The sequence below is a fragment of the Capra hircus genome, chromosome 25 (genome assembly GCF_001704415.2).
Source record: "Capra hircus breed San Clemente chromosome 25, ASM170441v1, whole genome shotgun sequence".
NCBI lineage: Eukaryota > Metazoa > Chordata > Mammalia > Artiodactyla > Bovidae > Capra > Capra hircus.
This window is the reverse complement of record NC_030832.1, coordinates 32,095,282-32,167,370: the sequence shown is the minus strand read 5'-3', so window position 1 is coordinate 32,167,370 and position 72,089 is coordinate 32,095,282.

The following is a 72,089-nucleotide window of genomic DNA, read 5'->3' as shown; positions in this document are numbered from 1 at the left end:
TTAGTAGCAAACTCGCTGGAGGAAGGAAAGACGGACTGCTTGAGTAATTCCTGGCTCCTTGGAAGCCAGGGCAGCATGGATCCTGAGCTTGGAGGCTGGTGGCCCTGCTGAGAGATGCTCAGCCATGAGATGAGGTTGGTGCGTCTGATTTCTGTGACCTTCTTAAAGCCAAGTATCTCCTCTTATTCACCTCCATTTCCCCAGAGGCTAGCGTGACTCTCAGCACATGTTAACACCCATTAACATGGATGTCCCCCCGTCAGGGCTTCCCCGGTGACGCTAGTGGTAAAGAACCCACCTGCCAATGCAGGGGATGTAAGAGATGCAGGTTTGATCCCTGAGCGGGGAAGACCCCCTGGAGGAGGAGATGGCAACCCACGCCAGTATTCTTGCCTGGAAAGTCCCATGAAAATAGGAGCCTGGCGGGCTACAGCCCATGGGGGTCAAAAAGAGTCAGACACGACGAGTGACTAACGCCTTCACTTTCATTAGCATGACTCAGCACACCCATTAACGTAGACGTCCCTCCATTAACATTCATTCATTCGTATTTTTAAGATGGGAGGGATCTTTTTGACTCTCCACAAACACAAGCCTCAACTCGGTATCTGCAGTTCAGTCTTCTGTCCTTTTCACGTTCCTTGGGAAGACCAGCTCTGGTGACCAGTGGGAAACAGAACTATGTTTCTGTAAGAGCTTTCCCCCCAACCTTAGCAAGATGATAATTCCTTCCCTGCAGCCCCAGATGGGTTGCATGGAAAAACACAGGCTCTGTGGTCAGAGAGAAGTAGAAAGCCCATTATAAACCTACGATGATTCATGCAGGTGGCCCTGGCTTGGAGCCAAGTGAATCAAAGGAGCAGAGTGTGACCCACGCAGCAGGCTCAATGTATGTAACAGCTTAGTATACAGTAAGGTGAGGGGAATGGTTTCAGTCAATGAGTTATTAACAGTTTGGAAATTAAACTTTGGGGTGTATTAAAAGTGTTATTTAAAAATTTGTAAGGATACTAGAATAATGTATATGTTGATTAATAAGTTACAGTCAAAGACGGAATTTTCAAGATTGACTGGTGCATTTGAAATCTAATTAAAAAAAACTTTTTATTTTATATTGTAGTATAGCCGATTAACAACATTGCGATAGTCTCAGGTGGACAGCAAAGGGACTCGGCCATACGTATGCCTGTACCCATTCTCCCCCAAACGCCCCTCCCATCCAGGCTGCCACATCATACTGAGCAGAGTTTCCTGTGTTATACACTAGGGCCTTGTTGGTTATCCAGTTTAAATAGAGCAGTGTGTACCTGTCCATCCCAAACGCCCTACTTTCCCAACCCCCCATCCTTCCCCTTAGTAAACATAAATTTGTTTCCTAAGTCTGTGAGTCTGTCAATATTTAAAATTTTAAAGTTTTACTCTAGCAAATAACCGCTGTGAACCAGAAAAAGAGCTTGACATGAGTTGGGGCATATATTTGCAACAAGAAATATGTGCGATCATGTTAGTACGTCAAGGATGTTTATAAATCACTAAAGCAAAGGATGATTTGGCCCTGGTTATCAAATGGACAAAGAAACTTAAACGACAATTCACAGAAGAAGAAACGCAAGTGGTCAGGAAATAGGAAAACAACTCATTATCACTACTAAGGAAGTAAGAGTTTGGACAAGAGGTCATTTTTTTCATTTTTACAGTTTTCAAAAATTGGCCATTTTTAAAAAAGACGATGCCAGTGTTAGAGTTTTGAGGAAAGGGGTGCTTGCACACACAGATTTAGCCTAGTTGCAACCTTTCTGGAGTGTGATTTTGCTATATATATGTAAGTGTGTGTGTGTGTGTGTATCTGTATATGCATATATATGCCTTAAAATGTTCATATTTTTTGAGTCAGAAATTCTATTTGTGGGAATTTACTCTAAAGGACAATTCTGGATGCAGGCAAAGATTTATTTGCAAGAATATTCATTACATCGTTGTTTATAATAGAAAGAAATTAGAAGCAGCCTAATTGTCCATTAGAGGAATGGTTAAATAGAATTTGGTACCGCAATGCAATGGAGAAATTATGAGACAATGGAAGATAGTGTGAAATACAAAGAATCATGATTAGAATACATTAGAACACATTAGAAAGTGAAAAAGCAGATGTATAATAGCATCTATGATTCCATTTATGTGTGTACATAAGGGCATGTGTGTGTATGTGCACACACGTGTACATAGAAATGAAGGTAGTTATCTTCAGATATTGTGAGTGACCTCTCAGTGAGTTTCAGGGATTTTCATATATAGCTTTCACTTGTGTAAGCAGATTTAGAAACACAAATTTAATTAAAAAAAGTAAACCCTGAACTTGACTCTTTATTAGCTGTGTTATCTTAGGCAAATGACTTTACCTCTCTGAGCCTCAGTTTCACATCAACAAAACTTGCAAAGTAACATCAATTTCTTCAAACTGCGGTGCAGAGAAAATGGGATAACATGTATAAAAGCTCCTGATCCATATTAATCACTCAATAAATGCAGTTCCTCTTATTTTCTCTGGGACATTCTCTCTCTCTTATCAAAACGTGTGCATTGGAGAGGTTCTAATATTAAGCCATTCTATTTTACACTGAATTTAAATTAATGCCTTTTTTTTTTTCCTCCAGATGGATTTTATTCTAAGTCTGTGGGGTTTTCATTGTAAAATGAAAAGGTTTGTTTCTATAACTTTCCATTTAAAGAATAATTGCAGTCGTTTTCCAATTTGCAGAAAAATTGAAGTCAGTGTCTAGGAATTTTTTTAATGTTCATTTTTCCATTCCAATACCACATCAGAACCTTGTCCTTAAACATTTGTCTCCTGCTCCCAAAATGATCAGAGCAGAAGCTCCTGTGAATGAGAATCTTTCAGCAAAGTCACATTTGGTTATTTGAATAGACCAAGGTTTCTGCAAAGTGGATGCTGGTTCTGTAGATAAGACGAGTATGGGAAACAGTCCGTGTAAGGAGTGAGCGTTCATAGGTGGAGGTGTGAAAGCTCCTGTTTCCCCAGACTTATAAGAAAATGAAGCAGGTAGCAATCTGAGGGGTAGTCATTAGCTAGAATGACACCTGTCTACCCACCCAACTTCACAAGGAGGTGTAGGTCAGATTACTGGGGATGCCATGCGTGATTGGATTTCCCAAGTGGCTCAGTGATAAAGAATCCACCTGCAATGCAGGGCATTCGGGTTCCATCCCTGGGCTGGGAAGATCCCCTGGAGGAAATGGTAACCTCCAGTACTCTTGCCTGGGAAATCCCATGGACAGAGGAGCCTGACGGGCTGCAGTCCATGGGGTCGCGAAAGAGTCAGACACAACTTAGCAACGAAACAGCAACAGGAGTGTGATTATGCTGTGTGTCATGTACCCTGCGCCAAAACTGATACCCTGAAATTTCCGCAGCCCTTTCTTTAAGTTGAGCGATAATCCTTGTCAGAAGTTAGACCAAGCTGACAATTCCCATTGATCATGCTGTAACAAATATCAAACTCCATCTTAGGAGACAAGACATTTCTCCTCCAGACTATTCTGAAATGGCCCTTTGCCAGCTTTCTGCAGGGTTCGTTAATAACCTCATCCTGACCTTGCTCAGGCCCCCTTCTTGCAGGCTCAGCTCAGCCACGAACCTCGTTAGAATCCCAGTCTGTGTTCCTGGCAAACAGCTGCCTCTTGCTCTTGAAACCTGATGGGGAGAAAAATGGTCCCTCCAGTTCCTCCCAGCCTTAAACAGAAACATCTGCTCCTAAGGAGCCTTTTGCTGGCTTGGTTTGCAGGGAAAGTGCTCTGGGGGTGGGCAAAGCGCTGTCAGGCGACATGGGCCAGAGGGGACCGCTCGCTGCAGGGGATGGTGGACCCTGGGAATAGTTCACCTGCCAGGAAAACTGAAGCTCATGCTGCATGGTTTATGAAGCTTGGAAAGCACAATTCTGGGCTTAAAAGGTGAAACATTGCCAGGTGGTGAAAAGTGCTTGTGAAAGAAAAAAAGAGGGGGAGAGAGAGAAGGAGGGAAGGAGAAAGAGAAAACTGATCGAATCCATGAGTCCTGAGTCTTTTGTTTCTCTTTTTCCTATCAGCTGGGCCACAAATGAAGTTTTCTGGTGTGGAGGCATCCACTGAGACAGATGGTTTTCTTTTACCCAGCTCTGTCTGACATCCAACCACATTTCTCTGTTTTTTGGTACAGATTAAATAAGGGGACAGAGGAAGAGCCTTCTCCCAGAGCATGGATGCACAGTCCTGGATTCCCCTTCCTCCTTGTTACTTCCGAAAGCTGTTAGGATCCTGACTTCTTCCTCTCATTTTGCATTTGGACGAACACACCGAGGCACCTGGAAATTAAGGGTTTGTTTCAAGTTCTGCTTTTGGACTCATAACAGCGCCCAGTTCCTGCATCCTTTGAAGGATGTGTTTAAATCACGCAAACCATGGGCTGTGATCCTAATGCAACTTGATCTTTGCCTCCCTGTTCTGTGGGGCCAGCCCCTTCCCTTGCCAGTCAATGACCCCTGGGCCAGGTAGGGAAGAAGCATTCCCATGGTCAGTCTAAGCTATAAAACAGGAGAATCCCAGTCCCCCGGGATAACCAAAAGTCACAACCTGATTTAAAGTCATCAAACCCATGCTTCCACAGTGAGCTTGATGCAGACAGGAAATTCGGGGACAGGGGTGGGTATCGTTCCCCTCTCTCTCCCTTGGCTAAGACCCTGTGCTCCCAATGTGGGGGGCCCGGGTTCAATCCCCGGTCAGGGAACTAGATCCCACATGCCACAACTAAGAGTTTGCACGCTGCAACTGTTAAAAGATCCCACATGCCGCAACTAAGTCCCAGCACAGCCAAATGAATAAACAGATAATTTTACAAAGGTAGAAGGAATGATGGAGCTGGGCAAACACCACAGTAATAATCACCAAAGGATGGTAAAATGAACAGGCACAAGTTATGATGAGAAACAGGGCTATTCACATAATCTCAATGTACTGCCTTCCGGGATACTTACCAGTGACAAAGGAAAGAACAGTAACTTTACGGTGGGCAAGCAGGAAGGTTGTACTTTGTCAAGCGACCAAAGTTAAGCTCCCTTGGTTGAGGCATACAATGACATCGGGTATGTCCCAATCTGATGTACCAACCAGGGCGTCTTCATTCATTCAAGGAACTCTGTGGCCCTCTTGCCAAAAGATTCTGAATGCAGACAAGAGGGGACTGATAGAATGATCTGAGACTGGGGGAGACTCAGCAACTAAACACAGTATGGGATCCTGGATCATAAAAATAACATTATTTAAACACTTTGTGAAATTCGAGTAAGGTCTGTAGGCTAATTCATAGTATATGTCAGTTTTGATTCCCTAATTTAGATCGTTGTCCTGCAGTTGCATAATAATAATGGGGGTGAGTTGATGGGGATATATGGTAATTATCTGTACTGTTTGGTGCAGCTTTAAGAAATATCTCTGAATTTATTTCAAATTCAAAGTTAAAAAACACATTAAAATTTATGTTAAACTTCCTATAGTGACATTCACTGTTGTTTTCAACTGGCCCTGGCTCCACACCCCTACCCTTCTCTAACCAGCATGGTTTCCTAAACTCCAAGGGCAAGTAAAGACTTAGGTCCTGTCTCCCCATGTGACTGATTAAAAGCCAACATGCCTTATTTCCAGGAAGTGAGTGTCTCTCTCAGAAGCTTGTTCCAATCTTGATTTTTTTCCCCAAGCATCGCAAAATGGAGTTGATTTAACACCACATCCACATTCAGAAGGGGCTTTCCTGGTAGCTCAGCTGGTAAAGAATCCGCCTGCAATGCAGGAGACCTGGGTTCGATCCCTGGGTCGGGAAGATCCCCTGGAGAAGGGAAAGGCTACTCACTCCGGTATTCTGGTTTGGAGAATTCCATGGACTGTAAAGACCATGGTTTCTCAGAGCTGGACACAACTGAGGGACTTTGATTTCACTTCCACATTCAGGATGGTCAGAGCCTGCTATTGCTTCTCAAAGCCACATGGTGTCGCTGTTGGAACTCTATCCTGCATAATCTCCCAGGCTGGGAGAGACCCCTGGGAATATCTGAAAGAAAATGAGCCGCTCCCTCAATTCCAGCTTGGCTGAAGGTGCTCCAGGCTTGGTTCGCCAGGGCTGTTGTTCTTAGGGCTTCGCCCTTTCAGCTCACATCCAGAGAATGCATCTCACCCTGGAGACTCTGACTTGGGTTTGGTGCCAGCATCCTACATTTCATGGACCCTCTGCCCTTCCTCCATGGACCCCCACCTTCAGAGCATTCCAGACAGTGGCGCTCCCTGCTCCTCTGCCCCATGCTGAGGGGAGACTGTTGGGGATTACTTCCTGAATAATTCCTAGGTGTCTGCACCCACTTTTCTGGGAAGAGGTAGCAGTTGCATTTTCTGGCCCGTCTCTCATTTTGTTGTTCATTGCTCAGTCGTGTTTAACTCTTTGTGACCCCATGAAATGCAGCATGCCAGGCTTTCCTGCAGCATGCCAGGCTTTCCTGTCCTTCACTGTCTCCTGGAGTTTGTGCAAACTCATGTTCATTGAGTCAGTGATGCCATCCAACCTTCTCATCCTCTGTCGCCCCCTTCTCCTCCTGCCCTCAATCTTTCCCAGCATCCGGGTCTTTTCCAATGAATTGGCTCTTCACATCAGAGGAGCTTCAGCATCAGTCCTTCCACGGAATATTCAGAGTTGATTTCCTTTAGGATTGACTGGTTTGATCTGCTTGCAGTCTAAGAGACTCGAAAGAGTGTCAAGACTCTTGAGTGTCTTCTTCTCCGGCACCATAATTTGAAAACATCAATTTTCCATTGCTCAACCTTCTTTATGGTCCAACTCTCACATCTGTACATGGCCATTGGAAAAACCATAACTTTGACTCTGTGGAAGTTTGTCAGCAAAGTGATGTTTCTGCTTTTTGAAATGCTGTCTAGGTTTGTCATAGCTTTTCTTCCAAGGAGCAAGTGTGTTAATTTCGTGGCTGCCATCACCATCTGCAGTGATTTTGGAGCTGAAGAAAATGAAGTCTGTCATTAGACAAGAGAAAAAACTGAACCATATGACACTTCATTTATTTACTGTTCCCCAAAAATATTTATCAGTTACATGCTTGGTATTGGGTTCTGTGCTAGATTCTAGGGACTCAGAAATGAGAAATACACAGTTCTTATTTGCAAATCCAGACACAGAGGCCATGGAGCAAATCAGGAGATAAGATGGTTCTGTGATAGGGACATTAGAAAATGTGATAGGGGCATTAAGAAAGCAGAGACGTTACTTTCCCAATAAAGGTCTGTCTAGTCAAAGCTATGGTTTTTCCAGTAGTCATGTATGGATGTGAGAGTTGGACAATAAAAAAACGGAGTGCTGAAGAATTTCTGCTTTTGAACTGTGGTGTTGGAGAAGACTCTTGAGAGTCCCTTGGACTGCAAGGAGATCCAGTCAGTCCTAAAGGAAATCTGTCCTGAATATTCATTGGAAGGACTGATGCTGAAACATGCTGAAACTGAAGCTGAAACTCCAATACTTTAGCCACCTGATGGGAAGAACTGACTCACTCGGAAAGACCCTGACGCTGGGAAAGACTGAAGGTGGGAGGAGAAGGGGATGACAGAGAATGAGATGGTTGGATGGCCTTACTGACTCGATGGCCATGAGGCTGAGTAAGCTCCGGGAGTTGGCGATGGACAGGGAGGCCTGGCGTGCTGCAGTCTGTGGGGTTGCAAAGAGTCGGACACGACTGAGCGACTGAACTAAACTGAACTGAACTGTGATAGGAAGCCGTGGGTGCACAAGAGGAAGAAGCTGCCGACAGGTCAGCATGGGAGACAGCACTTGAGCTGAGTCCTGGAAGACAAAAGCAGCTGGCTGGTATATGGGGGGAGGAGAGACTTTTGTCTCAGGGGGAATAATAAGTTTGAAAACTCCAAGACTGAATTTGAGTTCCCAGTGATTTTCCACAACTGGCTTCCTAGCACCTCTGTTACGGTGTACCTCATTGTATAATTCCCCCCTTTCATTCATTTGCATCTCCATGCTGGTCTGTGAGCTCCAAGAGGCCAGGACCTTGTCTGCAAAGTTGACTGTGTTCCCAGAGCCTGGAACATGGTAGATTCTCAGTTTCAAAAGATGATGAGTTAATGAAGCGTCCTAGCACATTAGTGGCAAGACGAGTGATTCTGTCTGGTTGGAATGATGATGTTTGGGGAGAAGCAGTTGCAAAAGATGGGTCACCTAGAGCTCGTGTGTAAGCTGAGGAGTTTTTGCTTTATCTTGAAGGCAACGGGAAGCCTCAGACTATAACGGAAAGAAAGAATAATGCCTTTGCATTTGTGTTTTAGTACTAACTCTGCGACAGCATGGGGACCACCCAAGAGGGTACAAATGGGAGAGGCAGTGAGACCAGTTGGAGGCACTCGCTGAGGTTTGGGCAAATAGCAATGAGCTCCTGAACCAAGGGGCTGAGGGGCTGAGGAGAAGGGTGTATGGAGGACATCACCGAGAGAGCTGGGTGTGCTGGAGTGACAGAGGGCTCTTGCGGGCTCTTGCCGGGACGGCCACTAGAAGGCGCTATCGTTCCCTGAAGGAAGATGTGCTCGTGCTCAGTCGGGTCTGACTCTCTTGCAACCCCATGGACTGTAGCCCATTCCTTCTCCAGCGGATCTTTCCGACCCAGGAATCGAACCGGGGTCTCCTGCATTGCAGGCAGATTCTTTACCAACTGAGCTATCAGGGGAGCCCTGTAGCCCGCCAGGTTCCTCTGTTTGTGGAATCCTCCAGGCAAGAATACTGGAATGGGTTGCCATTCCCTTCTCCAGAGGATCTTCCTGACCCAGGGATCGAACCACGTCTCTTGTGCCTCCTGCCTTGGCAGGCCGATTCTTTACCTCTGGGAAGCCCCCGCAGGAAGACTCCGCAGAAGCCTTATGTGGGGGAGATAGGAGTTTGGTTCTGGACCCGTGGAATGGCTGGTGTCTGTCTGTGGGACATCGCAGATGAAATGTCAGGCAAAGCGCTGGAAGTGTGGGTCTGGAAATGAGAAGGGGGAGGCCTGGGATATGAAGGAGATTTGGATAAATCTCAGGATAAAGATGGAGGCAATGCTATGGGTCTGAACATCATCCAAAAACAGAAGGTTGAGAAAGGCAGGCACTCGGGATGGAGCCCCGCAGGGATTATCAACAGAATGAGAAAGAAAGACCTAGGCAAGGAGACAAAGAAATAGGGGAATCCAAGAGCCGCGGAGCTTCAGAAGTCAAGGAAGAAGATGCTTCCAGAAGGAGGGAGTGGTCCACGGGGTCAAACGCGGTAGCAAGATGCAAGCGCATAAAGCCTGGAAGCCGCCCACTGATTGTCGTTTGGGGGTCCTGGTGGAGGGGTGGGTCAGGGGTGAGGGGAGGGTGGCCTATTACCCCTCAACCACATGGATCCCTCACTCTCCGAACCCCCTCACTTGTATGCTTCTGCCCCTGCACGTGGGCTTCTCATGAGCCTCACCACCGCTTCTCCTGCGGCATCCTTCGAGGTCATCTCCAAGCTCACTTCTTTTCCATATCCTGCCTCCTAGGCAGAATTAATCCCTCTTTCATCCGTGTTTCTAAGGCACTTCATCAACCTCTTAGTTCAGTGTGTTACGTTATTAGCATGACTTGAATGGTGAGCCGTAGCTGTCATCTATAATCCATCTATTTGTGTCTGGACTTCCTGCTGTGTCTCTACCTCCCTCTGGCTCCTCCCCCCCCCCCCCCACCCCGCCACCCACTCGGAGACATACGGTGAAGCCGAAACAGACTCTGAGAAAATGCCTGCTTGGGCGTGTGAGGGAGATTCTCCCTGGAGAGTCTGCAGAGCTGTTTGTTGTTGTCTGGCCTGGGTCACCCTGGGCCTTGGGGAAGAGAGGGAGGGAGCCGTGAAATGAAGAGGGAGAGGGTCTTAGAGGATGACCTGGGCAGTGGGTGGAGGTTCGACTGTCTTGCGGGGAGTAGAAAGGGGACCCTTACCTCCTGCCTGGATGGAACTGAACAAATCTGGGAATTTCCTCCTGAGTCCCGAGTCAGAGACGGGGCACATGGGGCTGCACCATCCATAGGACCCTCCTTTGCTCAGCAGATCAGGGGCCCTGAAAACGGGCTGGGTGTTTCCTTTGCTCGTTTGTGCTCTGGGTGTGGGGTGTTGGGTAAAAACTGTTGAATTGCACAAGAAGCAGAACTGGGACTCAGGGTGCTCACTGAATTGCTAGCCGCGTGAGACAAAGAGCTGACTTGTGGGAAAAGACCCTGACACCGGAAAAGATTGAAGGCAAAAGGAGAAGGGGGCAGCAGAGGATGAGACGGTTTAATAGCATCACCGACTCAATGGATATGAATTTGAGCAAACTCCGGGAGATGGTGAAGGACGGAGGAGCCTGGCGTGCTGCAGTCCATGGGGTCACAAAGAGTTGAACACGACTTAGTGACTGAACAACACACCTGCCAATGAATCATGCTCTTTTTTACCCTTTCCTCCAACAAAGACATCAGCAGCTCCAAGAAAGGGAAGCTGGGCACTTGGAAAGCCCTCGGCGTCCTTTGGGATGGGTTTAAGCCCACTCCCCAGGCTTGGGGCTGAGCTAGCGGCCGCCAGGCTCTGTCCCATCTCTGAAGACACAACGCCAGCTCTCTGAGCGCTGCCAGTCAGTGTAACATTTCACACTGCCATTGATTTTTATGTCTTCCTACACTAATTAGACATGTTATTACTAATCTCTGGTAATCACCACTAGAGGCTGGTGGAAACTCTCCGAGATTTCAATCTAGATTAAAAATAAGAAACATTATCACCTCTGGGAAAATGCAAAGAAAGCACATGTTATTTTAATGTTTCAATCAATAAAGCTGTCCTGCTTCTGTTTGGTGCTAGTATTGATGAAACTTACAAAAATCCTGTTTAAGTTTCCCTCTGTCCATCTCACCCCCTCGTGGGGTACCCAGCTGATTTCTCTGAGGGTATCTGATGGGGGCTACAGAGGAAAGGCTGCCCAAGACCCGCATGCCCTGGGGCCCTGTTGCAGAGACCTGGCGAGTGGCGAGGGGGGAGGCGCAAGGAACCCAGTTTCCATTCCTTTATTTTTATTTCCATCAGTTCCTCTTATTAAAGAAGCATTTGAACCCACAAGAGAGAAAATCCTTTCTTCCTTAATTAATCTCTCTTCCACTGGTTAGATGGCAAACTTTAATTGCAAAACAACCTGCCGGCCACATGGCAGATTAAATTGTAGGGGGTGGGGTGTGGAATAGGGAGGGGAGGTGAACATCTTAACCCTGGTTTGGGGGGGGGTGGGCGGTGTCCTGTCACCAGGGAGCGGAGGAAAGAAATGATCTTCGAAGGACGAGAACGCCATCTAGCCTCTTCTCTCACACAACTGAAACAAATGTGTTGACACAGAGAAAGAAATGAGCCTACTCTAATGCTCTGTAGAGACAGACTGTAATTTGTAATACCTCTGATCGGAAATTGAGGTGCCATATGGACCTGAAGTGAAATAAAGCACAGTTAACTTTTTGCCAGGCATAGAGGAGAGGGAGGGGGGATGAAACCCATCTCCATATGACATCGCCACAGCTATGTTTCTGGCGTCAGAACAGAGACAGCTTGTGCACCCAGAAGGGTGCCATTGTGTACCGCAACTTGGGAGGTGGCCGGCTTCTCCGTGCCTGCTGTCTGCTGGGAGTGGTACCCAGCGAGTTGCGAAGCCAAGGGGCAGGATGCATTTGGCAGCTTCACCCAGCTGCCCAGGAGTCCCTACTCTTATTTCTGAAACCCCCAGGGCTGCTGAAGTGCTGGGGCCTGCTTCTGTCATTATGCCCCCAGGCATTGTTTTCCATATCTGTTTCCCCTACCAGACTGTGAGCTCCTTGAGGGCAGGGGTTACCTGATAAAAACAAGGATGGAAATGATTGTTACTGTATGTTGAGCACCTATAATATGCTTTCGAGGTGTGGTGCTGGAGAAGACTTGATGCTTTCGAACTGTAGTCCTGGAGAAGACTCTTGAGAGTCCCTTGGAAGGCAAGATCAAACCAGTCAACCCTAAAGGAAATCAACCCTGAATACTCATTCAAAGGAATGATGCTAAAGCTGAAGTTCCAATACTTTGGCCACCTGATGCAAAGAGCCAACTCATTGGAAAAGACCCTGATTCTGGGAAAGATTGAAGGCAGGAGGAGAAGGATATGACGGAGATAGGATGGTTAGATGGCATCACTGACTCAATGGTCATGAGTTTGAGTAAGCTCCGGGAGATAGTAGAGAACAGGGAAGCCTGGTGTGCTGCAGTCCATGGGGTCACAGAGAGTTGGACACGACTGAGCGCCTGAACAACAACAATGATATGCCAGCTCTGATTTAGGCACCTTGCTTACCTTTTCAACAATTCATTCACTATGCCAACAAAGGAAGTGTCTTAGCTTGGGCTGCAAAAATGAAATGCCACAGAATGGGAAGCTTAGACTTTTATTTCTCACAGTTCTGGAGGTACAAGTCCAAGGTCAAGGTGCTGGTAGATGCTGTTCATGGTGAGAGCCTGCTTCCTGGCGTGCAGGCAGCTGCCTTCTTTGTGTGTTTTCACAGAGGAGAGAGAGAGAGAGGGCAAACAACTCCTCTGCTCCCTAGTTGTTTTTTTTTTTTTCTTTTTTTTAATACTTATTTATTTTATTATTTATTTGGCTGTGCCGGGATCTTTAGTTGCAACGTATGGGATCTTTTGGCTTCCCAAGTGGCTCAGTGGTAAAGAATCTGCCTACAATGCAGGAGATGTGAGTTCAACCCCTAGGTCAGGAAGATTCCCCAGCGGGAGAAAACAGCAACCCACTCTAGGATTCTTGCCTGAAGAAATCCATGGACAGAAGAACCTGGTGAGCTATGTATAGTTCATGGTGTCACAAAGAGTTGGACATGACCTAGTGACTCAACAACAACAATGAGATCTTTTAGTTGCGCCATGCAGGATATTTAGTTGTGGCCTGTGAACTCTTAGTTACAACTTGTGGGATCTAGTTCCCTGACCAAGGATGGAAGCTCTGCCCCCTGTAGAGTCTTAGCCCCTGGACCATCAGGAAAGTCCCACTAGAGACTCCTTATAAGGGACTAATCCTGTCATGAGGGCCCCACCCTCTATAGCAGTAAGTATTATTATTATCATCTATTAATACATTATTAATAATTAAAGTTTGAAGAGATCCAAGGACTCTCCTGAGGCTACTTAACCATCCGGTGGCAGAATTAGACCCGAACCAAAAATTTCCAACTCAAAGCTGGTCCTTGTCCCTCCTGGCCACGTTGTGTCCTGAGCTGAACCCAGGTTTGCTGGCTGATGTTGGTTGAAAAGTCCATGTGATTGCCACCATTTGTAACAAGAAAATCTGACTCAGAGACATGCTGAATTTCCCAGAACAGAGGTATTTAGTAAGGACCAGACTTGGGTTTTGAACATAGATCTGTCTGATGCCCAGATCCTTGCCTTTTATATCACCTTACAAGTGCATTTTGATATCCCTACCAAGGAGAAAATGATTTCCTTTCAAAAGGAGGGATTTTCTAGATTAAAGGTGTCTAGACATCTCTCTCATCTTAATGCGGATTTATTCAGAGTAAAGCAGGATCCCCCTGACTAGTGGTAAAACTATGTCAGTGAAATAAAAAGCAGTGATGGTCACTCTCCAACAGCCTTATCTTCACGGATCCCTGGACACATGATCCTCACGTGAATTTGCCCTCCCTCCTCCCTCCCTCCCTCCTCCCTCCCTCCCTCCCTCGTTCCTTCCTTCCCTCCTCCCCTCCTTCCCTTTTTAAGGACTGAGCCAGAACAAGGCTTTCCCTGCAGCAGTTCTGGTCTGGGGAAGGTGAATTTATCTGAGTTCACTGGCCGCAGAGAGCATCTCTCGCTGTGGCTGCCATCTTGGGACTCAGAGGTGGTCACGGGGCATCCCAGGTGGCTCAGCAGTAGCGAATCCACGCGCCAGTGCAGGAGGCGAAGGAGACTAAACACGCGTGCCCACCTCTGAGCTGTGTCCAGTGCACCAGCAGCCGGGGCCTATGGCTGGTTTGGCTGCCACCAACCTTGTGTTTCGAGGGCCTGGAAGTCAGGAATGGCTTCTCCTTCCAGCTCTGACTTTTTTTTTTCCCAAAGTTCCCAAAGTCAACATCTGTTGCTTTTAACTGACTCAAGAGCCAGGCCATCCAACCCTCTGGTGTTCCAGTAAGCCCTCTTCTTCCTCAACCAGCCTGCTCCAAGTTTTCTCTAAAGCTCTGTGTTTGCTCTTTCTACCCTCCAGTTTTCTTCCCTGGTCCCTGGGGACTGGAATGTCAGGCGCAGGGCGTCACTGAGGAGGTATAAGGCAGGGCTGGGCTTTCCAGGTGGCGCTAGTGATAAAGAACCCACCTGACAATGCAGGAGGTGTGAAAGGTGTGGGCTCGATGCCTGGGTTGGGAAGATCCCCTAGAGGAGGGCATGGCTACTCACTCCAGAATTCTTGCCTGGAGAATCCCCATAGACAGAGGAGCCTGGCGGGCTACAGTCAATGGGATCACAAAGAGTCGGACATGACTGAATCGACTTAGCATGCACGCACAAGGCAGGGTCTTCGGAGTGATTAAAGCACCTCAGGGTTTCCCAGAGGGGACACCTCATTGAGTCCCGTACACACTTAGTTATCCATTCCATGCTAGATTACGAGCTCTCTGAGGGCAAGAATCTCACCCTGTTCATTGCTTTGTGTGGATCCCAGCAGAGTTCCTGGCACCTCGAAGGCTACAAGTGAATACTTGAAGATTACTGTCATCCCAACACAAATCCCAGGAGGCTCACACGACTACCCTCATTTATATGCTGGCCTTTGTGGTTTTTTTTTGGTGGGGGGGTGTGCTCCATGCTTTTGAGATTGAACCCACACCCCCTGCAGTGGGGGCATGAGGTCTTACCCACTGGACCACCAGGGAATTCCCTGTGCTGACATTTGGACCATGGCCTTTGGGGAGGAGAAGGAGCTGGGGCTGGTTCCAAAACTGTGCAGAGATTTTGCATTTTGTCCTAGTATCCGCCTCCATAGGTTATAATGCTAAAAACAAATGTTGAATGAATCATTGTGCTTCCTGGGTACCAAGTGCTGTGCTCATGTTTACTGATAGTTACTTCACTGAACTTAGTGAAGAATAACTCACTATAACCCTCTGAGAAGACAATTTGCTTGTGCAGTTTTGGGAAACAAATTTTGTTTCTTTCTTTATGTTTGGCTGTGCTGGGTCTTGGCTGATGTGTGCACACTGGCTTCCTCTAGCTGCGATGCTCAGGCTTCTCATTGCAGAGGCTTCTCTTGTTGCGGAACACAGGCTCGAGGGCTTGTGGGCTTCAGCAGTTGCAGCACATGTGCTCAGTAGTTGTGGTGCTCGGGCTTAGTTGTTCTGCCACATGTGGAATCTTCCCAGACTAGGGATCGAACCCGTGTCCCTTGCATGGGCAGGTGGATTATTTACCACTGAGCCACCAGGGAAGTCCGCTTGTGCAGTGTTTTAAAAGTCAAGGCACCAAGGTTTAGAGGGCTTCCCTGATAGCTCAGTTGGTAGAGAATCCACAGGAGACCCCGGTTCGATTCCTGGGTTGGGAAGAGTCGCTGGAGAAGGGATAGGCTGCCTGCTGCAGTATTCTTGGGCTTCTCTTGTGGCTCAACTGGTAAAGAATCAGCCTGCGATGTGAGAGGCTTGGGTTCGATCCCTGGGTTGGGAAGATCTCCTGGAGAAGGGAAAGGCTACCCACTCCAGTATTCTGGCCTGGGGAATTCCAAGGACTGTATGGGGTTGCAAAGAGTCGGACATGACTGAGCGACTTTCGCTTTCAAGGTTTAGAGAGGCTAAATGCTCCCAGCTATGGTGGCAATGCTGGGAGATTTGAGCCCATCTCTGCCCCACGCCAGAACAGTGTCCTTCCCTGCACTGACTTCCTCATCTGCTCCCCCAGCCCTTGTCTCCGGAGCTTCTGTTGCTGTGATTCCCTTGCGTGGGGCCCTAAACTGAGCGGTCCCATGAGATTACACATCCAAGCACGAGAAGGAAAGGCATTCAGAGAAGGCTGTTGCGAAATTTATTCTGAGGCCTAAAGGGGGTCTTGCGAAGGATTTAAAGAGCAATTGCATGAGCTCCTTATCCTCCACTGATAAGCCTGACTGTGAACTGTAATGTACGCAGCCTGTAATGAATAAGAGAGAGATTTATTAGAGTGTGTCATATTCAGTTAAGTAGTTTCTGTGTAAGACAAGTATTTCACTTGTACATATTACATTTTCAATGGGTTTTCAACCATTTTCAATCCATTATTTTTAACTCCTTGCATTATATTGATGGTAAATTAATTACAACAATTTCAAGTCAAAACCCCATATTGTCCAATTATGATTTAATTCATTTGAGTGAGCTCCTCTCTTTGAGTTGGGATAAAAAAGCGAAAGCAGTTTGGAAAATCGTGTGGTTTCCTCTAGAATCCTGTCATTGTATTCCATGTCTCTGTGATGGTTGCGAGAAGGCATGAGGATTTAGCAGTGGGTTGGGGGTGGGCGTTGGCTGGCTCCCAAGGTGACACCCCACGGGGTTGTCAGCCAGCCTGGGTTCAGATCTGGGTTCAACAATCAAGTGGCTGCTGTAATCATGGAGAGGTCACTCAATCTCTATGTGCTTCCATTGCTTCATTTGTAAAATGGGGTTAGTGACAGTCCCTGCTTCTCGGGGCTTTTTCTGAGGATTAAATGAGTTACTGTAGGTAACTCCCCTGGAACGCATAGTGAGCCTGGAATAAGTGTTGGCTGTAATTATCATCACTGAGCTCTAGGAGAGGAATGGCAAGTGGGTTTCTGTCATGAGCCAATTCCAGTCCCTGAGTGGTGCTTTTCTGGAACTCTGAAGGAGATCAGCCCTGGGATTTCTTTGGAAGGAATGATGCTAAAGCTGAAACTCCAGGACTTTGGCCACCTCATGCGAAGAGTTGACTCATTGGAAAAGACTTTGATGCTGGGAGGGATTGGGAGCAGGAGGAGAAGGGATGACTGAGGATGAGATGGCTGGATGGCATCACGGACTTGATGGATGTGAGCCTGAGTGAACACCGGGAGTTGGTGATGGACAGGGAAGCCTGGCGTGCTGTGATTAGTGGAGTCGCAAAGAGTAGGACATGACTGAGCAACTGAACTGAACTGAACTGATGTGAAGACCTACCCAAAGTCCCAGCTGATCTCAGGCTAGAGAGTGCAGGGATCACTTAGTGATGTCTGGAGAGGTAACAAGTAAGACTCTGGCCCTCTGACTATGCTTGCCTTAACTTCCCTGCTCTATTCCTAGTATCCTGCCCTGTCCTGGGCCCCTGCCAGGCCGGTCTGGGATAACAGTGAGCCCTTGTACCTATCTGTGCCTGAGGCCAGCCCTGCCCTGGAGTCCTCAGTCCTTAAGCCGACCAAGCCCTTTTCTCCACGTCAGTCAGTTTGGGCTGGGTTTTCTGCCATGACGAACACGACATTCTTTTTTCAATTTAATTTGTTTTTCATTTTCCATGCCTATTTTATTTAGTTCAACTTATTTTAATTGCACAAGTTCCACGCTCATGGTATAAACATTCTCACGATTGTTATTCACCCTTAAAATAGGAAGGACATTCTGTCAATGTGACAATGTGGATGGACCTTGAGGACATTATGTTAAGTGAAAGAAGCCACTCGCAGAAACACAAATGTGGCCCAATTCCACCTATGTGAAGTCCCTAGAGAAGTCAGTTTCATAGAGGCAGAAAGTAGGGTAGTGACCGTGGCCTGGAGGGGTGGGGCGGGGGGCAGGTAGGGTTTAGTGGATGTAGTTTTACCTGGGGAGGAGGAAAAGGGTTTCAGGGATAGTTGTTGGTGGTGATTGTACAACAATGTGAATGTGCTTACCACCATTGAAGTGCGCGTTTAGAAATGGTCAAGATGGGACTTCTGTGGTGGTCCAGTGGTTAAGGCTCTGCATCTCCAGTGCTTGCACTGCAGCAGACGTTCCACCCCCGGCTGGGAAACTAACGTCCCACGTACTATGTGGTCAAAAATAAAATAAGCTGATAGAGCCATCTAAAAATATGATTATTAGACAGTTAAACCTTACGTTAAAAAAATAAAAAGAAATGGTTAAAATGGTACATTTCGTGTTACGTATTGATACATGTTTCTTTCTTCTGCTGAAGCATACTGCTGATGTGGGCTTCCTGGGTGGTGCTAGCGATAAAGAAGCTGCCTGCCAATGCAGGAGACATAAGAGACATGGGTTTGGCCCTTGGGTCGGGAAGATCCCCTGGAGGAGGGCATGGCAACCCGCTCCAGTGTTCTTGTCTGGAGAATGCCATGGACAGAGGAGTCTGGCGGGCTACAGTCCATGGGGTTGCAAAGAGTCAGACACGACTGAAGCGACTTAGCACCCGTGCACGTATATCGCTGATCTACATAACTGTGCTGGCTGCAGGTGTTTAGCACAGTGATTCAGCCATACATATGCATATTTATCCGTTCTTTCTCACATTCTTTCAGGTTATTACAAAATACTGAGTATATGTCTCTGCGCTTTACAGTAGATCCCTGTTGCCCATCTATTTTATATACAGTTGAGTGCATACGCTAACCTCAAACTTCCAGTTATCCTTCCCCCCCTTTCCCCTTCGGCAACCACACATTTGCTTCCATGTTTATGATTCTATGTCCTGCAAATAAGTGAATCCGTATCACTTTCTTAGATTCCACATAGAAGTGATATCATATGATCTTTGTGTTTCTCTAACTTGCTCCACTTGGTGTCATAATCTCTAAGTCCGCTTAACTTGCGGCAAAGAGCACTATTCCGTCCTTTCTTACGGCTGAGTAATATTCCATTGTATATATCTACCACAGCTTCTTTATCCATTCATCTGTTGATGAACGCTTAGATTGCTTCCATGTCTTGGTTATTGTGAACAGGGCTGGTCGTGTTATGTGTATTAAACACGTAGGGGATGAGGTGTAAGGTCACAGGATGGGCTCTATTTTCTTCGTTGTTGTTCAGTTGCCTCGTCATGCCCAACTCTTTGAGATCCTGTGGACTGCAGCATGCCAGGCTCTCCTGTCCTTCACTATCTCCTGGCATTTGCTCAGTCCATTCTCTTTAGGGCAAATCGATTTCAAGTGCCCTGGGCCAGGTGATCGCCTCTGATCCTCTTGCTTTTTTCCAGGTCATGTTCCGACTGCATCCCTACTTTCTCCTGCTGTTTCTTCTGCTGGAATCTCTCTCTCCTTCCTCACTGGCCTTCCTCCCACACACCTTCTGGCCTTGCTCTGTTGTGGGCGGGTGTGTTCTGCCCACATTAGTTGTCTCCATGGATAACCCGATCTGCAAGGCGGTTTCCAGATCTGGAGCTTCCCCAAGGCTCAGTGAATGTCTTGTTCACCTCAAGGGCCCTTAGACTCAGCAGAGAGCAGGTGTCAGTCATTCACTGGAGACCACCTTGCCACAAGCAGAAAGCTTTGTGGTGGTGCCCACTGAGGTGCCCTGAGCGCAGAGAGAAGTCATTTTCCTAAAGACTTTTCTCTCTCTTCTCTCCAGGATGCAGTTTGTTGAAATTCCCCATGGTGCGCACGAGGGGACTGGGTTGTTTTCCTTCAGTCTGACACTAATGAGAGCTGCCAGGACTTCCTGAGACTCTCTGCTCTGGGCTGGGCTCTTACTCTCCCCATTGTACCTGGCTCAGCCTGGTGGGGACATAAGATGCCCTGACCTGGGGCCAAGAGGACTGTCTGTCTCAGTAAGCCCGACACTGCAATGGAATGAAATCGGATGCTTATATTTTTCATCTTTTCTTCCCCTGATGTCACCAGCAGATGGAGAATGCTTTCATTGTTTCCTTTTTCTTCCTTTTTGGCAGGAAGCTGCTTTCCCACTAGACCCCCAGCTAAGATGGAGTAAGAGAAAAACAGAAGGGAAAAACAGAGAAAGAAAAATAGAAACAGAGGAAATGAGAAAGCAAAAGAACTCGACAGCAAGACACAATGGGTGCTTGAGATTCTGGGCTGGGATGAGAAAAGAATGCTCTGTTTATAGAAGGGACACTTGGGTTAACAGTCAGTTGGATCACAGTATGTTGCTAAGTCTCTTCAGTCCTGTCTGACTCTTCGTGACCCCCTGGACTGTAGCCCGCCAGGCTCCTCTGTCCATGGGATTCTGCAGGCAGGAATACTGGAGTGCATTCCCATGTCCTCCTCCAGGGCATCTTCCCAAGCCAGGGATTGAACCATGTCTCCTAGGCCTCCTGCATTAGCAGGTGGGTTCTTTACCGCTGTGTGCTGCGGTCAGTCATTTGGTCATGTCTGACTCTTTGTGACCCCATGGACTATAGCCTGCCAGGCTCCTCTGTCCATGGTGATTCTCCAGGCAAGAATACTGGAGTGGGTTGTCATACCCTCCTTCAGGGGATCTTCCCAACCCAGGGATGGAACCGGGGTCTCTTGCATTGCAGACTGATCCTTTAGCAACCAACTGAGCTAAAGGAAGCCCTCTTTACCACTAGTGCCATCTGTATGTGGACACTGAAGAAACACCCCGTATTAGCCCATCCTGTGAGGAGACAGAAGGGTCAGTTGTCTGACCATGACACCTGTCTCCCAGTTCCATGCCTCCCCCGGGGGTGCCCGCTAACCACAGCATTCCATCCACTCAACCTGCTGTAATGAGATTCTCTTCTCTCCTCCGGCTTAATTGGTGGAGTGTCGAGGAGCAAAACAGATATCCGTGCGGCTCCAATGCTGCTCTTGTGATTAGAAGGTAACATCTTTCAGTGTCGGTATCTGCATTGCAATACACAGGCAGGGGAGTCAATTTGCTTGGGGATCAATAGTTGCGGTGTCTGTTGGCAGACCTGGAGGCTTCCTTTTGAAAACAGGAAGATGCAGGACAGCTCTCGATACCTGGCTCAATTTACCACGGCAGTTGGGTAGTGGTTTTGTTTCCAGGCTTATTGCTTTTCAGCTCAAGAATGATAAAAATCTTCCCGATATCAACCAGTTCAGTGTTAGTCCTGCAGAAACACAAGAATCTAAAACGTGGTTTCCTCCGCCTGGAATGCTTTTTCTGCTGGTCAAACTCTTAGGCAACCTGTAAAGTCTCATATAAAAGCCTCTTTCCACTGTCACATAGAGGGAACCTCTGTTCTCCGCACGTTCTTGTTGTTAACACCGTCTGCCATGTATGGGAGGTGACATCAGCAATGCTGAACCACAGTGGCCACTGCATTCTCTTTTGGATGCTACGTTTTTTAGGTTTCTTTGGTTTTACATCATAAGAACCCAGCTGAGCTAGATGAAGACCTAAAGGAAACTTTCTTACAAGGTTATATAGGTGACTTCAGAGTTCAGGGAAGGAATTTGGTCAGCCCTTAGGAATTTACCAAACAGAATCAAACAGCAATCAAAACTGGCTTTCTCTGTGTATTGCTTTGTTAGTGATTCTGTTTTTCATTTTTGCTGATTAGCTTCTTTTGCTTCCTCATCACCATATCAAGTGAGAGGTGGCCCCTCCCCCTCACTCGCATTGCCCCAGAGTCCAGGCAGCTCTGGCCGAGGGTCAAGGCCAATAGAATCTGCATTAGTTTCCTAGGGCTGCCCTAGTTCAGTTCAGTTCAGTCGCTCAGTCGTGTCTGACTCTGCGATCCCATGAACTGCAGCATGCCAGGCCTCCGTGTCCGTCACCAACTCACAGAGTCCACCTAAATCCATGTCCATCGAGTCGGTGATGCCATCCAACCATCGCATCCTCTGTCGTCCCCTTCTCCTCCGGCCCTCAATCTTTCCCAGCATCAGGGTCTTTTCAAATGAGTCCGCTCTTTGCATCAAGTGGCCAAAGTATTGGAGTTTCAGCCTCAGCATTGGTCCTTCCAATGAACACCCAGGACTGATCTCCTTTAGGATGGACTGGTTGGATCTCCTTGCAGTCTGAGTGACTCTCAAGAGTCTTCTCCAACACCACAGTTCAAAAGCATCAATTCTTCACCACTCAGCTTTCTTCACAGTCCAACTCTTTCATCCATACATGACTACTGGAAAAACCATAGCCTTGACTAGATGGACCTTTGTTGACAAAGTAATGTCTCTGCTTTTTAATATGCTGTCTAGGTTGGTCACAATTTTTCTTTCAAGGAGTAAGCCTCTTTTAATTTCATGGCTGCAATCACCATCTGCAGTGATTTTGGAGCCCAGAAATATAATCTCTCACTGTTTCCACTGTTTCCCCATCTATTTCCCATGAAGTGATGAGACCAGATACCATGATCTTCGTTTTCTGAATGTTGAGCTTCAAGCCAACTTTTTCACTCTCTTTCACTTACATCAAGAGGCTCTTTAGTTCTTCTTCACTTTCTGCCATAAGGGTGGTGTCATCTGCATATCTGAGGTTATTGATATTTCTCCCGGCGATCTTAATTCCAGCTGTGCTTCTTCCAGCCCAACGTTTCTCTAGATGTACTCTGCATATAAGTTAAATAAGCAGGGTGACAGTATACAGCCTTGACATACTCCTTTTCCTATTTGGAACCAGTCTGTTGTTCCATGTCTAGTTCTAACTGTTGCTTCCTGACCTGCATACAGGTTTCTCAAGAGGCAGGTCAGATGGTCTGGTATCCTCATCTCTTTCAGAATTCTCCACAGTTTATTGTGATCCACACAGTCAAAGGCTTTGGCATAGTCAATAAAGGCTGCCCTTTAGGGCTGCCCTAACAAAGTACCAAAAATTGGGTGGATTAAAACAACAGAAATATGTTGTTTCACAGTTCTAGAAGCTGTAAGTCCAAAATCAGTGTGTTGATTTCTGTCTGAAGTCCTTTAAAACTTTTTAAAATATATTTCTTTGGTTGGGCGAAGTCTTAATTGTGGCAAGCAGAATCTTCTAGTTGCAGTGTGTGGGATCTTAATTCCCAGACCAGGGATCGAACCTGGCCCCCTGGCATTGGGAGCTTGGGGGTCTTAGCCACTGGGTCACCAGGGAAGCTGCCCCTCTGCAGCCCGTATGGGAGACCCTTTCCTGTGTCTCTTAGATTCTGGTGTTGGCTGGCACTCGTTGGGTTGTAGTTGCCTCGTCAGACACATGCCCATCTTCTCCATGTGTCTTCGTATCGTCTCCCTTCTGTGCATGCCTGCCTATGTCCTGTTTATAAGGATACCGATCCTGTTAGATGAGGGCCCACCCTAATGACCTCGCTTGAAATTGATTGTGTTTGTAAAGACCCTATTTTCCCAAAAGGTCACATTCTGAGGTACTGATGGTTAGAATGTCAACCTATCTTTTTGTGGGTGGTTGCCGGTTAGGACCTGCCCAACGGGCAAGGGGGCAGGACACCTGTTACATGGCCTCTGCACTGGGGCTGCTTCCACACACAACAGAGTTCCCGGCAGACCCTGATGGGGTCGAGGATTCTGTCTGCTGCAGCTTTCCCTCAGAAACTGTAAGTGTTTAACGCTGCTGCTGCTGCCAAGTTGCATCAGTCGTGTCCGACTCTGTGCGACCCCACAGACGGCAGCCCACTAGGCTCCCCCGTCCCTGGGATTCTCCAGGCAAGAACACTGAAGTGGGTTGCCATTTCCTTCTCCAATGCATGAAAGTGAAAGGTGAAAGAATTCACTTAGTCATGTCTGACTCTTAGCGACCCCATGGACTGCAGCCTACCAGGCTTCTCCGTCCATGGGATTTCCCAGGCAAGAGTACTGGAATGGGGTGTCATTGCCTTCTCCGAAGTGCTTAATAAGAGCTGCTGCTGCTGCTGCTAAGTCACTTCAGTCGTGTCTGACTCTGTGTGACCCCATAGATGGCAGCCCACCAGGCTCCCCCGTCCCTGGGATTCTCCAGGCAAGAACACTGGAGTGGGTTGCCATTTCCTTCTCCAATGCATGAAAGTGAAAAGTGAAAGTGAAGTCGCTCAGTCGTATCTGACCCTCAGCGACCCCATGGACTGCAGCCTTCCAGGCTCCTCCGTCCATGGGATTTTCCAGGCAAGAGTACTGGAGTGGGATGCCATTGCCTTCTCTGTAATAAGAGTTAGCATTTGTTAAACCCTTAAACTGAGCGCTGCGTATTCTTGGCCAGTTATACTGACTGGGTATCAAACCTGTGCTGCCTGCTTTGGAAGCACAGGATCTTAACCACTGGGCCACCAGGGAAGTCCTCCAGATATTCCTTTTATCCCCATTTTATAGAGGAAGAAACAGTCTCAAGAGAAAGTGAACCTAGCTGGGACTTTCACTAGTGGACGTGGTGATGGAGTCTATGTGCTTATCCACAGACTAGATGATTTGATCTTGAATGTTGAGTAGATGCAGGACTGGTGAGAGGAGGTTGATTTCTAGGCTGGGATGGTCAGGGAGAAGGACAGACACCTTCAAAGGTTTCCCTTGGGAAATCAAGCAGCTTACTCCCACTTTCTAGTAGTGACGTGCTTCGCTTCTACTTTGTGATTCAACTTTGAGCATAGGACGTGTGTACAGCAGGTTGAGAGCCCTTCTCCACCCTTGCACAAGGGTTTTGTTACCATGAGGCACACGTGTCCTATTCTCCCCTGCTCTGTCTGTCTCTGGGCTCTGAGGTCTCAGTGATGAGGAAATGGGGGACTGGAGGAAAAGAAAGAAATGGGGAAAAGCAAGGGGTTAATGTGGGCAAGGTCCTCTCTGCTGGTCCAGATGTGGCTTTTGGAAGCACGTTGGGAGTCTAGGGGTGTGGTTCTCCATATGTGAAGAAGGGGGCCTGGGAATAAGTCAACTAGATCGGGGACTCCTACTCTGACTCCTCATTGCATATGGACTCCATATGAATTGGATTTCACTGAAACTGCCATGGAAAACAGCCGAACCTGATTAATCTTCCATCAAATTTCACACGTGTTTGTTTGCCCGCCTGAGAAAACCTCCCTCCCTGCCATGCCCCCAACCCTGCCCTCCAGCCCAGATGCTGAACTCCTGGATTCTTCTGGTGTGGAAGGCAAGGGGGCAGGCAGAGCCAGTGGCCAGTTAGCAGTAATGTCGGCTTTTGCTGTCCATCCATAGACTCACCAAGGGGTAAGTCTGGTCCTTGTGACATTTACAGCCTGACCACTGTCTTATATTGCCTTTAGGACATTTTCAAGGTCTCTTCAGAGATGAACCCCAAACCGTTGAAACACTCCAGGCTGAAAGTTATTGCCTGTGTTGAATGCAACTGTCTGCTTCTTCATGGGCTTTTCACTTTCCAAGAAAGAGTATCCTATGCTGCCTTTGGAGCCACTACTTTCCATTTGTATTTCAGTTTCTGATACATGATAGATGTTTGATAAAAGGTGGAAGCCAACAACCTTCCCATTGTACCTTTTGCTGAGATCACGAGAGGACAGTATCCAACAGATACAGGATGGGATCTTGCTGCCAGCCCCGGGCCTGGCAGAGGAAATATACTTGGGATAATACAGTAGGAGCTGCTGGTATATTTTCATTGTCATATGGTAATAGTGTCTACCAGTAGTTGGAGGTTTTCTTAGTTCTAAAGGCAACAACAGAAATCTCCTTCTTGAAAAGGCCAAAGGCCATGAAGAGGTAGACAGCTGCCCTTGATGCAGGTAATAGCTTTCATCCTGGAGTATTTCAAGGGTTTGGGTTCATCTCGGAGGAGACTTCGAAGATGTATCACATAGAGGCAATCTTTCATAAAATCTTGCATATCCGCAGGGCTTTCAACGTATTCAAAAGGCTGAGAGGTGTGTGTGTGTGTGAGAGAGAGAGATTGATTATGAGCACACCATCTTGGCTGCATCCTGAAATTTTGGATGTTGTTTCTGAAGCAAATTAAAACGAAAAAGAAATCTAGAATTTCTCCTTTATTATGCAAACTCAGGACAAAAGGAGGACTTCTGATAAATGTGTTGTGGTCTCTAGCAAAAACCTCTTAAATACCGTGGGTTTTGAATACATGGTAGATGTAGAGAAAGTGTTTGATAGTGGAGGTTAATGAAAATAGAATTCAAAGGAAAGAGCCTTCATGGATAATTTCTGCAGGAGCAGAGATTTCGACTCTAGATGATTCTCCCTCCAACTTGGCTAAATTCACTTATTCATTCATTTATTCATTCCACACTCAGGTATTGAGTGGTTTTGGTCTGTTAACTCCTACCAGTCTCTAATTGAGAACATGTGAAAATCAAGCATTTGCCCTCCAGGAGAATAGAGTCCAGTGGGGAAGACAGATAAGGAAATGCTTCAATCCCTTGAGGCTAATAACCAACCTCTCTTTTTATAGCCAAATGGACTTGGGGTCAGTAAACAACTATTTATCATGTACTTTCTGTGGGGGGCTCTACCGTGGGCACAAAGAGGGGATGTACGTATAAATGAGACGTAAGACAACTGAACTGAACTGAACTGAACTGAAGACACAGCTTGTTTTCTAGAAGCTGAGGAGTTGGATAGAGGAGTTGGAACCACATGAGAAATGGAACCAAGTGGACAAGCCCTGTGATAGAGGACATTTGTAAACTCTTGCAGTCAAACACCATCCCTGGCACATAGGTAAGAAGTCCTTCTAAACTGGTTTGTCTGGAGGGAAGATGGAAGGAAGGAAGGCTTGGGGAAAGCGGATATTAAAACCCATCTGGATGGAAAGCTGTGGTTTTGTTTTCCTTGTTGAAGGAACATTCATGTGGTTAAAAAGTGGTTCAGAAGGATGAAAAAGGAAATGTACAGAAATGAAAGTCTTTCCCACCTCCATCTTTGGCACAAACTGCGGACGCAGTGGACTTTCAGTCTTTAGTCCTTGTTCCATCATAACCTTGTGTGAAATACTCTACAACTGATTTTTAAAATGATTTATTTACTTATTTTATCTTTGGCTGTGGGGGGGGGTCTCTGTTGCTGTGTGCAGGCTTTCTCTAGTAGCAGTGAGTGGGGGCTACGCTTCTTTCTGGTACGTGGGTTTTTCGTTGCAGTGGCTTTTCTTGTGGTGGAGCACAGGCTTAGTTGCTCTGTGGAGTCTTCCTGTCCTTGCCCTCCTCCCTGTCACTTTGGCATTTATTGGTTTATAATATTTATATTCTCTTCTGAAACCGTAGAAAAGTCTTCAAGGCTTTGACAATAGGCTGATGAAAAAAGTAAGAACTGACAGACAGCACTTATAACAGCGTGATTGTGTCAATATTATTCACTGTAGAATTGAGCAGCGTGATTAGACCCAAGGCATGGATATGTAACCCTGTTATTAAGGCTGGCAGTTGCTGGGATAAAAAGCCGAGATCAACATGGGACAGGAAATGAGGATGGCAGGGTCTAACCTAATTCCAAGGTTTTAGGATTTGTGCAGTGCCCAACAGGGGCGCACGTACCACTGGTGAGTAATTGTGGTTATATAAGAACGATGGGTGAGTAAGGATGCCAGGATGGATGGGTCACAAGCTGGAGTCAAGACTGCTGGGAGGAACAGCAACAACCTCAGATATGCAAATGATACCACCCTAATGGCAGAAAGTGAAGAGGGACTGAACAGCCTCTTGATGACAGTGGAAGAGGAGAGTGAAAAAGCTGGCTTGAAGCTCAGCATTAAAGAAATGAAGATCATGGCAATCGTCACTTCATGGCAAACAGGCGGGGGAAAACGGAAACAGTGACAGATTTTATTTCCTTGGGCTCCAAAATCACTGCGGATAGTGCCTGCAGGCATGAAGTTAAAAGACACTTGTTCCTTGAAAGGAAAGCTATGACAAACCTAGACAGCATATTAAAAAGCAGAGGCATCGGTTTATCAACAAAGTCCATATAGTCAAAGCTATGGTTTTTCCAGGAGTCATGTACAGATGTGACCCAGGGATCGAACCTGCATCTTCTGCTTTGGCAGGCGGATTCTTTATCACTGAGCCACCTGGGAAGCTCCACATATTGGCTTCTCTTGGGCGCTTTAAAAAATGCTGCAGCTGGTGTCTCTCTCCCAGTGGTTCTGAATAGACTGGTCTGGGAAGTGATTTGGGCATTGGGATTTTTAAGAGCTCCCCAAAATCTGAGAATCACTGAACCAAGAGGGAACCATTCAGGGCCCCTTGCTTCTGTGGGCAAAAGGCTATAATGAGACAGGATTTCCTACCTCCCATGTGCACTGGGTCTCTGCTACCTCCCGAAGACTGGTGTCTGAGTTTCTGGATTGAGCACCCAGCTCATCTGATGGACTCCCTTTTAGTTCTTGAAATGTGCTCTGGAAAGTCAGCCAGTCAAGCATAAAACATAAATCAGAATCTGTTCTTCCTTGTACTCTAGTTCTATTTTTTTTCTCCTTAGTTTGAAAGAAATCGGTTCTACATCACTTTTAGACTCTCCCAGCTCAGTTAAATGTAATCTCAACTAGAGCAAAATTGCTTAATTAGACAATAATATCAGAGAAATTGACCATTATATCTGGTTATTGACTTTTCAGATGGCTTGTATTACCATTTATATTCTCTCCAGTTGGGTTTTTAAGCATGAAAAGAATTTATTGAGAGATTGTTCTTAGAAGCTATTTTTAATAGTCTAATGGCTTTTTAATTTTCAAAGCATTTATATTCATCAGTTGGAGCCAAGAAAGGACTCACATTGACTCTTACTGCATGGCTGTCCCTGCCTCTTCAGTTATTAACTGGTTATACTTCGAAATAAAGCCACCCGATTTAGGATTTCCCCCCTCCCCTATTTATGATGACAGAGGAAGAACATCATAAAGGAAATGAACTTTAGGCTGGAAGCCACAAAAACGATGGTTTAAAAGTTTCTGTTTATTGATTGATTGCTCTGTGCCAGGCAGTTTATGTAGATTGCCTCTAACCCTTTCAATAATCCTAGATAGCGTGATCGTTCTTTAGTAGACTGGGAAGTGAAGGCTTAGGTGTGAGGACTGTTATCACCATCACCCTAGCGAGTGCATATTGACAGTTAGATCCTATGTCCTAGTTAACGCTATGTCTCTTCATGTTTGTTTGTTTTGGAGTATAGCCAATTATACAATAAGTCTCCAGGGCTTCCCTGTTGATTCAGATGGTAAAGAATCTGCCTGCCAGTGTGGGAGACTTGGGTTTGATCCCTGGATCGAGAAGATCCCCTGGAGAACGGAATGGCTCCCCACCCCAGTATTCTTGCCTGGTAAATCCCATGGACGGAGGATCCCGTATATACTCCATGGGGGTCACAAAAGAGTCAGACACGACTTGGCAACTAAACAATAACATAGCCGACTAATAATGTTGTGATAGATTCAGGTGAAAATCGAAAGGACTCAGCTAAACATATACACGTATCCATTTCCCCCCAAACTCCCGTCTCATCCAGGCTGCCACGTAACACTGAGCAGAGTTCTCTGTGCTATATCGTAGGTCCTTGTTGGTTATCCATATGAAATATAGCTATGTGTACACATTGATCTCAAACTCCCTCTTTTACCCCCTCGCAACTATAAGTTTGTACTTTAAGTCTGTGAGTCTGTTTTCTACATAATTTTTAATAGTGCTTCTTCCCACTCTTAGAAGTACCCCCACTGGAGCAATAGATTAAATGACCACTCCGCTTATGGGACACTCCTGGCGCTGTGTCTTGTGTCAAGCTCTTCACGTGCTATTGCATGCAAACCTCATAACAGCCGATGACTTCTTTTTACTGTTCTTATTTTATAAATGAGGAAACTGAGGCATTGAGGGGTCAGGTTAGGTAAGGTCGGGTCACTTACAGGAGTTGGTAAAGGATGGAGTCAGGCTCTGAGCCCAGATAACCTCTTTCATGACCCACTCTCTTTCTGTGACACGAAGCTCAATGTCAACCAATAACACGTTTTCAAAAATTCAGACCAAGGAGAAAGTTCCTTGGGTGAAAACAATACCAACACTATTAGAGCCACAGGAACATTGACTTGTTTTGTCATGGTGGAATAAGCTGCAGGAAATCTCATTTTCTGTTGTTTGGGTTGGTAGAGGAAATACAGACCCTATATATTGCATTAGCAAGAAGTGCTTTGAAAGTTATTGGGCAGCTGGATAGATGTGCATAAATTTCTCACTTCCTATAAGCTTAATTAAACAAACTTGGTGATTGCCGGCAGCCACAATTATTCCTGGGACCTCAGATTACCTTAATTCAAATATGGCATCTAAAAGAAGGTGGCTGAAGTTTCTGGAGCCTGTGCACAGCCACCCATAACTAGAGGGCTGTAAAGGAACCATGGATGAATTAAAGTGCATTTGGGGACTTCACTAGTGGTCCCGTGGTGGAGAGTCTGCCTGCCAATGCAGGGGAAACAGGTTTGATTCTTGGCCTGGGAAGATTCCACACGCCATGGGGCAGCTGAGCCCGGGCACCACAACTGCCGAAGCCCACAGGCCCTGGAGTCCGTGCTCCACAATAAGAGAAGCCACTGCATCGGGAAGTCTGAGCACCACAGCTAGAGAGTAGCCCCCACTTGCCGCAACTCGAGAAAGCCTGCGCACTGCAATGGAGACCCAGTGAAGCCAAAAATAAATAAATAATGAAACATTTGAAAAAGCGTATTTGGATGAAGGCGACCACAGGTGAGGGGTTGTAAAAGCCATGTACTCCAAGGACAGTTTGGAGAATTTTTGGCTATTCGATCAGGAGCAATGATTTAGGATCCAGGGTGAAGAACGTGCCCTCAGGATTTGGGCGAGATACTACATTAGACTTGCTCTGTGCGGCTTCATGGCGATGGAGACATGATGTCTGCAGGGAATGAACCACCTCTGTCTCTGTAGCTGCATCTGGTGGCACTGGGTTGCTTTCTGGACAAGGAGATAGAGGGATACCTGGCTGGATGGGGTGAAATGTCATTTAGCTATCTCTCCTTGCAAGCTGATTGTGGCACTTCTCACAACCAGCCATTGTGACCATTCTCAGAAGACTTGGACGTTGATTGTGGTCTCCCAGCTCCTTGAGAACTAGAGAAGAAGGCCAGATCCTCATGGCCCCCTGTGACCATATGAAACCCTTGCTAGGATTTGTGAAAATTCCTAGAGGGCTTGTGGTTATGCTCTTTTGGCTCTGAGCTCTTCTCCCTCATGCTTTGGATGGTGCATCTTGTCGGCTGCCTTTGTGTCTCTGTTCTATGTACAATTAACTTAAATCAGTGGTACCGTTGCTTAGAAAGAGATAACCTGTTATTTGCAGAGTGGTTTCATGTGTCTACTTTGGCCAAGGAAGGGCAGAGTAGGGTTAGTAGACTTTAGAAGTCTTCCTTGTTTCTGCGAAGTGACCTCTAACTGAACATTAGGCATTTCATTCTTAAAATGTCACTGGACAACTCATCATCAGGGACATTTTTCTGATCTTTGATCATCAATCACTGCCTATCTTGCTTTCTCTTTTACCTTTTCTTCTCCATTCTTCTTGGAAGTAAATTTCTTTTATGTATTTATTTATGGCTGTGTTGGGTCTTAGCTGCAACACACAGGATCTTTGTTGTGTTATGTGTGGTATTTTGTTGTACGTGGTCTCTAAAATGTGTGAGCTCTAGTTGCGGTGCACAGACTTAGTTGCCTCTCAGCATGTGAGATCTTAATTCCCCACACAAGGATTGAACCCACGTTCCCTGCATTGCAAGGCAGACTCTTAACCACTGGAACCCCAGGGAAGCCTGGGAGCAAATTTCTTATACAAGACATTTTGACCAACTCCCTGGTTATCCCTTGCTGATTTCCAACTTCTTAAGACAATGGCTTTCCAATGTTTTGGCCATGGCCCATAATAAGAAATACTTCCTATAACGTGACTCAAAAATACTCATTTAATACTTCTGTTTTTTTTTTGGGTTGTGCTCAGTCATCACTGCTATTGGGAGGGCTTTCTCTGGTTGTGTGGATCTGGCCTCTTTGTTGTGATGGCCCAACTTCTCACTGCAGTGACTTCACTTTTTGCGACAAAGAGGCTCTAAGGCATGCAGGCTCAGTAGTTGCGGCTCATGGACTCAGTGGCTCCGAAGCAAGTGGAATCCTCCCAGACTAGGGACCGAACCTGTGGCCCCTGGTCCTAATGGCCCCCATTGGCAGACGGATTCCTAACCACTGGACCTCTGGGGAAATCCTAACACTATTACTACCTCAGATGCACTAGGTCTTGCTTGTCTAGTCTAGCCAGTGCTGTGCTGTCTCTTGTCCTAGCCCCTCATGTTCTATTCCATTTCATTCCAAATTTCGATCATGATTCACCCAACTGATTTCACAGCCCACTGGTGTGTCAGGACCTGAAATTTTCAAAGCACTACTGCTACCTTTTAAAGCTCTAGTCATTTGCCAAGTGGCTTCCTGTTGCTGTTTGGCTTCTGCGAGATCTTTCAAAGCAACGTCTCGCTTTTGAATTCCCCGCACGAACTAGCTCAGTCCTAAATATGCAGGAGGGTAGAGGAAGTCCAGCATTTGTTGGCCAGTGGAATAATTTGGGGCCTTTTAACGTCACCAAAATTTGCAAAGGACTGTGTCAGGCCTCGAAGTACCAGAATAGGTGCCATCTGCAGCTCCATTAGACTGGGTGTGGAAATCCTTTGAGAGTGACAGTGGACCCTCAAATTTTGGTTCATGGAAAAGTATTTTTAAATGTATTTTTTATTGTGGTAAAAGTCACATAATATAAAATGTACTGTTAAAGCCATATTTCACGGTACAGGTCGGCGGCACCAAGTACATCCACATTGCCGTGCAACGCCCACTATCGTCCATCTCCTGAATTTTTCACCTTCCTGAACTGAAACCCTGTCCCCAGTAAATGCTAACTCTCCATGGCCCCTCTCCATCCTCCCCACCCCCCGCACTCCCGGCCCTTGGCATCTATCCTTGTGCTTTCTGACCCTGTGAATTTGACTATTCTAGGAACCTCGTATAGTGGAATCAAACAGTGTTTATCAGCGCCTAACGCATATTGGAAGGCATGTTTAAGGTTAATGTCCTGCAAACAGATTGTACCTTTTTGCCCCTGTGAAATACAGTAGGTTCAAAAGTATTTGTCGTACTGGACCTCGTGCCAGACTTTTCTGCAGACACTAGAAGCAAGAGTCAATCATGCTCCTGTCCTTGAGGAACTCAGGAGCTGACAGCAAGTGAATTTATAACACACTGTGACTGGTGTGCTGCCAGGGGCATGGAAGGGTGTGCAGTGAGGACACAGAGGACACTGTTTGGATAGTCTTGGAGGCTGAATAGGCATGCTCAAAGGGAAGGGAGCTGGAGACAGAAGGAACAGCTGTGTGAAGGCCCTGAGCCCTGAGTGGTGTGTGTGTGTGTGTGTGTGTGTGTGTGTGTGTGTGTGTGTGTGTGTGTGTGTGTGTGTAGGAGTGAGTGGCAATTAGTTCTGTGTGGCTAGAATAAAGGGTATGATGCTGGAAGAGATGGGAGATCAGAGAGGTTGGGGTCAGACTGTAAAGACTGTGAGCTTGGATGGGAAGTCATCCAACGTTGTAACTAGGGAGCGCATGGGATGGAGTGAAGGCAGGGAGGCTCCAGGAGGGCAACAGATTAGGAGACCGCAGAACTTTACTGTCCACAGTGGCACCTGGTAAGCAGTGGCCTCCAGAATGGCTGGCTCTTTTTGTGGCATCTTCAGATCATTTCTTCAGTGGCAGTCAGAGCTGTACCCTCTAGCCAATGAAATTTTTTTGAATTTTTATTTTTTATATTTATTTATTTATGTGACTGTGTCGGGTCTTAGTTGCAGCATAAGGGATCTTCATTGCACTATGTGAGATCTTTCATTGCCTTGCACAGAGTCTCTAATTGCAGCTTGTGGGGGCCCAGTAGTGGCAGTGAGCAGGCTTAATTGTCCCATGGCATGTGGGATCTTCGTTCCCCAACCGGGGATCGAACCTGCGTCCCCTGCATCGCAAGGTGGATTCTTAACCACTGGACCGCCAGGGAAGTCCCCACTGATGAAACATGGATCTGGCAGGTTCCTTGGAGGTTCTCAGCCCAGAGTGGAGGACCCTGCCCGGCCTCTGTCAGTTCTTCCAGGAAAGAGGAGAGGAGAGGAGAGGAAGCTGAGGTCTGCAGGGTGCTTTGGCCCCAAATGGTGCAAACATCGGACGGCAGCCTCGTGTTGAGTGGGTAGCTGATGATCGTTTCCATGGTGTAAACAATCTTGATGATTAGGCCGTGGTTATAAACAGCCATCCTGAACTGGCTTAACCACATGTGGCTTTGATCTTGACAAGTGAGGGGTTCATAATATAATATGGAGAGAGAATAACAGGACTCATCAGTTCAATTGTTCCTAAATGCCCATTACTGGGCAAAAAAAAAAAAAAAAAAATTAAAAAATCCCATCATTTAGTACATGTTAGACCTGCTATGGGGCTTCCCAGGTGGGTCAGTGGTAAAGAACCCACCTGCCAATGCGAGAGCCACAGGAGGTTCGATCCTTGGGTTGGGAAGAAGACCCCATGGAGGAGGATATGGCAACCCACTCCACTGTCCTTGCCTGGAAAATTCCATGGACAGAGGAGCCTGGTGGGCTCCAGCTCATGGGGTTGCAAAGAGTTGGACATGACTGAGTGACTAAGCACACACGCAGACCTGATATGATACAGTTTGATGCTATAGGCTGTATATGACCCTGTACACCGACAGGACCCCTTGTGTTTATAATAAACATGATAAACCTACTGTGTTTTATTAAGTGTGTCTCAATCCATCCCCAGAGTTTGGGGCCCAGACCTGTGGCCTCTGACTTCAGGGACAGCAGTGAGGGGTGTCTCCTGCTATAGCTGAGCCCCCGACCAGGCCCCTTACCATATTTGGAACGTGGTCTGGGTCCCCTATTGTGATCCTCTCCTCGGCACCGCTGTGATGCTGGTTGGCAGGGGTCTGTACCTGCTCACATGCACCGCCACCTCCCAAGGACCGAGATGACCCAAGAAATGGGGAAAGAAAGCCTGGAAGTCCGCTACCTCACAACCCAGAACCCTGACTGTCGGAAACAAGCACGCTCTTCCTAAGAAGCACTGGGTCTGCTGGAGCCGAACGTGTGGGCTCAGTTGCTCGGTCTTGGCCGACTCTTTGCAACCCCATAGACTGTAGCAAGAATACTGGAGTGGGTTGCCATTTCTTACTCCAGGGGATCTTCCAGACCGAGGGATCACGCCCGCATCTTTTGAGTCTTTTGCATTGGCAGGTGGACTCTTTACCCCTGTGCTGCCTGGGAAGCCCCAAGGTTCCAAAGCTGAAGGTTTGATAATTTCATACCCGGGTGAGGATCTGTTTGCAGGCAGCCTTGGCTTTTTGCTCTCTGGATGGGAACTTCCCAGAGGACCCAGGTCCATTCTAGCTGAGAAATTGTTGGTAGATTTGACTCTTTGTAGAAAGCCAGGTCCAGCATCGTGACAGGCAGGGCATAAACAAGGCTGCACGGTGAACATTCTGAACCGAGATCATGAAAGGAAGGAAAATTGTCTTTAGTAGGCACTGCTCTCCCCTGCTGACAGCTCACATCCTACATTGGGTAATGAACCATTATCAGGAAAGAAAGGAGGAATTAGCCTGCCATGGAGAGTTGCTTACAGCTCAGGCATATCTGTCCAAGGAAGGCTCTTTCTCTCTTCCTGGCAAGCTGTTGGATTATGAGACACTTGGCATGACAGCTGTATATTTGTGTCTCCTCAGGACCAGCAGCTATATAATCAGCAAATACCTAGAATCACGCAGATCTTATCTGTTGACTTGGAGGGAAGTTGGAACCGCTTCGTTGAGTTAATGATGTCGCACAGGTGGAGAGGGGAACATGACATCATCGGGAGGAGGCGGTCTTTCCTGATTCCTGGTGAAGTCAGGCTGACCCGTGTTTATTGGCATTTTGGCTACCATGTCCCTCTTCTAGGACAGAGGCAAGAGCCAGTAGGGACCAGGGCCAAAGCCTTGTCAGAATGACTTGGAATATCTCCTCCCCAGTCTCTTCTTGGGTCTATTTCCTCTTGCACACAAGTGGGTGTGGGTGTGGGTAGAAGGATGAGGGAGGTGAGATTGATGAGAAATCCAGGCTCGCAGGACACCATTCACCCCACACACAGGTCGACTGGGATGAATATTTAGCTCCGTGCTGGCTCCTGAGTGGAAATCTATATCTTTCCTGTTCTCCTCTGTGCAACCCGGTATTCTTTACTCGCGAATATTGATTGCATATAAACAAGCTTTTCGCCCTGGGCCTGGTTGAGGCACCAATTAGACCCTGGCTCTATTGCCGCATGCACGGGACTCTATATGATAATGTATATGAGACTTGTTCCAACCTGCAGTCTTTTTTGGAAAGGAAAGAAGCTCTATCCTGAATAATTTATTGGAAACCCCTTTCTAACACAAAAATTAGAGTCGAGTGAGCTTCTCTAGATGAAACAGCATTCCATCAGGACGTCTTAACTTGTCAGTCCTGGGTCCCATTCTGTCTCCTCTCCCATGCCCAGTTTTGGCTTAATGAAATAAGTCACTTTTTGAGAGGAGAAGGAAGATTTTCCCAGGCAGTGTTCTGGAACCCTGAAGAGAAAGATTGAGTCACGTGGTTTATTTTCATAAAGAATGAACAGATAGTCTGATGGGTATATAGGAGGACTTCCCTCATTTTGGATCTTTGTGTTTATTTTATGTTGATAAACCTTAAAAGGAAAATATTTTAAAAATAGTCACACACACACACACACACACACACTCGGATCAAACCTGTGCTCCCTGCACTGAGAGTGTGGAGTCTTAACCATTGGACCATCAAAGACATTCCATCTATTGTTAAAAATTTCCTTCATTCTGTTTTTTTTTTTTTAAATTTCAAAAGAACGAAGACTAAGACAATACAGAGAACAATTTAACCAATAACAATGCACCTACTACCCAAAATAAACAAATATAGGTTTTCTCATAATTGTTTTAGATGTTTAAAAAAGAAAAGGCAAGTCTGAAGTCCCATCTATATCTAGAATAATTTCCCTACCTCCCTAGAAGCAAACTTTATCAAAACTTGAAGGGAATATCCTCTCTTCATGTTTATCCATAATCTGCGTAAGTATTGATTTGTATGTTTCAAAATTTCCATAAATATCACTAAAACGTACACACTGTGTATATCTTTCAACAACTCTTTTAAAATTCATGCTTTTGTTTTTGGTAGCTATCCCCATGAATTCATTCATCATTTGTTTTTTGATAGTTAGCCTATATTGTGCATGCATGCTAAGTCGATTCAGTAGTGTCCGATTCTTTGCAACCCTATGAACTGCAGCATGCCAGGCTTCTCTGTCCTTCCCTATCTCCTGGAGTTTGCTCAAACTCATGTCCATTGAGTCAGTGATTCCATCCAACCATCTCATCCTTTCTTGCCCCTACTCCTCTTGCCCTCCATCTTTCCCAGCATCAGGGTCTTTTTCAGGGAGTTGGCTCTTCACACCAGGTGGCCAAAGTACTGGAGCTTCAGTTTCAGCACCAGTCCTTCAAATGAGTATTCAAGGTTGATTTCCTTTAGGATTTACTGGTTTGATCTCCTTTCTGTCCAAGGGACTCTCAAGAGCCTTCTCCAACATCATAAATTGAAACCATCAATTCTTTGGCGCTCAGCTTTCTTTATGGTCCAACTCTCACATCCAAACGTGACTGCTGGAAAAAGCATAGCTTTGACTATATGGAAATTAAAATTAGTAGGTTTAAATTTTACTAAGCATGGTGAAATTACTCGCCCAAGGAGCTGTATTATATTTAAACTCCTCCCACAAGGTATAAAGTTAACATCTATTTAACATTTCACCACATTCTCACCATTTGATATCGTGCAATTTTATCTCGGTGTCTTAATTTTCATTTCCCTAGTCATGAAGAGGATGGGGACGACTACTGATTCATACGTTCCTTGGCTGTCAGGGTCATTCTTCCCTTGTGGATTGAATTTTCTTATGCTTTTCCCTGAGCTGACTGTGGCTCAGATCATGAACTCCTTATTGGAAAATCCAGACTTGAAGAAAGTAGGGAAAACTACTAGACCATTCAGGTATGATCTAAAAAATATCCCTTATGATTATATACTGGAAGTGACAAATAGATTCAAGGGATTAGATCTGATAGAGTGCCTGAAGAACTATGAACAGAGGCTCATGAGATTGTACAGGAGGCAGTGATCAAGACTGTCCCCAAGAAAAAGAAATGCAAAAAGGCAAAATGGTTGTCTGAGAAGGCCTTACAAATAGCCGAGAAAAGAAGAGAAGTGAAAGGCAAAGGAGAAAAGGAAAGATATACTCATTTGAATGCAGAGTTCCAAAGACTAGCAAGGAGAGATAAGAAAGCCTTCCTCAGAGATCAATGCAAAGAAATAGAGGAAAGCAATAGAATGGGAAAGACTAGAGATCTCTTCATGAAAATTAGAGATACCAAGGGAACATTTCATGCAAAGATGGGCACAATAAAGGAAAGAAATGGTATGGACCTAACAGAAGCAGAAGATATTAAGAGGTGGCAAGAATACACTGAAGAATTTTACAAAAAAGATCTTCATGACCCAGATAATCATGACGGTATGATCATTCACCTAGAGTCAGACATCCTGGAATCCATCCAGTTGTCCTGGAATTCCATCACCTCCACTAGCTTTGTTCATAGTGATGCTTCCTAAGACCCACCTGACTTCGAATTCTAGTTGAGCTATTTCAAATCCTGAAAGATGATGCTGTGAAAGTGCTGCCCTCAATATGCCAGCAAATTTGCTGAGTTTACAGCAAATATGCAGTAAACTCAGCAGTGGCCACAGGACTGGAAAAGTTCAGTTTTCATTTCGATTCCAAGAAAGGCAATGCCAAAGAATATTCAAACTACTGCACAACTGTACTCATCTCACACGCTAGTAAACTAAAACTCAAAATTCTCCAAGCCAGGATTCAACAGTACATGAACCATGAAGTTCCAAATGTTCAAGCTGGATTTAGAAAAGGCAGAGGAACCAGAGATCAAATTGCTAACATCTGTTGGATCACCGAAAAAGAAAGAGAGTTCCAGAAAAGCATCTATTTCTGCTTTATTGACTATGCCAAAGCCTTTGACTGTGCGGATCACCACAAAATTGTGGAAAATTCTTCAAGAGATGGGAAGACCAGACCACCTGACCTGCCTCCTGAGAAATCTGTATGCAGGTCAAGAAGCAACAGTTAGAACTGAACATAGAACAACAGACTGGTTCCAAATTGGGAAAGGAGTACATCAAGGCTGTGTATTGTCACCCTGCTTATTTAACTTATATGCAGAGTACATCATGAGAAACACTGGACTAGAAGAAGCACAAGCTGGACTCAAGATTGCTGGGAGACGTATCAATGACCTCAGATATGCAGATGACACCACCCTTATGGCAAAAAGTGAAGAAGAACTAAAGAGCCTCTTGATGAAAGTGAAAGAGGAGAGTAAAAATTCTGGCTTAAAGCTCAACATTCAGAAAACTAAGATCATGGTATCCGATCTCATCACTTCATGGCAAATAGATGGGGAAGCAATGGAAACAGTGGCTGACTTTATTTTTCTGGGCTCCAAAATCACTGCAGATGGTGGCTGCAGCCATGAAATTAAAAGATGCTAGCTCCTTGGAGGAAAAGCTATGACCAGCCTAGACAGCATATTAAAAAGCAGAAACATTACTTTGCCAACAAGGGTCCAAAAGTCAAAGCTATGGTTTTTTCAGTAGTCATGTATGACTATGTCATGTATGAGAGTTGGACTATAAAGAAAGCTGAGCACCAAAGAATTGATGCTTTTGACCTGTGCTGTTGGAGAAGACTCTTGAGAGTCCCTTGGACTGCAAGGAGATCCAACCAGTCACTCCTAAAGGAAATCAACCCTGAATATTCATTGGAAGGACTGATGTTGAAGCTGAAACTCCAATACTTTGGCCACCTGATGCGAAGAACTGACTCATTTGAAAAGACCCTGATGCTGGGAAAGATTGAAGGTGGGAGGAGAAGGGGACAACAGAGGATGAGATCGTTGGATGGCATCAGTGACTTGATGGACAAGATTTTGAGTAAGCTCTGGGGGTTGGTGATGGACAAGGAAGCCTGGCATGCTACAGTCCATGGGGTCACAAAGAATTGGACACGACTGAGCGACTGACCTGATGCTTTTCCGTTTTTGGCATTTGCCTTGTTTATCTTTTTCTTAATGATTTGTAGAAACTATGAATATTAATTTTTATTGTTTGTCTGGACTGAGACCATTTCCTCCCCATCTGTTGCTTTTAATTTTGCCTGAAGTTAAAAAGCCCAAAGTGTCTTCCTTCTATCTCTCAAGAAACTTAAATTTTGATAAATTCAACCTATGGATTTTTTCTGCTTAGAAACAGGTTTGTAGAAAGATTTCTTTGCAGTAGGTCATAAAATTAGTTTCTAATACTTTCTTCTCATAATTTCTTTTCATGTTTATGTCTTTAATAAACTGAGAATTTGTTTGTGTGTATATATATATATATATATATATTTATGTATTTATTTGTTTTGGCATGGTGTGAGCTGCTGCTATGCTAGCATCTTCCCCAGATGTCTTGCTATAGATAGACACTGTTTAAGTCACTATTGATTAAACTTTCTTTTACATTCTAACTGCTACATTTATCCTCTCTGAAGAAGGTGAAAGTATTAGTTGCTCAGTCATGTCTGACTTCTTCCACCCTCTGGATTGGGGCCCACCAGCCTTCTTTGTCCATGGAATTTTCCAGGCAAGAATACGGAGTAGGTAGCCATTCCCTTCTCTAGGAGATCTTCCTGACCCAGGGATTGAACTTGGGTCTCCCACATTGCAGGCAGATTCTTTACCATCTGAGAGCCACCAGGGAAGCCCATTTATTCTCTCTATACACTACTAAAATTCCCTTTATATATATCTCAAAGCTTATAATTATTTTTTCCATTCTTCTTTTCTGTTTTATTTTCCTTTGCTTCATTTTGGAAAATTGTCCAGGCTCCATCTTCCATTTCACACATTATCTCTTTGACTAGTTCTAATCTCTTATTTAACCTATGAGTGAAAAAGTTGGCTTAAAGCTCAACATTCAGAAAATGAAGATCATGGCATCTGGTCCCATCACTTCATGGGAAAAAGATGGGGAAACAGTAGAAACAGTGTTAGACTTTATTTTGGGGGGCTCCAAAATCACTGCAGATGGTGACTGCAGCCATGAAACTGAAAGACGCTTACTCCTTGGAAGAAAAGTTATGACCAACCTAGATAGCATATTCAAAAGCAGAGACATTACTTTGCCAACATAGGCCTGTCTAGTCAAGGCTATGGTTTTTCCAGTGGTCATGTATGGATGTGAGAGTTGGACTGTGAAGAAAGCTGAGCACTGAAGACTTGATGCTTTTGAACTGTGGTGTTGGAGAAGACTCTTGAGAGTCCCTTGGACTGCAAGGAGATCCAACCAGTCCATTCTGAAGATCAGCCCTGGGATTTCTTTGGAGGGAATGATGCTAAAGCTGAAACTCCAGTACTTTGGCCACTTCATGCGAAGTGTTGACTCTTGGAAAAGACTCTGATGCTGGGAGGGATTGGGGGCAGGAGGAGAAGGGGACGACCGAGGATGAGATGGCTGGATGCCATCACTGACTCGATGGATGTGAGTGTGAGGGAACTTCGTGAGCTGGTGATGGACAGGGAGGCCTGGCGTGCTGTGATTCATGGGGTCGCAAAGAGTTACACACGACTGAGCGACTGAACTGAACTGAGTGAGTAATTTCCAGCCAATTACTGTATTTTTTATTTTTGTAAATTTTGTTACTTTTTTTTTCAAAATCTGCTTTTTGGGGTTTGTAATATGTCCTTCTTATGCCTAGACTTTATTCCTTTCTTCATATGTGTACTGCTGCTAAGCTGCTACTGCTGCTGCTGCTGCTAAGTGGCTTCAAGTAGACCTACATTAAAGTCCCACTCTTACTGCCCTATCATTTGTGATTCCTTGGGCATGGCCATTTATCATGTTTGCTGATGATCTCCTAGATCATTAGACTTCTTTAAGAGTTGTGTGGACCAGGCCTTTTGCATGAACTATTTTTTTCACACTGGTGGTACAAATCCTGGCTTTCAGAGGCTTTCCCATGGGAACTTTCATAGTTGCTTCTATTAGGGCCACAAAAGAAATCTCAGGACCAATTTTTATGTTTACATCTTGGTTCAAGGATTTTGCATCATGTAGACAGTTTAAGAATTCAGATCTCATACCGTCAGGCAGTGCAGTTTGGAGGATTCTATTTCTTGGGTCAGCGAGTGAAGTTTTCCTAATTCTACTTTGATGTACAGGAAAGACTTACTTTTTCTGGGTCCTGTGCTGAATGTGGAGATTTGGCCTCAGTGTCAGCCTCCATGGTGGCTTTAAAACCTCAATCTGCAAGACATAAATCTGGTTTAGTTACTCCTGTGGCCATACAGTTTCGACTAAAACTGCAATGTTTCTGGCACCTAGAGTTTCTCATTTGTGCTTTTGAGCTTGGCTATGTATTTTGATTTTTAAAAGTCATAAACATTTTGTAGTATTTCTGTGTTTTGAGAAAGAGGGGGGCTTCATGCGTGAGCACAGTCTGTAATCTTGGCCTGAAAGCCCTTCTACTTCTTTACTGGCATCTCCCACATCACATGGGTTATACCCCAAACATGCACTTGTAAACTAGTAATTGTGACGTCAGAATATACTTTTCCATACATGGAGAGTTGGTATGCTGATTAGATAAATGGTAGTGCAAGCTTCACTGCTTAGGACAGGTGAGCCTCAAGGTCTGGGTGTCGTTAGGAGAGATCCAGGTAGCTATCTCAGCATGCATTCTCCATCATTCAAAATCTAGCTTTTAGGACTTCCTTGACGGTTCAGTGGTTAAGATTCCACACTTCCAGTGCAGGGGCTGCAGGTTTGATCTTGGCTGGTGGAACTAAGATCCTACATGCCGCGTATAATGGTCAAATTAAAAAAAAAAAATCTAGTCTTGCAGCCTTGGAAATGCAATTTTCTTGGACACCAATTGTGAGTTCACCTGTTAGGTGAGGACTCATTCTGATAGAACAGTCTGATTTGTCAAGTCAGAAAGCCAATTTTATAATGTATCACGAGACTGGTAACCGCCGAAGGAATGAATGCTTAAGACCTCCTGGAGCGCACTCTGTCCCTGGAGCTGATCTCTGTGGGAAGCCACGTAATAATCAGGAGCTTTCCTATGGAGCATGAAATCTAAGTAATGGGGTTTCTAATTATGTTATCTTGAAAGAGCCTCAGGACCTGACACATGCTGAATCCATGTCTGTAACAGGGGACTTTCTTGTCAGTGAGACCATCACGTTCAAAGCCCATTTGACGAAGTGTCCCGTCCTCTGGACAGAGCTTGGGTGGTCACTGCCAGCGTTTGTTTTTTCTGATTCTCTCTTTTCTACACTTCCAGGAATGACCATATTCTTTCTTTAGATTTAATAGTTTCAGTCCAGTCTTAGACCTGGGAGCCACTGTTTTAATGTGATTTTGCAAAGCTCTTCTCTGATTCACTCTGGGTGATTTCACATTTTAACTTTCAGTGTGTAATCTTATTTCTGGCTTTTGAAAAAAATATTTATTTATTCATTTGGCTCTGCTGAGTCTTAGTTGCAGCATTCTGGATTGTTGATCTTTGATGTGGGATCGTTTTTTTAGTTGTGGCATGCGAATTCTTGGTTGCGGCATGTGGGATCTAGTTCTCTGACTTGGGATTGAACTCGGGAACCCCTGGCTTGGGAGTGCAAAATCTTAGCTATTGGACCACAAGGGAAGTCCTTATTTCTGACTTCTTTGTAGTGAGAAGACGACCCACTCACAGCCAATGCCCTTCCATTCACAACAATACTTATAACCATTATTTTTTTCCCAACTTGGTATTAGAAAATTTTCAAAATTACAGCAGAGTTGAAAGAACTTTGGGAACAAAGTTCAAGAACCACTTATATGTTATATCTTTCACCTACGTTTCACATTGATATTGTGTATTGTGTTTGCTTCATGTGTATAAACTTATTTTTATTTTGATGAACATGAGATATAAGTTGTAGACGTCATGCAATATCAATAAATCAATAAATCAATAAATCAGCGTACATTTCCAAGGAACAACTACATTCCCTTATGTAACCACGGTACCATGATCACACCCAAGAAAAGAAAATTAATTTATAATCCAGATTGAAATTTCCCCAGTTATTCTAAGAAGATCTTTCCTACAATGACTATTCTTAGTCATCTTTTTGGGAGAAAATGCTTTCAGAGTTTGAGGTGGCAAGCACCTTAAGTTTGCAATCAACACGACAGGTATTATCTTCCTTCTCTGCTCCTCCCACCTCTATCTATTCTTTCTCACAGCTGAAAGTGGTCTTGTATCAACCTTCCTGCTGCTGCTGCTGCTGCTGCTGCTAAGTCGCTTCAGTCGTGTCCGACTCTGCGTGACCCCATAGATGGCAGCCCACCAGGGTCCCCTGTCCCTGGGATTCTCCAGGCAAGGATACTGGAGTGGGTTGCCATTTCCTTCTCCAATGCATGAAAGCGAATAGTGAAAGTGAAGTCGGTCAGTCGTGTCCGACTCTTAGCGACCCCATGGACTGCAGCCCACCAGGCTCCTCCGTCCACGGGATTCTCCAGGCAAGAATACTGGAGTGGGTTGCCATTTCCTTTTCCAGGGTATCTTCCCGAGCCAAGGATCAAACCTCCATCTTCTGCTGGCAGGCGCATTCTTACACTGCATTACCACTTGATAGCTGGGGCCGTGGGAAATCAAAAGCACACTGACTAGAGATCCCAAGGCTCCATCTGCTTCACTGTTAGGTGCTCTTCCCTGGCAAGAGTTCTTTTGCCCAGTGTGACCTGGCCTCACCTCATGACGATGCCTAAAAGCATCTACCTTTAAAGAACTTAACAGGCTGGCTTGTATCTAAGGAAATACTCCGTGTGTCCTGGATCAAGGCTGGGAAGATTTCAGGGTGCCCCTGGAGCAGCACTTGTCTTCAGATGCCAGCCTTGGCTCTTAGGCAGCTGGTAGACAGCTCTTCTTTAAAAGAGCTTCACTGTGAACTCTGCATATCTTTTGACCTGGTTTGTTCAAACCCCAGAAAATGCGAAGAGGCGCTTAACCTGCCTTGTGCTCTCAGGACACATGCAGGTCCTGAGCCACCAGCGGGGCAGGGCTGTACTCTGGTTCAGTGAGGAGGGAGACCACCTGCCTACACAGAGCTCAACGATCTGAACTGAAATGAGACTACCTGTGTGTCAACATGAGTTTGTTAACTTGTTCCAGGATTGTCTTGCCCAGAAAGATGAGCCTGTAAACCAATAGATAACTTCACTGCTTGGATCAGAAAATTTCTCAGAACCAGTTTGTTCAGGCAATCATTTGCTCATCTGGGCAAATAGCGCCATGATCTGACAATGGTATACTTATCCAGACTTGCTTCAAGAACCTCACCTTGCTGTTTTCATCAATCCTAAAGTGTTACAGCATGAAATTTTTCCTCTGCCAATCAGATCTGGGCACTCAGGGCCACCAGTCAGGCCACGTATATTAACTGACCCTTACCCTCCGTCTTCCCTGTAGCGCTTGAACTTCTCCTATTTGTCCCATTGAGTCAACTGATTGTGCAGACTTCCCCACAATCCCATGAGCATGGTTTTTGTGTGACCTGTTGGGTAAGCAGCAGTATTTGTGATTGTGTGATTGTGTATGAATCATGCCAAAGAGGATGTGATGGTTTGAAACAACTGAGTGTGTTCTTAGACTTTTAAAACTAAAATCTCTGAATTTTTGCAAAGTATAAAATTAAAGTCATCACTTTTGAACTCCACACAGGAAGCACAAAAGCATTTATAAGAATTGTACAGCTAGAGACATGCTTTTGACAAAATTTCCTGAACTCTTCCAAAACCGGTCTTTAAATGGGACAATGATATATTTTTTCTAGAAGCTCTATTATTACTCTCATGAGATGTTTTATCTAAGACAAATGTTACTCTGTTTGCAAAGAAGGATATACATAAGTAAAAAAAATTATTTAAAATTAAGATTTTTCTCACGAATGGATTATTTCTGTTGAACAAAATAGGTCACGGCAGGCATTATAGTTGGTTATAATGTAAATTTCTTCAGAGTAGTGTGTCAATTGCAAAAATGGTTATGAATTCTTCTCATCACTGCATCCATGTCCTCCCCACATGGAATCTATGATTTTCTTTGGCCAACGAAATGTTGGCAAATGAGATGCAAACAGAGGCTTGAAAAGTGCTTGCATATCTCTGGATAAACTACAACCACCAAGTGAAAAAGCTAGCCGATAGGTTAGCCTGTCAGATGATGAGACCCACATGGTACTGTTACCCTTATCACTCATGCTGACAGCCAGCCCAGCCATCAGACATGAGAGTGATGTCATTACAGACCAGTCGATCTCAGAGGTATGAGCAACCTTAACCAAAGAGCAGCTGGAGAACCTTCCCTTGAGGCCTTCCTGGAACTTAGATGTGATCTAGGAGGCAGAGCAGCCATACTGTATCCATGAGGCAAGAAGCATTCACTAAGGGACAGCTGAGCAGAAAGATAAGCAGAAACTAGGGTCTCTGATGGCATCATGGAGCTGTAGCATTAGCCTTGGAAACCCTACTTCTGGACTTTGTGTCATATGAGAAAAAGAAAATGTGATTTTGTTCAGCCAGGGTATGTAGGTTGGGTTTCTGTTATGATATTCCTATCTGAAAAACTGATGAATTAAAAATAGTTTTCTCTGCAGAAGCTTCTGTAAGAGCTCTTCTCCACCTCCATGCCCACCAGCTCTGACAAAGTGAAGGAGAGTGGGGGAGCTGTAGATTGGCAACAGGCAGAGGGCTTTCTGGACTGACCAATAATATCGGAAGGGCTTTCCAGATTGAGCATGAGGTCAGTTACCAGAAAGTGGGTTCAGTTCAGTTCAATCGCTTAGTTGTGTGTGACTCTTTGCGACCCCATGAATCGCAGCTCTCCAGGCCTCCCTGCCTATCACCAACATCCAGAGTTCACTCAGACTCATGTCCATCGAGTCAGTGATGCCATCCAGCCATCTCATCCTCTGTCATCCCCTTCTCCTCCTGCCCCCAATCCCTCCCGCCATCAGAGTCTTTTCCAATGAGTCAACTCTTCCCATGAGGTGGCCAAAGTACTGGAGTTTCAGCTTTAGCATTATTCCTTCCGAAGAAATCCCAGGGCTGATCTCCTTCAGAATGAACTGGTTGGATCTCCGTTACTTACCCTGGAAACCAAAATAAAATAAGGCCAGAAGCTGCTAAGGCCAGTAGGTGTGGAGCAGGAAGCAGAGGACGAAGAGAACAATGGATGGGCGTGTGAGAGGATGGTGTCTGGGGAAACACCTGGAACAGGTTTAATAAAGGTCAGGATCATCCTAACTGCCGGGAAGACAGCTCGGTAAATGGGGACTCGGCAGACTGAAAGGCAGGAGTCTGGGCCGGATTCCCGACTCTGGTTTGTAGAGTTGAAATGGTCGAGTTCCTGGCCTGTGGAAGGGATACTCAGCTGCCCCAAGACTTCCTGGGAAAACAGCTGGAGTGAAATACCTCCTCCGTGTTCCCTGTCAGCTTGGATTCCAGAACACACGTTTCCCACACCTGGGCTTCTGGCTTTGCCTCCGGCTCCCTCTTCCCTCCGCCACTTCGCTGGGCCCGGGTCCCCTCCATCTGCATTGGGCTTCCCGAAATACAGCCGCCCTTCACCGCTGGGCCTCTGTGATTTACAGCCTCTGAGCATCACTGCGGAGCAAATAAGACATTCTTCATTTTCACACCTGACACAAGAGGAGCAGGAAAGTCAGTCTCTGAAGTCAGACTCGAGGGCCTCTTGATTAAGAGTTAAATTGCAGATGTGATTTACTCAATTTGAGCGTGGGGAAAACAAGGGATGTGGGAGATAATGTGGTTGGCAAACTCACGTTTCCACGTCTCGTGAGAGCACAGCAACTCCAGCGGAGGCTGTGCGGAGTCTGAACTTGGGCGTGGCCGGGGGAGGGGCATCTCCGTGACTGATGGACTCACTTGGGTCTGTTTCGGGGAAGGGTGAGTTGGGGAATTCTCCTGATGTCCGTTTTAAGTCATGTCAGCAGGATAAGTGGTGAAGGAAATGGCAACCTACTCCAGTATTCTTGCTTGGAGAATCCTGTGGACATAGGAGCCTGGTGGGCTGCTGTCCATGGGGTCGCACAGAGTCGGACACGACTGAAGCGACTTAGCATGCACACATGCATTGGAGAAGGAGATGGCAACCCACTCCAGTATTCTTGCCTGGAGGATCCCAGGGACAGAGGAGCCTGGTGGGCATCTGTGGGGTCGCACAGAGTTGGACATGACTGAAGCGACTTAGCAGTAGCAGCAGCAGCAGCAGTAGCAGCAGCAGCAGCAGCAGGATAAGGGGTGTGATCAGAAATATGAGTTGGGGGACATCTTGGAAGGAACAGGAATTCAGAGAGAAGAATTCTGGTCTTGATTTTGTCACATGTTATGGGAGTCTCATGCCAGGGCATATGAATGGGTCTCAGCATCTTTAAAAATGAGTCTCTGGTGACTCAGACGGTAAAGAATCTGCCTTCCAATGCAGGAGATGACATGACAGGTTTGATCCCTGGGTTGGAAAGATTCCCTGGAGGAGGAAATGGCAACCCACTCCAGTATTCTTGCCTAGAAAATCCCATGGACAGAGAAGTCCAGGAGGGTGGAAAGAGTCGGACACGACTGAGCAACTAACACTTTCAGCTTCTTTACCTAAAAATGGATCGGGACTAAATTACACAAAGATCCTTTGGACTGACTTATGTGAAAGTGAGAGGTGAATAAAGAGGTCTAGTGAGTTTAGAAAATATTTTTGATCAATTTTACCATGAAGAGCAGCTGAGAACAAACCAGGAACTGAAGGGCAATGTGGAGTCAGGATAAGATATCTTTACAGTGGAAGATAATAGAACACTTTATAGAAAGATAAAGGATCAATGTAGTAAGAAAGTCCTGGAGTGATGAAGGGGAGAGAATGTATAGCTCAAGTGGCCTTTGATGGGATCAAGGAAGATTCATCTCCTGTAACTGGATGGGAGGCAGAGTATTTGGACACAAATGCCAAGTAGACGGCTGGATTTGATAATGGGAGAAGGAAGTTGTTTTCTCATCTGATAGTTCCTATTTTCTCAAAGAATCACAAGATGATGCTGGAAGCCCAGGTGGTAGGGAGGTATTTGGGGGGTTTGACAAGGAAGAAGTCATGATAGCATTTCAGAAAGTAAGCAAGTGAAATGCCTGGGGTCCTAGGGCTGGTTGTTGGTGAGATGAGTGAATGAGAGAAAGTCACTCAGTCGTATCTGACTCTTTGCAACCCCATGGACTGTAGCCCAGCAGGCTGCTCTGTCTATGGGATTCTTCAGGCAAGAATACTGGAGTGGGGTGCCATTTCCTTCTCCAGGGGATTTTCCTGATCCAGAGATGGAACCCAAGTCCCCTGCATTGCAAGCGGATTCTCTACTGTCTGAGCCACCAGGGAATCCCCGTTGGTTTGAGGTACATGGTCACAAATTGAAAGGGAGATGAGTTAGCATGATTGTGTGATTTCTCCTCCAGTGATCTGTTTTCTGAGTGCAGGCAGATGAGACCTGAGAGTGAAGCATCTTGAGAGACAGTGTTTGTAAAGAGGTCTTTAGAGTAGGGGACACACAGAATCTAAATTGTGTAAAGAGGAAAGTGAAAACTTGAGATCATGAGAAGATGTTGGAATTAATGAATTTAATGGAATGAATAAAATTGGTGGACTGGAGTTCTGAAGGAAGTGTGCTAGAAGGTGGTGAGGAAAGCACGTCTTTGTACAGGATTTGAACCCCTTTCTTCGTGAATTGTTTTGCATGTTGAAGATGGATTCTTGTGAGCCTAAGGACACTGGTCCAGTCCACACCCCTTCTTTCTCCTTGGTTTTACAGTCTTCATGTACTTCTGGTGAATAAGTGAACAAGGGGGCCGAGTCGTGTAGCTAATTCTCACGATTGCAGGTTGAAGTCAGATCCCGTGTCCTACTTACCAAATGTGGTAGTGTCTTAACCACTGGAGCGGCAGGGAGGTCCGTCCCTGCGTATATGTGTTTTTGCTGCATCTGTGCTCTGTCATGTCCGACTCTTTTAGAGCCTGTGGGCTCTAATCTGCCAGGCTCCTCTGTTCATGGAATTTTCCAGGCAAGAATACTGGAGTGGGTTGCCATTTCCTCCTCCAGGGCAGCTTCCTGACCCAGGGATTGAGCTGGTGTCTCCTGCGTCCTGCATTTGCAGGCGGCTTCTTTACCACTGTGCCACCTGGGAAGCCCATATGTGTTTTTAGAAGGCTTATTTTTGTTGGATTAAGTGGAGAATCAGTGGTTTTCTCTGTTCTTTCTTTATGATTTCCTGGTCTGTATCACTGATTGGTGAGGGGTGTGTTGGCTGCTGATAATCCAAGCCTGGTGTAGGTAGAGATGGACCCATTTTAGGAAAGCAAGTGGTGTCACCTCCCCCAGCCCACAAAGAACCCAAGATCTAAACAACAACCCTGATAGGAAGGGCATTAGGGCACATAGGTTGCTGCCATTACACAGATGAGGTCACAGTCCTGGAAAGGTTAATACCTACCCTATTTTAGGAAGAACACCACCACTGACTGCTACCGAAGCCTGAAACCTTGAAGTCATCCTCGGTTTCTGCCATCTCTTTCACCTTCCTCCAAACATCAGTCACTGTCTTGAATGAATAAATGAGTGAATGAATGAATGAGCTTACAACTTCAGTTTAGATTTTGTTGAGGTGGATAAAATATTACTGTCTCATTTCTTTCTATTCCCACTGCCAAATGAGAGACTAATTCACTTTAATAATTATACAGAGCTAAATAAATGTTTCAGGATGAGCATGTATGTTTGCTTCATAAATTGCTTGCAAACTTAAAAGTGTTTTAATTACACTTGATAATGTATCGCAAGTTATTTAAACAGCATGAATTCATGGGCAGCCCATCATTCATTGTATAAGTAATTTGGGGGTTATTATCTATACATATATTGGTTCTTTCTACTCAAAAATACTACATACACATCTTAAATTTTAATTATTATAAAAAAGATACCAAAACATTGTTGACATAAATATGCCTGATTAACCAGTACAGGGTTAAGTAAATAATCTGAAGCAAACTAAATTGATAATTATGGACTAATTATGAAATTGTAATTTAAGTAGCAGCAACTGAAAATCATGATTAATTCAAGGCAGTTTTGAGGACACATTCACACGGATGTCCTTTCAGAAAATTGTTGAGTTGGAGGGAATTTGTGGATCGTAAACTCTGTATGTCTGTGTATGCTCTATTTTCCAAAATGGACACTGCAATATTTCTGGCCCTTGAACTTTGTGATCACCTTGACCAATAGAATTTGGGAGAAGTGATATTATGGGTCTTTGAAGACTAGGTCATAAAAGGCGATGTGAGCCTTTCTCTCAGAATTCTTGCCATTAGTGCATTAAGCCACTGAGTTTTGGAGTAATTTGGAACACACACACACATCTAGAAGCTTTGCAGGTATGACCTGGTCCCGATGACAAAATCTCCCAATAGAGAACTGAATTAGAATCTCTGGAAGCTGTCAATAATGCACTAATTTTTAGTTTATGACTTGCATCAATCATAAAAATTCTCTTCAGAGTTCAGCATCTATCAAAGTAGGCTCCATATACACATGAAAATGAATGAATATGGAATCGAAAGCAGTTTTCCAATAAAAAGCATGGTGCTGTACGTGTGTACTCAGTCGTGTCTGACTCTTTGCTATCCTATGGTCTGTAGCCAGCCAGGCTCCTCTGTCCATGGGATTTGCCAGGCAAGAATACTTGGATTAGGTTGTCATTTCCTCTTCCAAGAGATCTTCCCAACTCAGGGATCAAACTCACAGTCTCTTGCATTTCCTGCATTGGCAGGCAGATTCTTTACCACTAACACTACCTGGGAAGCCCACCATAGGGACTTATAATTTTTGCATCTGTTCATAATTCCTTAAGAATCCTATGGACTGCCAGTACGATGTGGACAATTTATTGTGAAACAGCAATCAATATAGATAACTCTCAAATCAAGACCCCTATCTCTGGCCTCTACTAAGATCTCTGTTCATGAATCTCAATAATCACTCCTTACCCATAGTTTCCATTATGCTTATTTGTTTTATCAGAAAACAATCTCAGACTTACAGGAAAGTACTGGGAATAAAGATTAGAAACTCCCATGGAGCCATTGCTGTAATTACACAGATTAGTGTTTAACCAACTTTATCGTATGTTTGAAATATCTTTCAAGAGCTAACATTAAAGGTACAGTTCAAGCTATCTTTGAGTCCTTCTGACCTCATTTCCTCTGTCTTTCATTAGAGCTGTGGACTATTCTGAAATTGCTCTGTTTCCTTTTCATTCAAGGGCTTCCCAGGTGGCGCTAAGGGGTAAAGAATCTGCTTGCCAATGCAGGAGACATGAGACACAGGTTTGATCCCTGGGTCAGAAAGATTCCCTGGAGAAGGGCAGTGGCAACCTACCCCAGTATTCTTGCCTGGAGAATCCCATGGACAGAGGAGCCTGGTGGGCTACAGTCCATGGGGTCACAGAGAGTTGAGCAACAACTAAAGTGGTTTAGCACGCATGCAAACTTTCTTTAGCCTCCCTCAGAAGGTAGATGGAACTCATCCATTTTCTCTTAAAGGAAGAGACAGTTTTTTGAATCTTTAGACTTTAAATGCACAGTCAGTTTTAACTCCCTCCTTTTCTCAGTCCTGAACACCTATTCTCAGTCTCCATGGAGGAATTAGAACCCAAGGCACTGGGCCTTGTACTCTGGGCAAGAAACCAGTGGTTCCTTGTAGAGTCAGCTTGATTTTCCATTCTATTTTTAATTTTTCTCAAGGTTTTTGGCAGTTGAAGCTTTTACTTCTTTAGTTTTGAACCCACCTCTGCATTACGTATTTTGTCATGATATTGCAGGCAAACTTTCTATGTGTTTTGGCAAGGGTGGGGCTGGCTTGTATCAGCTCAGCACACATAATACCACAAGCCATCCCTGCCATGTTTATATTTGCACATTCATATTGGCACCACCATGTTAATCACCAGCTAATTGGAAAGAAAGCCTGAAGCTTTCACAAAAGTTAAAATAAAACCAACCAACCAAGAAAAAAAAATGTTCAAACCAGTTTGTTGGTTGAGATAATTGAGCTGATAGATCTGAGCATCCTGGGTGATATATAATGCCCTTGTTTTTGCATCAAATATTCCTGAATCTAAATCTTGGCTTGGCTATTCACTGGTAGCGTAATTCTATTACCTCTCTGAAACTTACCTTCCTAATCTATCGAATGAAGATAACACTTACCTCCTGTGTTTTCAGTAAGAATTTAAAAGATTTATATGTGTAAAATTTCTCAGAGTACTTTTATATTTATGCGAAGTTTTAATTTACTTAGCAAACTCACCCATTCATCTCAGTTTTTTAAACTATGATACCTTTCTATGGTAAGTCCCCTACATATGAACCTTCAAGTTTCAAACTTTCAAATATGCGAACGTGCCTATGTATGCCAGCCATTGTACCGTACTACTGTATTCTTCAAGGTATTATACTGTAAGATTAAAAATGTTTTCTTTATTTTTTTGTGTTTGTTTTTATATACATATTATTTGTGTGAAAAGTATTATAAACCTATTATAGTATAGTATATATAGCTGATTGTGTTAGTTGGGTACCTAGGATAACTTGGTTGGACTTACGAACAAATCGGACTTATGAACGTGCTCTTGGAGTGGAACTCATTTGTGTGTCGTGGACTTACTGTATCTCTGTCTCTATCATCTCCGTCTCTTTCCCCAAACAGAGTCCTCGTCTGTAACCAGTGCCTCCGTAGCACTGATTCTCCTGGTTGCAATTGTTGTTCAGTTGCTAAGTCATGTCCAACTCTTTGTGACCCCATGTGGTGTGCCAGGCTCCCCTGTCCTTCAGTATCTCTCAGCATTTGCTCAAATTCACATCCATTGGGTTGGTGATGCTCTCTGCGCATCTCAGAGGATGGACTTTTGCCTTCTTTTGCCTTCAACCTTTCCCAGCAGCAGGGTCTTTTCCCTGATGGTTTCAACAATAAACACGGAAGAGCCAGTCCTTGCAAATGCCTGCTGCAGAGGACACATCTTGTGTTCAACTTTGCATCCTCTTAGCCAGCAGTTTGGCTTGACTGTTGCTGTGGTAACCAGCTGCCCGCAGGTATAACTTGGCAGCATCTCTTTTCAGCTGTACCAGGCATCTCTTGCCATCTTCCCTGATGCTTCCCTCACTTGGGATGCCTGCAGGACCCAGGCAGCCATCCTGACACATGCACCTGGAATATCCTGGAAGCATGAGGGAACAGACACCCCTGGGGCAACCAACCCTTAACCATTGGGGGATACGAACTGGTGCTTACATACAACCCTTTTCCATCTTAGGAAAATCTATTTTGAGGTGTCACCTACCTGGCTGTGTTCTGGGGGTCAGAGCTCTAGTTTCTTGCAGTTCGATGGTTAATCTGCTTAATCACACAGCCACGGATTAGCTTTGCTCCCCCTAAGTTCACCGTTTCCTTGTTCTACTCCTGTTCCTTGGGATTACTTTTCAAAATTAAACCCCTGGACCTGAGCCCTTGCCTCTGGCTCTGCCTTTTAGGAGAGTAGAGGCTAAATCACCTGGATAAGTTCACTAAGAGACTAGATTTTCCACATGAGAAGGTGAGAGCTCAATTCTATCAGAGATGTAAGTACTAAGATTTAAGTTTGAGGACATTTGTATTGACAAGCTTAGGCCCCAAGGCCTTTTGGGTTGCAGAAATCTTTATAATTTACACCATGAAGTGAAGTGTTAGTTGCTCAGTCGTGTCCAACTCTTTGTGACCCCATGGACTATAGCACATCAAGCTCCTTGGTCCATGGAATTCTCCAGGCAAGAATACTGGAGTGGGTTGCCATTCCCTTCTCAGGGTATCCTCCCGACCCAGGCATCAAACCCAGGTCTCCCGTATCACAGGCAGATTCTTTACCGTCTGAGCCCCCAGGAAAACCCAGTTTACACCATATCCTTCCCCAAAGGGGATAGAAGATGTCTTTAGAGACAGAAGACAGTTAAAAGTCATCTAAATTCAGAAGCTTGCAACCAGTGCCTCATATAAAGGCTGACATTTGCTAGGCTGAGTGCAGTGGGTGAGACAGCTCCCCAGTGATTGGAACTAGGTAACCAGGGAACGCTTGAGAAGAAAAGCCATAAGCAGACAATAGTGGGGTGTCTCCGAATATGCTAAAAATTAAGAATGTATATTCCCCTAACTCTCTCCTGTCCTGTTCTTGGGATGATAGACATAATTTCAACTCCATACTCAGTGTGCCATATGCTCAGTTGTGTCTGACTCTTTTTGGCTCTGTGGACTATAGCCCGCCAAGCTCCTCTTTCCATGGAATTCCGCAGGCGAGAATACTGGAGTGGATGGCCATTTCGTTCTCCAGGGAATCTTCCCGACCCAGAGGTCAAACCCACATCTCCTTCGTCTCCTGCATTGCAGGCGGATTCTTTACCTGCTGAGCCATCAGCGAAGCCCTGACTCTAATTCCCATGATTAGAAGGTCAATCTGAAATCCAGCCAGAGCTGACTTTTTCACTCATTTCTTGCTTGCAGATAATTGGAGGAGAGATCGTATCACTTACTTGGATGGGCAATGAGTAAGGGGTTAGGACCTTCACGATTGTGGTCCCCGTAAAGAAGCTGGTTGTAATTGCCAGCATCAGAAATGGGACATCTGAATGATATTTCTCCAGTAGAAAGCCAGCTTCTGATTTTTTTTATTTCCTGGCTGTGCTTTTGGAGGTCAGATGCCAGATGTACAATGAATATTCAAGAGAGCTAGGACCTGTGCAGTTCCTGGAGCCTCTGACCGTCAGCCTGGCTGTGGCTGATTCATGCCTTGCTCTTGAAACAGTCTGTACTTGGGGCCAAAAGTAACACCTCTCCTCTTTCAGTGCCAGGTGGGTGGAATTTACCTTGGGTAAAAAAATATACAGAGGAAAATCAATCTACAAGAACTGGAGGGGAGGAAATAGGTCAAATACTGACCTATTTGAATAAACCCTCCATTTACAGGCCCCTGAATGGATGTAAACTTGAGCCGACTGTTTAGAAAAGGGCAAAGTGACCAGAAATGAGAACTTGGAGAGGCGAAGACAGCTCTGGGGAACAAACAGAGCCTTGCTGTTTTGAAAACCCATGTCAGTGAAAATGAGATCAGAGCATAAGGAATAGAAGTGGCATTCAAAGCAAGGGCAGAATGAAACAGTTCTGAGAAAGACCTACATCTGCAGATCAGAAGTACCTAGCAGGCCCCAGGCGAAAAGAATAAAAACAGATCAACACCTAGAAAATAGCCTGGCAAAATTCCTGAACTCCAAGGACAAAGAAATGATCGCCGACGCAGACTCCAGAGAGTGAGCAAATGATAACAAGAGTCAAGGTCAGGCTTCCTTTCTGCAGCATTAAATAGGAGACAGCATGGACAAACGAAGCCAGAGTTCTAAGGGAAAAAGGAATCATGGTACATGATGATGCTCTGTGTGAAGTCCCAAGGGAGCATGCTCAGATAGGCAATAGCTCAGGAACACTGCCACCCACCTCTCTGTGCTCAGAAAGCTTACCCAGCCACCCAGAGCACGTGTCATGATAAGGATCCACAGATCACTGAGTTGGGCACAGAGAAAATGACAGCCAGGGACTTCCCTGCTGGTCCAGTGGTTGAGAATCCGATTTCCAATGCAGGGGATGCAGGTTCGATCCCTGGTTGGGGAACTAAGATCCTGCATGCCCATGGGGCAACTAATCCTGCACACCACAGCTGCTGAGCCCGTGTGCCACAACTAGAGAGGAGCCCCCGCCCGGCAAGAAAGATCCTGAGCGGCACCAAGGGGCTGATGTACTGCTTAGTACCACTAACTGAGTTCTGGCGCAGCCGAAAGTAAATAAATGTTAAAAAAAAATAAGAACGACAGCCTTGAAGTCTTTCAAACACAAGAACAGAGTTTGAATCACCATTATAAATATTTTTTTGAAAGCTGAATGCAAATGTCATCATTCATTCTGCAAAGAAATGATGTTAAAAATAAGCTGGGTCAAAAGTTTCAGATTGTGCCCATGAAAATTATAAAGTAGGAAAAAAAAGCCATGAAGTAGGGACATAGTGCTAATTTCCCCAGGGGAAAAGGGGGTTCCCCATGGCTCCAGCTGATGACGATATTTCCACTACTTCCATTTGGGTTCTCCTTGGTTATTGGCCAAGGGTCTTTCTCTTTTCTCCCATCTCTCCACATAGCGATTCTAAGAGCCTTCCCTTCTGCTGGGGGACATTGCTGGGCCTCCCTCCAAGAGTCTTGGGCTGTTGCTGGGGGGGTGTCTTCTGTGGGGTGGTTGAGCTTGAGTCATGTGTGTAGTGAGGGCCACTCATCAGTGACAGTCTTGACCCTCTATTCTGTATCTTGGACTTCTGCTAAGGAAGGTCTCACCTTCCATTGCTTTCTGCCATCTTCCTTCTATTCTCAGATACTTCTTACCCTACCCTACTCCAGGTCCAGTTCTCTCTAGTCTCTGGAAGGGGAGAAACTGAATTTATAATCCATCTTCTTCCTTTGGCCCTTTGCATCTATGTTCTCCTTTTATGACTGGCTTCAGAGGATGCCCTTCGAGGTAAAAGCAAGAGAAAGGAGGGGAGGATATTTATAGAGAAGAAACAGATTCACAATTTGGAGTAGAACCCAGTCGCACTTGGCTTCTATAACCTGTGTAGTGCAACACACCCATAACACAGTGATGCTGGGTGGTCCCTTTATGCCGCTGCCTGTAGCTGCGGCCTGTCTGCCTGTGTAGCCACACAGCTCTCCACGGCTGGAGAGCACCGTCCTGTAGTTACCCGCTCACTCAGCTGCTGATAGGCATTTGGGCTGTGTCCAGTGTTTGGCTATTACAGCAAGGTTGCTGTGAGCATCACTGTCGCTGCCTCGTGGTCCCCATGGGCCTGCATTTCTGCCGAGTGTGTCTTAAATCAACAGCGAGGTGCGCCATGCTGCTCTATCAGCCTCACTTTCTCCATGAGCTGTTGATTTGAGGATGTGTATTTTAGCCCTGGTACCTATATACTGACGTATCAATGCTTGAGTGACATTGTTACAGGACATAAAAAGGCATTTTAACTTACACCACCAGTAAATGTTGAAATAATAGTCTGAGAGCCACTGAACTCCCAGGAGAAGCTGTCATGGATACACAGGATGGCTGGGAGGCACCTAGCCCTGAAAGCTGGGGGTGTTGCTGTGTTCCAGCTGGCATCCTTGCTCTCCAAGCAACAGCCTGCACACACACACTCATTCCGGCTCATCAGCTTTGAACTTAGGCAATTCTTGATGAAAAATTTTTTCAATTTTGTGGCTGGTATTATTTATAAGATGGTGCATAAAGTGAGGCTTTATTAATATTATAAAACATTATTTCAAGACTGAATAATTCAAAAGCACATAAAAAGCAGATTCACCATACCACTGAATGGCTCCTTCCTCAGCCACAAAAATAGCCAGCAAAAGCTTTCAAATTACTATTTGGAAAAGACTCAATTAAATTTGGATCTAAGGGCCGTTCTGGTCCCCTGTCTCTTTTGGAGAACTTGGGGAAAAAAGAAATGGAGGAGATTTTATTCTCTTAAATATATATTGAACATATAAATATAAATAATAAAGGTATATGTCATATATTTATATGTAAGTAAATATAAATACAATATTGGAAGGAATATACCCAAGTGCTATCAGAAGTGGGAAAAGAGAAATGGAGATGATTTTATTTTCTTAAATATATATTGAGTTTATAAATATAAGTAATAAATAAAATATACATCATCTGCTTATATGTAAATAAATATAGTACAGTGTTGGAAGGACTATACCAAAATTCTATCTGCAGTGGTTTCTTGGGGGGAAAGGTGGTATTATGGATAACTTTCTATTGTAGTTCTAAATTTTTGTATTAAGTACACTGACTTTTCCAACTAAGGAAGACTTTAAAAATATTATTTGAAACGATGAAGTCATAAGAAGCCATATAAAAAATGAGAGGATACAATTCAGCTAGGAATACGAGGCTCTGAATTTTGCTCTACGCTTTTTGCCAGCTGAGGCCAGGTGGAAATCTTAAGTAATATGTCAGCCTTATCATCTGATAGAAAGAAGCAAATCAGGCTTCTAGGAAGCACCAACTTTTATCCCGGCCATTTGCTATAAACCATAACAGGAATTTTCCAGGCCAATAGATCATTTTCTCAGGGACGCTGAATAGCTAATTGACGGTGTCTTTGCAAGCAATATTTCTTCTTCTTTCAGACACTGACTCTCAGACCCAAAGGCCATGACATTAAATTCCTGTTGAGGGAAAGTGTTTTGATGGATGTCAGTTGTTAAGTAGTAAGGTTTGCTTTCTTTCTGAGTCCTGTCTTGAGTGAAAGATGGAACTGGAGAATGTGTGGGGCTGATTGGCATGTGGCTAAGTATAGTAGGTTGTAAGATTTTGTCAAAATATCTGCTGGCCCCTGTTTAATAGGTCCACCTCGTGGGGTTACATCCCATGGTAATCCCCACTCCCAAATGAGAGACCATGTCCCACACCACTGGCAGCAGGCCTGGCCAAGTTACCTGTTAAGGGCGGTGCAATGTGAATAAAAGTGGTATGTCTGTCTCCAGCAGAGCCTTTAATGAACACTGCAAGTTTCCATCCCCGCTCTACTTCTGCAATAAAATCACTGTGTCAAGAGAGGGTCCACATTATCCCCCCCGGAGCCTGGGATGAATAAAGTGAGGGTCAGGGGAGCTGCTAACCCACAAAGCACAAGAGAGACAAGCAAGAAGGAGACCTGTGTTGTTGGAAGCCCCTGAGCCCCTGAGGGGCGTCTCGTTACTACAGCCACCTAGCAAAAGCTGGGGAACACCTGCGACTTCTTTTCTCGAGTGTTGAGCAGCTCACTGGCCTCCTCTGGGGTTGCTTACTCCTGCGGAGGGTGAAGAAGCGGGGCAGACACAACCTCCCTGTGAACCTGGGAGGACGTCCATGCTGTCCACATCAGCAATGGAAGGTACACTTTCTATAACTTTTCCAGAAAACTGGGATCTCAGCTTAGACGTCACTTCCTCTGGGCAGCTTTCTCCATCCCACGGCCAAGCATGGGTTAAAAGTCCACCCACTCGCCTGTGTCTCCTCTGGCACCATGCGTTTGTCACTGGGTACTGAAATCGCCCGTCTCCTTGTCTCCCTCCTTTTCCTGTGCATTCTGTGAAGGCAATGATCATATCCTTATGGGATGACTTATGCTTCCTCAAAGATCCATATGTTGAAATTCTAACCCCCAGTACCTCTGAATGTGATCATATTTAGCAGTAGAGTATTTTAAAAAGTAATTAACTTAACATGAGGTCATTAGGGTGGTCTCTATTCCAATACAACTGGAGTCCTTATTAGAAGAGGAGGTTTGGACACAGAAGCTCATAGAAGGAAGATGATACGAAAGCGCAGGGATAAGATGACGGTCAACAAGCCAAGGAGAGAGGCCTGGAGCAGAGCCTCCCCTCACTGGTCTCAGAAGGGACCAACCCCGCTGATGCCCTGATTTTGGACTTCCAGCCTCTAGTCTGCGAGTGAATGAATTTCTGTTGTTTAAGTCACTCAGTTTACGGTACTTCATTTCGGCAGCCCTAGGAGACTAATACACATACCTTATTCACTTGCCAGTGCTGAGCACAAAGTCAGGAGGAGAATCAGCCTCTGATCAATACTTTTGTGAGTAAATGAAAGAATGAGTCAGTGACCTAAAAGAGTCATCAGCTCAGTTTATATGAGCACAATTGAATTTAATGGAGTCCTAATAAAAGGTCGCTGGCATTCAGAGAAATTAAAAACGTCATTCCTGGGGGTCCTTATGGACCTGAAAGTACAGAATAAAACACTATTTACTGTTCCTGTCTTCTAGTGGTCTATAGTCAGATGTGGAAGGGGATGTCCAATAGAGCTACAATGAAAGATGCGATTCAAGCTCGTGAGAGGCATATAAGCAAAATGAGATTGGAGGGGAAATATGAAATGGCTGAAGAAAGACTCAAGCCTTGAAAGGCTGGCTGTGTTTCAGTAAAAAAAAAAAAAAAAATAGTGGAAAAAGAGAAATCCAAGGCACAGGATAAAAGCATGTTCCAGAAACAGAACACAGCCTCTTTGTTTGGATCACGTTGGGAGCCCTGGAGGAGAAACTCATAAAAGGACAATGTTTGGGAGGCCCTTGAATGCTAGTCTGGAAGCACTTCTGAATCAGTATTTCTGCATTTATCCCTTACAAACACGGGGAGCATATCTATCAGCTCTTCCTCCATTCCGCCACCCACCTTCCCTGAAGAAGCACCCTTTGGTTTAATTATTCATTGCAAAAACTATCTTCTTCTTGTCTCCATTTTTTTGCTATAATTTTCAATAGGAAATTTATGCATGGTCAATTAGCTCCAAGGACATGCACAGCTCTGATGGGTGGGCTAAGTCTTTGTCACCACACTGCTCGGTATGTGTGTATATGATTGTGTCAGTGCAGAGACTGGCAGTTAGTTCAAAAAAAAAAAAAAAAAACCAACAAACGGATCACCTCCTTCAAACAAAGTCATCCAGAAATTCTCTTATGCACATTCAGAGCTGGTAAATCACTGGACAATCACAGGGCTTTCTCAGGCAGGGTGGTCAAACAAACCTTTCTCCTCAGCCAAGGTGGCCCCAGGGGTCATCTTTTTCACATGCTGGTGATCCCACACAGGTCTGTGTCAACTGATAGAAAACCTCAAGCACAGTCCTTGGACTTGGAAGCGTCAACCCCTCTCCTTGCCTGCCCTTGACTTTGTTCCAGGGTTGTTGTCAGCTGTCTGCCCCTCAACAGGATAAGAACATCAGAACCTAAAATGAACAGAGATTGGGAAGGAGGAGGTGGGATATGGAGATGATTAGAGCTGGTCAGGTCTTAAAGAGGAAGGGAATTTAAAATTTTTATGTACATATTAATATTTACTTTAAATTTTATCTTAATTAAGATTGCCAGGAGAAATATTAATAACCTCAGATATGCAGATGACACCACCCTTATGGCAAAAAGTGAAGAGGAACTAAAGAACCTCTTGATGAAAGTGAAAGAGGAGAGTGAAAAAGCTGACTTAAAACTCAACTTTCAAAAAACTATGATCATGACATCTGGTCTCACCACTTCATGGCAAATAGATGGGGAAACAATGGAAAGAGTGAGACTATTTTCTTGGGCTCCAAAATCACTGCAGGTGGTGACTACAGAAATTAAAAGATGCTTGCTCCTTGGAAGAAAAGCTATGACCAACCTAGACAGCATAATAAAGAACAGAACCATTACTTTGCCAACAAAGGTCCATTTAGTCAAAGCTATGTTTTTTCCAGTAGTCATGTATGAATATGAGAGTTGGACCATAAAGAAAACTGAGTGCCAAAGAATTGATGCTTTTGAACTGTGGTGTTGGAGAAGACTCTTGAGAGTTCCTTGGACTGCAAGGAGATCAAACCAGTCAATCCTAAAGGAAATCAGCCCTGAATATTCATTGGAAAGACTGATGCTGAAACTGAAGCTCCAATACTTTGGCCACCTGAGGCAAAGAGCCGACTCATTAGAAAAGACCCTGATGCTGAGAAAGATTGAAGGCAGGAGGAGAAGGGGAGTGAGAGAGGATGAGATGGTTGGATGGCATCACTGACTCAATGGACATGAGTTTAAGCAAGCTCCAGGAGCTGGTGATGGACAGCAAAGCTTGGCGTGCTGCAGTCCATGGGGTCACAAAGAGTCGGACAGGACTGAGCAACTGAACTGAACTGAACTTATCTTACTTAAAATTTTAATCTATTAATTTATATCCCACACTGATGCTGAAATGATGTGGGGCAACCAGGATTTGATGGTGCAGTGACTTCACTGGAGCTCCAGGGGTCAAGATTTTGCCTTTCGATGCAGGGGATGTGCTCCTGGTCGAGGAGCTAAGATCCTACATGCACTGTGGCCAAAAAACCAATATAAAACAGAAGCAATATAATAACATATTCCATAAAGACTTAAAAAAATGTTTTTATGCAAATGAAGTCTCTTGTTACATAGGCTTTCCATGTGGCCCAGGTTTTTCCCACTTTAATACGAGAGTCATGCTCATTAATAACCAGAGCACATGTGTATGAAGGAAGTGGCCACTGAGGAAGCCATAGGTTTTTGAATGTCCCCACTAGGACCCTCTGTTAGCTTTTGGGCTAGACATGCTCTCCTTGTCTCAGAGGGACATCTCAGAGGTACCATCCTGGAACATGTGAAATCAGCATCTTTGCCCAGGGCTGTGTTGATAGCATTTCCCCTTAAGTGTTTGCTTTGAGCCTTTCCCCATCAGAGCTGAACCTAGAGAAAAATAAAGCAGAAAATGTCTTAGACCCTGGCCCTTGGGATATTCATCCAGATTGTTGTACCAGATCGTCAAAACCCGAGTTCAAATTAAAGCTGCCAGCACTAGAGTTTGTTTGTTTTCTTTTTTTATTGGAGTATAATTGGAGAAGGCAATGGCACCCCACTCCAGTACTCTTGCCTGGAAAATCCCATGGACCGAGGAGCCTGGAAGGCTGCAGTCCATGGGGTCGCTGAGGGTCAGACACGACACAGCGACTTCACTTTCGCTTTTCACTTTCATCCATTGGAGAAGGAAATGGCAACCCACTCCAGCGTTCTTGCTTTGAGAATCCCAGGGACAGGGGAGCCTGGTGGGCTGCTGTCTATGGGGTCACACAGAGTCGGACATGACTGAAGTGACTTAGTAGTAGTAGTATAATTGCGTTACAATGTTGTGTTATTTTCTTTTGTTCAACAAAGTGAATCAGCTGTCTATGTACATGTATCCCCTCCCTCTTTTGCCTCCTCCCACCGCAGCCCCACCCTACCCCTCTAGGTTGTCCTGAGCTTCCTGCGCTATATAGCAGCTTTCCGCTAGGTAGCTATTTCACACATGGTGCTGTATATGTAGGGGGCTTCCCAGACGGCTCAGTGGTAAAGAATCTGCCTACCAATGCAGGAGCTGTAAGACATGCAGTTTCGAGCCCTGGGTCGGAAAGATGCCTGGAGGAGGAAAAGGCAACCCACTCCAGTATCCTTGCCTGGGGTATCCCATGGACAGGGGAGCCTGAGGGGGCTACAGTCCATGGAGTCACCGAGTTGGACATGACTTAGTGACTGAACAACAGCAACTGTATCCGAGATAATCAGAATTATGTCACATTTGTGTCACTCTCCACTGCTTTCCATGTTATCAGTTTTTCCATTGGATTCTTATGCAAACCTGGTGACGGCAACAGGGCAGGGGCAATTATATTTGATTGGAAGCGTCGAAAGGGTAAGTGCAAATCAACTTGTAATTTGCACGGCTCAGACCAGACCCCAGGCTCCTAATCCCAAGGCCGGTGGTTCTTAAACTTGAGTCTTGAGTCAAAATCCTCCTGGGCTAGAAGCCTGGTTAAAATAGGCATTGCTGGGCCCCCACCCCAGGGCAGGTTTGCAGGGGGTCTTGAGAATTTGTATTTATAAGAAATTCCCAGATGAGGTTGGTTCTGGCCACTGTCTTAAATATACCCACAAGGGGATGCCAATAGATCCTCCATGAATATGTAGGGTTCTCTTCCTCAATATGGGTTTCCCTTGTGGCTCAGCTGGCAATGCAGGAGACCTGGGTTTGATGCCTGGGTTGGGAAGATCCTCTGGAGAGGGAAAGATTACCCACTCTAGACTGAGGAGCCTGGTAGGCTACAGACCATTGGGTCACAAAGAGTCGGACACGACTGAGTGACTTCAGTAGTATTCTGGCCTGGAGAATTCCACGGACTGTATAGCCCACGGGGTCACAAAGAGCTGGACATGACTGAGTGACTTTCACTTTTCACTTCCTCAATATGATCCAAGCAAACAGAGGGGAAAGGAGTCTTCTTTCACCAAAGCAGAATGTCACATATTTGCAAAGACTAGTCAGCAACAAGAGATCATTTCGTTTTTGGCTGGGGCTTGTCACCTAACTGCAAGCAAAACCTCCCTAACCGGCGTCTCACCGTCTCCTTCGTTCTGCCTCCCCCACTAGGGCTTTCTTAACCTCAGTTTGTTTTGTCTCCTAACATCTAATGACATTTTCCTGCTATTACATCTGACACCTAGGAGGGAATGGGACTGAATATCACTCATAATTCATAGATTGCTCTCAATGACTATTGCGCTCCTTAATGTTATCTCCATATGCGGAATCCCCACCGGGGCAATATCGCCTTTTTGGCATCGTCAGTTAATTTGTTCATTTCCATGTACCTTATTGAAAGCACTCCGAGTCTTAATTAGTCCTCTTTAGCTGCTTTTCCCTGCAGCCCCGTGTCACAAAACCAAAGGCACCGAAGCACGGTAAGGAACAGGCCTAATTAACAGGCTCGTGATTGAAACGGAAGAGATGGAATCTGCAGGAGACAGAGATGATTCATATATAAAGTGGGGGCGGGGGGGGTGGAGCTGATGCAGAGGCAGGGAGGTGGGCTTAATCCAGAAGAGCAGTTAGGGTTCATTGTCAAGGATATTTGTTGTTTAAGGCTTCCGGCCATCCTCTGTCCTTCCAGAAACTTCACCTCACATTCCCTACCCCCAGTTCTAAATGGCTCTGGTGGTGGTTTACTTGCTAAGTCATGTCCAACTCTTGCAACCCCATGGGACTGTAGCCCTCCAGGCCCTTTCGTCCACGGGATTTTTCAGGCAAGAATACTGGAGTGGGTTGCCATTGTCTTCCCTGAGGGATCTTCCCGACCCAGGGATCAAACCCTTTCTCTTGCATTGCAGGTGGATTCTTTACCCACTGAGCTACCAGGGAAGCCCTAAATGGCTCTGGAGGGGTTGTCAATTGCAGAGCAGTGATTCCATCCTCTGCTGAGGTGTGGGTGTTACGGGGTCCAAGCTCATTCTGCTCACCGCCCGATAGGCCAATCAATCCAAGAGAAGAGGTGTTAAGGCAAGGAAGAGACTTTAATCGGGGAGCTGGAAGACTGAGAAGATGGCAGGCTGGTGCCTCAAAATAATAATCTTGTCGGGGGCCTGGATGCCAGGTTCTTTTACAGATCAGAGATGGGAGGAGGTGAGGAAACAAAGTAAAAAGATCATTCAGTTCTTGCAAATATCTCCTAGAAAGGCAAGCCTCAGGCAGGGGGATGTGTTAGTTTCACTTCCTTTCAGTCCTGCACAAGTGGGCAGGGTCAGGCTATCTCCCTGTGAGCCAAACAAAGCCAAGGGTCAGGCAGAGGGGGCCCTGCCAGGCTCCTTGAGGCAGACCATTATGTATGCCTATCCGCTGCCTATCCAGTAGCCAAAGATGGAGAAGCTCTGTACAGTCAGTGAAAACAAGACCGGGAGCTGACTGCGGCTCAGATCATGAACTCCTTATTGCCAAATTCAGACTTAAATTGAAGAAAGTAGGGAAAACCACTAGACCACTCAGGTATGACCTCACTCAAATCCCTTATGATTGTACAGTGGAAGTGAGAAATAGATTTAAGGGCCTAGATCTGATAGAATGCCTGATGAACTATGGACTGAGGTTCGTGACGTTGTACAGGAGACAGGGATCCAGACCATCCCCATGGAAAAAAAATGCAAAACGGCAAAATGTCTGTCTGGGGAGGCCTTTCAAATAGCTGTGAAAAGAAGAGAAGTGAAAAGCAAAGGAGAAAAGGAAAGATATAAGCATCTGAATGCAGAATTCCAAAGAATAGCAAGAAGAGATAAGAAAGCCTTCTTCAGTGATCAAGGCAAAGAAATAGAGGAAAACAACAGAATGGGAAAGACTAGAGATCTCTTCAAGAAAATTAGAGATACCAAGGGAACAGTTCATGCAAGGATGGGCTCGATAAAGGACAAAAATGGTCTGGACCTAACAGAAGCAGAAGATATTAAGAAGAGGTAGCAAGAATACACAGGAGAACTGTACAAAAAAGATCTTCATGACCAAGATAATCACGATGGTATGATCACTCACCTAGAGCCAGACATCCTGGAATGCGAAGTCAAGTGGGCCTTAGAAAGCATCACTATGAACAAAGCTAGTGGAGGTGATGGAATTCCAGTTGAGCCATTTCAAATCCTGAAAGATGATGCTGTGAAAGTGCTGCACTCAATATGCCAGCAAATTTGGAAAACTCAGCAGTGGCCACAGGACTGGAAAAGGTCAGTTTTCATTCCAATTCCAAAGAAAGGCAATGCCAAAGAATGCTCAAACTACCGCACAATTGCACTCATCTCACATGCTAGTAAAGTAATGCTCAAAATTCTCCAAGCCAGGCTTCAGCAATACGTGAACCGTGAACTTCCAGATGTTCAAGCTGGTTTTAGAAAAGGCAGAGGAACCAGAGATCAAATTTCCAACATCCGCTGGATCATGGAAAAAGTAAGAGAGTTCCAGAAAAACATCTATTTCTGCTTTATTGACTATACCTTTGACTGTGTGGATCACAATAAACTGTGGGAAATTCTGAAAGAGATGGGAATACCAGACCACCTAACCTGCCTCTTGACGAATCTGTATGCAGGCCAGGAAGCAGCAGTTAGAACTGGACATGGAACCACAGACTGGTTCCAAATAGGAAAAGGAGTATGTCAAGGCTGTATATTGTCACCCTGCTTTTTTAACTTCTATGCAGAGTACATCATGAGAAACGCTGGACGCTGGACTGGAAGAAACACAAGCTGGAATCAAGATTGCCGGGAGAAATATCAATAACCTCAGATATGCAGATGACACCACCCTTATGGCAGAAAGTGAAGAGGAGCTAAAAAGCCTCTTGATGAAAGTAAAAGAGGAGAGTGAAAAAGTTGGCTTAAAGCTCAACATTCAGAAAACGAAGATCATGGCATCCGGTCCCATCACTCCATGGGAAATAGATGGGGAAACAGTGGAAACAGTGTCAGACTTTACTTTTTTGGGCTCCAAAATCACTGCAAATGGTGATTGCAGCCATGAAATTAAAAGACGCTTCCTCCTTGGAAGAAAAGTTATGACCAAACTAGATAGCATATTCAAAAGCAGAGATGTTACTTTTCCAACAAAGGTCCGTCTAGTCAAGGCTATGGTTTTTCCCGTGGTCATGTATGGATGTGAGAGTTGGACTGTGAAGAAGGCTGAGTGCCGAAGAATTGATGCTTTTGAACTGTGGTGTTGGAGAAGACTCTTGAGAGTCCCTTGGACTGCAAGGAGATCCAACCAGTCCATTCTGAAGGAGCTCAGCCCTGGGATTTCTTTGGAAGGAATGATGCTAAAGCTGAAACTCCAGTACTTTGGCCACCTCATGCGAAGTGTTGACTCGTTGGAAAAGACTCTGATGCTGGGAGGGATTGGCGGCAGGAGGAGAAGGGGACGACCGAGGATGAGATGGCTGGATGGCATCACCGACTCGATGGACATGAGTTTGAGTGAACTCCGGGAGTTGGTGATGGACAGGGAGGCCTGGCGTGTTGTGACTCATGGGGTTGCAAAGAGTCAGACACGACTGAGCGACTGAACTGAACTGAACTAATCCAGTGACTCAGCTGGTAAAGAGCCCACCTGCTCATAGAAGAGACACAAGAGACATGAGTTCCATCCCTGGGTCAGAGAGATCCACTGGAGAAGGGAATGGCTACCCACTGCGGTTTTCTTGCCTGGAGAATTCCATGAACAGAGGGGTCTGGCGGGCTAGAGTCCATGGGGTCTCAAAGAGTCGGACATGACTTGAGTGCATGGGCACATACACGACACATGATAACAAAAGCGGCAAAATGAGAGCTGAAGGCACAGAAGCCACCCCGTGTGGATCCAAGCTAACCCTTACAGTGCACGGGTACCAGGCCCGGCTGTTTGGAGGGCTCCATCCTTCTGCCCATGGTCTAGTTGGCTCAGCCAGGGCTCCTTTGAAGGTTTTTTCTGTTGAATATAGTTGAAGGGTGGAGAAGGAAATGGCAACCCACTCCAGTATTCTTGCCCAGAGAATCCCATGGACAGAGGAGCCTGGTGGGCTACAGTCCATGGGGTTGCAAAGATTTGGACATAACTGAGCGACTAACACTCACGCACATAGTTGAAAGGGCGGCCTTTGGCCCTTGGGATCATGGGGTTGGAAGGGTGTGACTCTGGCAGCTAGGAGTCATCTTCCCCACAGCGTGGAAGAAGCCCATGGAGCTAAAGAATGAGACCAAACACTAGAAAGAAGGGGAGCCAGGACGTAGAGGTGTTGTAGCCACGCGTTCCGGGAAACAAACTCACTCAGAAGGACAAAGCAGGTAGTGGAGTGCTGTTTATTACACCAGCGGGCCCAAGGCGGAGTCTCCTCTTAGCCAAGGACCCCGACCAGTTTTTGTAAACCTTATATACCCTAAGTGTATGCTCAAACCCACCTCCCCACATTCCTTGAAACTAGTCTGGACAAGGTAAAACAGAGATATGATCAAAGTTAGCCCATGATTCATGTGTCATAAGCCTAGATAGTTGAACAGTGGACATTTATCAATAGGCCTGTGGTCATACCCTGATAAGCATAATGGGATTTACGACTTTGTTCTGTTACAGAGATAATTAGCTTATTTTTTTAGGCGACAGAGAGTCTAGGTACAAGTCTTTAGGATCCTTCATCCGGGGAGGGTCTGGTTTTCCATTGGTATGTCGTTTCCACAGATACTGGGCATAGCGCTCAAAGTCCACAGTCCGGCCCAAGATGGAGTCCTGCTTTCAAGGATGGAGCCTGTCCTGTCTCTTTCTTCTTTCAGAGGGAGGTCAGAAGTCACTAAAGACAGAGTCTGAGCCGGCCTGTCAGTGACGATGCCACTTTTACCCTCATCAGTACATCAGAGGCGAACTTCCTTGTGCTGGGATCATGTGCGAATTAGACTTCAGCAAACTCCTGTGATCAGCCTTGCCTGCCTCCCATCAGGCAGGTCATGGGAACCTGACATTGAGTTTAAGTTAGTCCCAACCAGGTCAGGGAAGTGGATATAAAGACACTTGTAGAAAATCCCCCATCCCTTTTGGGCCCACTCCAAGGGACTAAGGGTGCTTTCACTGCCTTGGAACCTATGGGTTGGCCAAAAGGTTCATTCAGGTTTTCCCATAACCTCTTATGAAACATTCTAATGAACTTTTTGTTGTTGTTTAGTTGTTAAGTTGTGTCTGGCTCTTTTGTGACCCCAGGGACTGTAGCCCCCCAGGCTCCTCTGTCCCTTGGGATTAACCTGGCAAGAATACTGGAGTGGGTTGCCATGCCCTTCTCCATGGGATTTTCCTGACCCGGGGATCAAACTTGCGTCTCCTGCATTGGCAGGCAGATTCTTTATCACCAAGCCACCTGGGGAGCCCTGAATGAAGTTTTGGCCAACCCAATACAAGACCAGTTTCCCTGAATTACCTGGGACCTATTCCCTATACAAGAATGAGAGCCATAGATTGTGACTTCTCTTTGGATGCTGTGGAGGGCAGGGCTGGCTACCTACTTGGGGGACATCCTGCACAGTCGCTCTGCACCCTGCTCTGAACCAACCTCAGTCCCTTTCCCTTGACTCATTTCACATGGAGCACCTGTTACGTGCTTGACACATCTGGGAATAGAATCCTGCCTCACAGACCTCAGGGTCCAGCACGTGTGGGGGCCTCTGGACCGGAGCCTGTGAAAATGACTCCTCTGTCTTCTCTCCATTGCTCAGTGCAGGTACTCGACGTCCAGACCACAGGCTCTTGGTGGCCCTAAAGGGAAAGGCTCAGAGTGTCCCATCCCCAGTATTCCTCAGCGTAAATTCTAACTTAGCTTTTGTCTCCCAAAGAGGAGATTCACACCAGAGTTGGGTGTGGACTAGGGAATTCATAGAACTGTTTTTTTTTTTTTTTTTAATTGTTCGTGCCAGGTCTTAGTTGTAGCATGCAAGATCTTTGAGTTGCGGCATGTGGGATCTAGTTCCCTGACCAGGGATCAAACCTGTGTCCCCTGCACTGGGAACATGGAGTCTTAGCCACTGGGCCACCAAGGAAGCCCCAGAGCATGTCTTCTTAGAGAACATCCCAGGTGTCCTGAACACAAGGCCCCTAGAAGTATGGGTGGTGCAGGCAGCTCAAACAGACCGAGATGGGGTGGGAGGGAGAATGAGAGAGACTGCGAGGAGAGCATGGCAACCCACTCCAGTATTCTTGCTTGGAGAATCCCCATGGACAGAGGAGCCTGGCGGACTACAGTCCATAGGGTTGCAAAGAATCAGACACGCATGTCCACATCTCTGGGGCATCTTAGAAGCCAAGGGGACCAGTGGTTGGACTCCTGCTTGCTTCCTGGAGTTCTTGCTTGGGAGCTGAGGAGGAGACGCCTGCCAGGGTCCTGGGGGAGCCGTCACTGAGTTTTCAGCCTCACCCTAATGCTCTCTCCAGACCTCCTCAACATCATTTAGGACCGAGGATGAGGGAGGGCAGCCCAGGGCCGCTTCTTCAGAAGCGGATTATGGAACAGCTGTGGCAATTGGAACATATCCCCTGGGGTCTCATCAACCGCTCCCATTCCAGGTGATATCTCAAAGTGTGTGTTTCATGCTCGGGGAGTAATAACTGCTCTTTTCCCACCAGATCATATTTCTCTGTGCCTCTTGGCCCTTCCCCTTTCCATTCCCCCACAGTAGCTGGAGATGCTGGCCCTGTGCTTTGTGCAGAAGGAAGATCTGGGTAGGAGGGACAGAAGGGCTCCAATTTTAGGGGATTTGTTTAGGGAAATGGAAAGAGTATGAAGACAGCCAATCTGGGACCAGAGAAAAGAGGTGCAGCCTGGGAAGG